This window comes from Nerophis ophidion, unplaced genomic scaffold, assembly GCF_033978795.1.
Source record: "Nerophis ophidion isolate RoL-2023_Sa unplaced genomic scaffold, RoL_Noph_v1.0 HiC_scaffold_322, whole genome shotgun sequence".
NCBI classification, from domain to species: domain Eukaryota; kingdom Metazoa; phylum Chordata; class Actinopteri; order Syngnathiformes; family Syngnathidae; genus Nerophis; species Nerophis ophidion.
In genome coordinates this window covers 1-55,000 of record NW_026907244.1, presented here as the reverse complement: position 1 = coordinate 55,000, position 55,000 = coordinate 1, and the positions used below count along the sequence as shown (strand labels likewise).

The 55,000-nt window shown below is 40.5% G+C and overlaps 1 protein-coding gene across 2 annotated transcripts; it reads right to left on the bottom strand.

Annotated features, from left to right (window-relative positions):
• Positions 1 to 40,895: 40,895 nt before the first annotated feature.
• Positions 40,896 to 52,160, bottom strand: LOC133547983 (galactose-specific lectin nattectin-like). 2 transcript variants are annotated; one of them, XM_061893431.1, is made up of 5 exons: positions 52,054 to 52,160; positions 51,890 to 51,981; positions 49,856 to 49,978; positions 42,573 to 42,693; positions 40,896 to 41,086 (listed from the first exon to the last, which is right to left on the bottom strand). In XM_061893431.1, the coding sequence occupies exons 1-5, from the start codon at positions 52,100 to 52,102 to the stop codon at positions 40,938 to 40,940; spliced, it is 534 nt and encodes a 177-aa protein (XP_061749415.1). In that variant the 5' UTR covers positions 52,103 to 52,160; the 3' UTR covers positions 40,896 to 40,937. The 2 variants fall into 2 exon arrangements, with proteins under 2 accessions (XP_061749415.1, XP_061749416.1); XM_061893432.1 differs by having other exon boundaries at positions 42,573 to 42,672; positions 52,054 to 52,127.
• Between the last annotated feature and the right edge of the window lie 2,840 nt (positions 52,161 to 55,000).

Sequence of the window (55,000 nt, the reverse complement as noted above, 5' to 3'; positions counted from 1 at the left end):
TACCCACTCCTGGTCCAGAAGATACTTTCTTTTTCTCTGAAAACAAAGTGGAGCTATCGCAGAACCATTTTTTTCATTAAGACAGCTGGTGTTCTGTATAAGAAAAATCTCTTACTTAAAGACAAGAAGGGTTTCCCATGTATTGAAAAATCGTATTTTCTGGACCATAGGACGCATTAAAGGGGTCATATCATGATTTATTTTCTAAATGTAAAACACTTCCTTGTGGTCTACATACAGTCGCTTCAGGATGCGTTGTTATTGTGGGCAGTCTTATCTATATGGCTCACCTTCGACAACGTCTTTTACTCCGTCATCTGACAACATCTATTAAACAAGACACGAAGCAAAGAATTAAACAGAGACAGAATTACATTTGGCTCAATTTGAGGAGAGACGTCTGGGCTGTACTCTTGGATAGTCTCCCGGCACGCTCCGGCGAAAGATTGTGCGCCCCCTCTTTTATTCGGACTTTCCCTGATTACATGGCGACAGCTGTTTCTAAGGGACAGGGGTCGTAAACAGCCAATGCCTTTGATTACCACAGTGCGAGGAAAAGGTCGTAAAACAGTTCAAAGAAGAGGTCGTAAAACAGTTCACAGAAAAGGTCGCCCGGAGGCACAGATGTTTATTGGGATAAGGTTCAGTATTTTGTGTTTGATTGTGAGGCATTAAAAGCCACAAAATGCAACGGGTCCATCAGACCCACAAACTCCCCTCCAGGCGGTGTTACGACCTCTTCTTTGAACTGTTTTACCATCTTTTCTTTGAACTGTTGTAATCCAAGGCGACGGCTGTTTATGACCCCCGTCCCTTAGAAACAGCTGTTGCCATGTAATCAGGGAAAGTCCGAATAAAAGAGGGGGCACACAATCTTTCGCCAGAGCATGTTTACCTTATCCCAATAAACATCTGTTCAGTATTTTTACATAGAAGTGTTTGATTGTGAGGCATTAAAAGCCACAAAATGCATCGGGTCCATCAGACCCACAAACTCCCCTACAGGCGGTGTTACGACCTCTTCTTTGAACTGTTTTACCATCTTTTCTTTGAACTGTTGTAATCCAAGGCGACGGCTGTTTACGACCCCCGTCCCTTAGAAACAGCTGTTGCCATGTAATCAGAGAAAGTCCGAATAAAAGAGGGGGTGTACAATCTTTCGATTGTTTACCTTATCCCAATAAACATCTGTTCAGTATTTTAACATAAAAGAGTTTCATTGTGAGGCATTAAAAGCCACAAAATGCTACGGGTCCATCTAACCCACAAACTCCCCTCCAGGCGGTGTTACGACCTCTTCTTTGAACTGTTTTACCATCATTTCTTTGAACTGTTGTAATCCAAGGCAACGGCTGTTTACGACCCCCGTCCCTTAGAAACAGCTGTTGACATTTAATCAGGGAAAGTCCGAATAAAAGAGGGGGGGTACAGTCTTTCGATATTTTACCTTATCCCAATAAACATCTGTCCAGTATTTTTACATAAAAGTGTTTGATTGTGAGGCATTAAAAGCCACAAAATGTATCGGGTCCATCAGACCCACAAACTCCCCTCCAGGCGGTGTTACGACCTCTTCTTTGAACTGTTTTACCATCTTTTCTTTGAATTGTTGTAATCCAAGGCGACGGCTGTTTACGACCCCCGTCCCTTAGAAACAGCTGTTGCCATGTAATCAGGGAAAGTCCGAATAAAAGAGGGGGTGAACAATCTTTCGATTGTTTACCTTATCCCAATAAACATCTGTTCAGTATTTTAAGATAAAAGAGTTTCATTGTGAGGCATTAAAAGCCACAAAATGCAACAGGTCCATCTGACCCACAAACTCCCCTCCAGGCGGTGTTACGACCTCTTCTTTGAACTGTTTTACCATCTTTTCTTTGAACTGTTGTAATCCAAGGCGACGGCAGTTTACGACCCCCGTACCTTAGAAACAGCTGTTGCCATGTAATCAGGGAAAGTCCGAATAAAAGAGGGGGCGTACAGTCTTTCGATTGTTTACCTTATCCCAATAAACATCTGTTCAGTATTTTAACATAAAAGTGTTTCATTAAAAGCCACAAAATGCAACGGGTCCACCAGACCCACAAACTCCCCTCCAGGCAACCTTATCTGTGAACCGTTTTACGACCTCTTCATTGAACAGTTTTACGACCTCTTCTTTGAACTGTTGTAAACCAAGGCGATGGCTGTTTATGACCCCCGGTCCCTTAGAAACAGCTGTTGCCATGTAATCAGGGAAATTCAGAATAAAGAGGGGGCATACAATCTTTCGCCAGAGCATGTTTACCTTATCCCAATAAACATCTGTTCAGTATTTTAACATAAAAGTGTTTGATTGTGAGGCATTCAAAGCCACAAAATGCTACGGGTCCATCAACATTTGAACATTTTTAAGTTGAATTTAAGACTCTGGCACATCTGTTTGATATGTTTTTTTTCAAGCCCAATGTTGGCTCTAAAATGAAACCCAGGTAACGATATTTCTCTAACATTTTGTATTATTTCCTTATCAACAGTTATATTTGAAAAGGATGACATTTTATGTTGTTAGAATATTTATGTATATATTATCACACTAACTTTATGCTGAAGTGCCGTTACTATAAAATATTGTCAATTTGTGCTGAAGTGGTATTTCTGTATTTGTGCAGAGCTAGCAATCCAAAAGATTGCCAGTCTCTTTTGTCAGTGTTGTGTCCAGATTTGGCCTGCTGACTGCCAAGGCCCAACATTGGGTACCGGGACTAGGCAAAGCAGAAACTGGGCGATAGCACCGGTACTTGGCCTGCTCACTGCCAAGGCCGAACATTGGGTACCGGGACCAGACAAAGCAGAGACAGGGCGATAGCACCGGTACTCGGCCTGCTGACTGACAAGGCCGAACATTGGGCTCCGGGACTAAGCAAAGCAGAGACTGGGCGATAGCACTGGTACTCGGCCTGCTGACTGCCAAGGCCAAATATTGGGCTCCGGGACCAGGCAAAACAGAGACTGGGCGATAGCACGGGTACTCGGCCTGCTGACTGCCAAGGCCAAACATTGGGTTCCGGGACCGGGCAAAGCACAAACTGGGCGATAGCACTGGTACTCGGCCTGCTGACTGCCAAGGCCAAATATTGGGCTCCGGGACCAGGCAAAGCAGAAACTGGGCGATAGCACCGGTACTCGGCCAGCTGCCTGCCAAGGCCAAACATTGGGCTCCGGGACCAGGCAAAGGAAAGACTGGGCGATAGCACCGGTACTCGGCCTGCTGACTGCCAAGGCCAAACATTGGGCTCCGGGACCAGGCAAAGCAGAGACTGGGCGATAGCACCGGTACTCGGCCTGCTGACTGCCAAGGCCAAATATTGGGCTCCGGGACCAGGCAAAGCAGAAACTGGGCGATAGCACCGGTACTCGGCCAGCTGCCTGCCAAGGCCAAACATTGGGCTCCGGGACCAGGCAACTGGGCGATAGCACCAAGTGTCAACATATTTGCATTTTTGTATAATCATATATTGTTTCTACCTGGAGTTGTCAAGTTTACCCCCTTCCCTCAGCGACAGTGATGTAATAGGGACATTCCTAATAAATAGAGGAGGCTCGCGGGCTTGATTTTTGAGAAAACGTAGTTTTGTCATGATCCGTGATCCGGATCATGTTCTGTTTAGTTATGTTTTGTTATTTTTGGACTCCCTTAGTTCCTGTTTTGTGCACTTTGGGTGTTTGTTTTGGTTACCACGGCTGTTAATTGGTTTCATCTGCCTCTGATTAGTGCTCGGCACGTTCACCTGCTGTTGAGCACTAATCAGTGAGCTATTTATTCACGTTGCTCGCCACAGTCGGGGTGGCTTCATTGTTTGCGGTATGCAACCGTCACTTTGGTGTATTCCTGATCTGAATCCTGTGCTAAACCGTAATCTTAGCTTCCCGAGTGATCGGCACGTTGATCTAGTACATTTATGATTTATGAGCAATAAATCTTATCCTACCTCACGCTGTCGTCCGGAGCCGTCCGTTCTGCATTCCGGGAGAACAAACCCCGACCAGACCTTGCGCCTAATTGGACAAGTTTGGATCTGTAAAAAGAATACAGCCACATGTGTCTCCTCATGAGCTAAATTGAACTCTGTCTCTGCATGATTCCTTGCTTCTGGTCTGTTTATTAGATGTCAGCAGTGTTTGAACCTGACAATATTTGTTCACAAAATAAATTGTTGCCGTTTTCTTAGTGTTTAATGTAAGACAAGAGCCTTGTAGCCACCAGGACTAACAGACAAGTTGTCTGGTTTGTTCACTATTTTATTTAAGGACTAAATTGAGGTCCCCTTTACTTAGAAAAGTATCGAAGCAATGGTATCGGGACCAGCCTAGTGTGGACATGAAAACATGTAACGGGCAATCGTAGAGGCGTGGATTGTGGGTACGATCCTGGTCTCTCATCGGGGGTTTGGGCAGGTAGAAGAGGTTGTCAGGATGGAGTCCCATAAGTATCTTCCCAGACGCAAGGGAGTGAAAGACAACAACTCCCTGTCTTCTTCCAGGGAAACACAGCTCGGCCCGATATCCATCAGCGGCGAGTAACCTCTGACCCCGGCATCACTTGACGCCGGGTGCTGGGAGATCCCGCCGCAGCCAGACAGTCTGTCTAGGAAGTCTTATCCCGACATTTCCTTCTCTTTCTCCCACATTGGCCTCTCTCTCTCTCTCTCTCTCTCTCTCTCTCTCTCTCTCTCTCTCTCCTCGCATCCCTGCTTAATCTCTGACACCACTCCGTGTTTCATGAAGCCAAACATGTCTTCTAATGGCTGCTTTGGACCATGGCCTTGGCCTCCAATCAAAGGCAACATGCCGTGAAATGAATGTTCAAACACAGAACAGGGTGCAGTTCGGAAAAAATATTTGAATTTCTGGCTTCTTATGTGGAAAAAAAAAAACTGCGAGACCCAAGTGATCGCCAAGGAGTTACGAGTCGTGTTATTATGAGTGCTTACGCAGACGGCTCATTGTCGACACGCTGACCCAGGCGGCGGCTTCTGCTTCGTCACCATCCATCCATCCATTTTCTACCGCTTATTCCCTTTGGGGTCGCGGGGGTCGCTGGAGCCTATCTCAGCCGCACTCAGGGCGGAAGGCAGGGTACACCCTGGACAAGTCGCCACCTCATCGCAAGGGCCAGATAGACAGACAACATTCCCACACAAGAGTCCAATTTAGTGTTGCCAATCATCCTATCCCCAGGTGCATGTCTTTGGAGGTGGGAGGGGCCTATCCCCAGGTGCATGACTTTGGAGGTGGGAGGAAGCCGGAGTACCCAGATGGAACCCACGCAGTCAAGGGGAGAACTAACTTTTTGCAACTTAACGTCAAAAAAACGGAAATGCTGATTATCGGTCCTGCGAGACACCGACCTCTATTTAATAATACAACTTTAACATTTGACAACCAAATAATAAAACAAGGTGACTCGGTAAAAAATCTGGGTATTATCTTCGACCCAACTCTCTCCTTTGAGTCACACATTAAAAGCGTTACTAAAACGGCCTTCTTTCATCTCCGTAATATCGCTAAAATTCGCTCCATTCTGTCCACTAAAGACGCTGAGATTATTATCCATGCGTTTGTTACGTCTCGTCTCGATTACTGTAACGTATTATTTTCGGGTCTCCCCATGTCTAGCATTAAAAGATTACAGTTGGTACAAAATGCGGCTGCTAGACTTTTGACAAGAACAAGAAAGTTTGATCACATTACGCCTGTACTGGCTCACCTGCACTGGCGTACTGTGCACTTAAGATGTGACTTTAAGGTTTTACTACTTACGTATGAAATACTACACGGTCTAGCTCCAGCCTATCTTGCCGATTGTATTGTACCATATGTCCCGGCAATAAATCTGCTTTCAAAAGACTCCGGCTTATTAGTGATTCCTAAAGCCCCAAAAACGTCTGTGGGCTATAGAGCGTTTTCATTTTGGGCTCCAGTACTCTGGATTGCCCTCCAGTTCGAGATGCTACCTCAGTAGAAGCATTTAAGTCTCACCTTAAAACTCATCTGTATACTCTAGCCTTTAAATAGACCTCCTTTTTAGACCAGTTGATCTGCCGCTTCTTTTCCTTTTCACCTATGTCCCCCCCTCTCGCTTGTGGAGGAGGTCCGGTCCGATGACCATGGATGAAGTAATGGCTGTCCAGAGTCGAGACCCAGGATGGACCGCTCGCCTGTGTATCGGTTGGGGACATCTCTACGCTGCTGATCCGCCTCCACTTGAGATGGTTTCCTGTGGACGGGACTCTCGCTCCTGTCTTGGATCCGCTTTGAACTGGAGGGGGTTGCCCACTTCTGAGGTCCTCTCCAAGGTTTCTCATAGTCAGCATTGTCACTGGCGTCCCACTGGATGTGAATTCTCCCTGCCCACTGGGTGTGAGTTTTCCTTGCCCTTTTGTGGGTTCTTCCGAGGATGTTGTAGTCGTAATGGTTTGTACAGTCCTTTGAGACATTTGTGATTTAGGGCTATATAAATAAACATTGATTGATTGAACATGCAAAACTCCATACAGAAAGATCCCGAGCCCGGGATTGAACTCAGGACTACTCAGGACCTTCGTATTGTAATTGTTAGGCAGCATACCCCTTCCCCTTTCAGCCGTCCTGGATGAACTGAAATTATTTTTCCCAATCTGTCAATCAATCAATTAATGTTTATTCATATAACCCTGTGGAGAGGCGGAGCTGACGTGCGGACGGCGGGGCGGGGCACGCTGGAGCCCTGCCCAAGATGGCGGCAAGGAGGCGGAGAATGCGGCGGAGCGGAGAGGAGGTGCGTGGATCGCGCACCAGCAACCAATTAACATTTCTCCTTATGATGTATAAAAGGGGAGAAGGAGGAGAGATCAAGAGGAGTAGGAGAGCCGCAAGAGAGGAAAAGACACAAGAGACGGAGACGTGGCCGAAAAAAGAGCGGACCGGAAGCAAGACGAGGAGCGAGACACGGAGCACGAGCAGTGTGAGCGACGACGGCGGAAAATATTGAAAAATAAAAGAGTCAAACCTGCTAAAAGCAATGTCCTTCCTGGGTGGTCAGTGGAACCCAAGCGGCGAAAGGGGAAATCGTTCACAAGCCTTAAATCACAAGTGTCTCAAAGGGCTGCACAAGTCACAACGACATCCACAGTACAGAGCCCACATAAGGGCAAGGAAACAGTCACCCCTAGTGGGACGTCAATGACAATGACTATGAGGCACCTCGGAGAGGACGGCGTATGTAAATAGAAATGATATGAAACTGTGTGATGTTTTAGGGTGTAAGCGTGTTCATGTTCGAAATAAAGTAAAGAAAGAAAGAATATTTGACATGTTTCTGCATTCGGCGTGGTGCACGGGTGGGCAAACACGCTCTCTGCGCATACCATTATCTCACAAAGCTCTCATTAGACGCCCCGTGGCGGCCGACGTGTCGCCTCACGCAAACCCCCCCCCCCCCCCACCCTTGAGTCACGACGAGCGCGGCGGCGCTTTTCCCGCCGCTAACCCCCCCACACCCTCGCCGTGACTCACCGCACAGACATGCCTGCAGCGTGGCGCCTTGCCACAGTTCGAAGTGAACACAAACGTGCACACCGTGCCCCTGAATTTTGGTTGCCTTTCCACTTGACTGTAAAATACGTCGATCGAAAGGGGGTGTGACCTTCATATTTTGTCAATATTCAGCTGTGGAGGGGGCGTGGTCCACGCTTCCCCTGTGGGCAGGGCATGTGCTGGTTTCTCCACCCCCTCTGCTTCTGCTGCTTCCCCTTTACCCCTTGGGAGGAGAGTAGACGATCGTGCCCAGGTGCGCGATCCACACACCCCGCCTCGCCGCTGGCCAGCCGGCCACGCCTCCTCGCCACCATCTTGGAGCGGGCTCCGGTGTGCCCTGCTTCTCTGTCAGACTGCCGGCTCCGCCTCTCCACAGTCATCCATCGCCGGACACAAGCCGGGACTCCGACTGGCTGAGCCCCCCCCCCCCCCCCACTTTTTTATGCGGGAGCGGGAAGTGAAGACGGCCACAACCACCTGTGCCCCCAGTCGTCTCCTTTTTCGCCTGTTCTATTTCTTCCTCTTCATCGTCTTTTTCTTTGTCTTCTTTGTCTTTTTCTTTGTCTTTTTCTTCATCTTTGTCTTTGTCTTCGTCTTTGTCTTCGTCTATGTCTTTTTTGCCGTCATTGTCTTCTTCTTCTTCTTTGTCTTCTTCTTCTTTGTCTTCTTCCTTTTCTGTGTCTTTGTCTTCTTCTTCTGTATCTTTTTCTTCTTCTTCCGTATCTTTTTCTTCTTCTTCTGTATCTTCTTCTTGTTCTGTATCTTTTTCGTCTTCTGTAGCTTTTTTGTCTTTATCATTTTCTTGAACTTCAACTTCTTCTGCTTCCCTCTGACCCTTTGTGAAGAGATTAAATGATCGTGAACAGGTGCGCGATCCACACACCTGATCTTGTGTATGGCGTGGATCCCGCGGCGCCCCGCCCCGCCTCGCTGCTGGCCCGCCGGCCACGCCTCCTCGCCGCCATCTTGGAGCGGGCTCCGGTGTGCCCTGCCTCTCTATCAGACTGCCGGCTCCGCCTCTCCACAGTCCTCCATCGCCGGACACAAGCCGGGACTCCGACCGGCTGAGTCTACTCCCCCCACCCCCTTTTTTTGCGGGAACAGGAAGTGAAGACGGCCACGACCACCTGTGCCCCCGGTCTTCTCCTTTTTCGCCTGTTCTATTCCTTCCTCTTCATCGTCTTTTTCTTTGTCTTCTTTGTCTTTTTCTTCATCTTTTTCTTCATTTTTTTCTTCATCTTTGTCTTTGTCTTCGTCTTTGTCTTCGTCTCTGTCTTCGTCTCTGTCTTTTTTGCCGTCTTTGTCTTCTTCTTCTTCGTCTTCTTCCTTTTCTGTGTCTTTCTTCCTTTTCTGTGTCTTTGTCTTCTTCTTATGTATCTTTTTCTTCTTCTTCCGTATCTTTTTCTTCTTCTTCTGTATCTTCTTCTTCTTCTGTATCTTTTTCGTCTTCTGTATCTTTTTTTCTTTATCGTTTTCTTGAACTTCAACTTCTTCAACTTCCCTCTGACCCTTTGTGAAGAGATTAAATGATCGTGCCCAGGTGCGCGATCCACACACCCCGCCTCGCCGCTGGCCCGCCGGCCACGCCTCCTTGCCGCCATCTTGGAGCCCTGCTTCTCTGTCAGACTGCCGGCTCCGCCTCTCCACAGTCCTCCATCGCCGGACGCAAGCCGAGACTCTGACCGGCTGAGCCTACTCCCCCCACCCCCTTTTTTTGCGGGAGCAGGAAGTGAAGACGGCCATGACCACCTGTGCCCCCGGTCTTCTCCTTTTTCGCCTGTTCTATTTCTTCCTCTTCATCGTCTTTTTCTTTGTCTTCTTTGTCTTTTTCTTCATCTTTGTCTTTGTCTTCGTCTATGTCTTTTTCGCCGTGTTTGTCTTCTTCTTCGTCTTTGTCTTCTTCTTCTTCGTCTTCCTTTTCTGTGTCTTCTTCCTTTTCTGTCTATGTCTTCTTCTTCTGTATCTTTTTCTTCTTCTTCTGTATCTTTTTCTTCTTCTGTATCTTTTTTTTCTTTATCATTTTCTTGAACTTCAACTTCTTCAACTTCCCTCTGACCCTTTGTGAGGAGATTAGATGATCGTGACCAGGTGCGCGATCCACACACCTGATCTTGTTTATGGCGTGGATCCCGCGGCGCCCCGCCCCGCCTCGCTGCTGGCCCACCGGCCACGCCTCCTCCCCGCCATCTTGGAGCGGGCTCTGGTGTGCCCTGCCTCTCTATCAGACTGCCGGCTCCGCCTCTCCACAGTCCTCCATCGCCGGACACAAGCCGGGACTCCGACCGGCTGAGTCTACTCCCCCCACCCCCTTTTTGTGCGGGAGAAGGAAGTGAGACGGCCACGACCACCTGTGCCCCCAGTCTTCTCCTTTTTTGCCTGTTCTAATTCTTCCTCTTCATCGTCTTTTTCTTTGTCTTCTTTGTCTTTTTCTTCATCTTTGTCTTGGTCTTCGTCTATGTCTTTTTCGCCGTCTTTGTCTTCTTCTTCGTCTTTGTCTTCTTCGTCTTTGTCTTCTTCTTCTTCGTCTTCCTTTTCTGTCTTCTTCCTTTTCTGTCTATGTCTTCTTCTTCTGTATCTTTTTCTTCTTCTTCTGTATCTTCTTCTTCTTCTGTATCTTTTTCGTCTTCTGTATCTTTTTTTTCTTCATCATTTTCTTGAACTTCAACTTCTTCAACTTCCCTCTGACCCTTTGTGAGGAGATTAGATGATCGTGACCAGGTGCGCGATCCACTCACCTGATCTTGTTTATGGCGTGGATCCCGCGGCGCCCCGCCCAGACCCACCTCGCTGCTGGCCTGCCGGCCACCCCTCCTCGCCGCCATCTTGGAGCGGGCTCTGGTGTGCCCTGCCTCTCTATCAGACTGCCGGCTCCGCCTCTCCACAGTCCTCCATCGCCGGACGCAAGCCGGGACTCCGACTGGCTGAGCCTACACCCCCACCCCCTTTTTTTGCGGGAGCAGGAAGTGAAGACGGCCACAACCACCTGTGCCCCCGGTCTTTTCCTTTTTCGCCTGTTCTATATCTTCCTCTTCATCGTCTTTTTCTTTGTCTTCTTTGTCTTTTTCTTCATCTTTTTCTTCCTCTTTGTCTTTGTCTTCGTCTTTGTCTTCGTCTATGTCTTTTTTGCCGTCATTGTCTTCTTCTTCTTCTTTGTCTTCTTCTTCTTCGTCTTCTTCCTTTTCTGTGTCTTTGTCTTCTTCTTCTGTATCTTTTTCTTCTTCTTCCGTATCTTTTTCTTCTTCTTCTGTATCTTCTTCTTCTTCTGTATCTTTTTCTTCTGCATCTTTTTTTTCTTTATCATTTTCTTGAACTTCAACTTCTTCAACTTCCCTCTGACCCTTTGTGAGGAGATTAGATGATCGTGACCAGGTGCGCGATCCACTCACCTGATCTTGTTTATGGCGTGGATCCCGCGGCGCCCCGCCCCGCCTTGCTGCTGGCCCGCCGGCCACGCCTCCTCGCCGCCATCTTGGAGCGGGCTCCGGTGTGCCCTGCCTCTCTATCAGACTGCCGGCTCCGCCTCTCCACAGTCCTCCATCGCCGGACGCAAGCCGGGACTCCGACCGGCTGAGCCTACTCCCCCCCCCCCACTTTTTTATGCGGGAGCGGGAAGTGAAGACGGCCACAACCACCTGTGCCCCCGGTCGTCTCTTTTTTCACCTGGTCTATTTCTTCCTCTTCATCGTCTTTTTCTTTGTCGTCTGTGACCTTTTGTTCATCTTTTTCTTCATCTTTGTCTTTGTCTTCGTTTTTGTCTTTTTCTCCATCTTTGTCTTCTTCTTTGTCTTTGTCTTCTTCTTCGTCTTCTTCCTTTTCTGTGTCTTCTTCATTTTCTGTCTTTATCTTTTTCTTCTTCTTTTGTACCTTTTTCTTCTTCCTCTGTATCTTTTTCTTCTTTTCCATTTTTTGAACTTCAACTTCTTCAACTTTCCTCTGACCCCTTGCGAGGAGAGTAGACGATCGTGCCCAGGTGTGCGATCCATAAACCTGATCTTGTTTATGGCGTCGATCCCGTCCTTGAACTCGCCGTAGTTTGTTTTCATGCGCAGCTTTCTCCGACGCTGCCACAGAAAGACAGGTTTTTGCCGCTCCTTCTTTGTCACGTTTTGTCCACCAAACGTCTTATGCTTTGCTTTGTTGATGTTATGTACTTGGAGTGCTGAGCAGGTTTGGTCAGTGGATAACTGCAAGCTAATTCATGCTAACATGCTATTTAGGCTAGCTGTATCTACATATTGCATCATTATGCCTCGTTTGAGCTCATTTAAATTCCTCTACTTTCCTTTTGTCATGATCTGTGGTCTAGCTCATGTTTTGTTTTACTATATTCTGCTAGTTTTGGACTCCATTAGTTCCTGTTTTTGTGCACCCTTGTTTGTTTTAGTTTCCATGACGACTTACCCGTTTTACCTGCCTCATGTGTTCGGATCACTCACCTGCTCTAATCAGAGACTATTATTTAAGCCGGTTTGGCTATTTCTATTTCTCCTGGCGACATTATAAGTTTTCATGCTACAGTTCATGCTGCTCGTTTTCATGCCACAGTCAAGTCTTGTTTGTTTCATGCCATAGTCCATGTTAAGTGTTTAGCTTCTATGTTTCTAGTTTTTTGTTTTTAGTTTGTTAGCTTCTCGTGTGAACGGCACGCTTCTCTTGATAAAAATAAATGTGTTCCTACCTTCACGCATGGTCCGGGATAGTCCGTTTGCATCCCGGGAGAACAAACCTTGCAGCATGACAGAATGTCGCCAGCACGACAAACTGGCAAAACAGGCTTAAATAATAGTCTCTGATTAAAGCAGGACTTTGAGAGGGCCATTCTAAAACCTTAAATCTTGCCTGATTTGGCCATTCCTTTACCACGTTTGATGTGTGTTTGGGGTAACTGTCCTGTTGGAACACCTAACTGCGTCCAAGACCCAAACTCCGGGCTGGATGATTTTAGGTTGTCCTGGAGAATTTGGAGGTAATCCTCCTTTTTTTCATTGTCCCATTTACTCTTTGTGAAACACCAGTTCCATTGACAGCAAAACAGGTCCAAGAGTATAATACTACCACCACCATGCTTGACGGTAAGTATGGTGGTCCTGGGAATAAAGGCCTCACCTTTTTTCCTTCAAACATTTTGCTGGGTATTGTGTCCATTTTTGTTTCATCTGACCACAGAACTTTCCTTCAGAAGGTCTTATCTAGTACCCGCACTGTTTTACTATCAAGCCACGCTGTTGTAACACGTGGCTTGGCATTGTCTAGCTGAAATAAGCAGGGGCGTCCATGATAGCGTTGCTTGGATGGCAACATATGTTGCTCCAAAACCTGTATGTACCTTTCAGCATTAATAGTGCCTTCACAGATGTGTAAGTTACCCATGCCTTGGGCACTAATACACCCCCATACCATCACAGATGCTGAATTTTTTAACTTTGTGCCTATAACGGGATGGTTCTTTTTGTCTTTGCTCCAGAGGACACAGCGTCCACAGTTTCCATATACAATTTGAAAGGTGGACTCGTCAGACCACAGAGAACTTTTTCACTTTGCATCAGTCCATTTTAGATTAGCTCGGGCCCAACGTATCCAATTTGTGTTTTCGGGTGTTGCTGATAAATGGCTTTCGCTCTGCATAGTAGAGCTTTAACTTGCACTTACAGATGTAGCGACGAACTGTATTTAGTGACAGTGGTTTTCTGAAGTGTTCCTGAGCCCATGTGGTGATATCCTTTAGAGATTGATGTCGGTTATGGGCCACCTCGCAAAATTGAACTGAATCGGCCTACTTTAGGAGGTTTTCCCAACCCAGTAGGTTGTATTTCTCGAATAGTCTGCAGAAACGATATTTACCTAGTACTTTTCATGCTTTTCATAAATACCCTCCACCAGTTTAAAGTGTGGATTTCTTCGTCAGTCTCCATTTTATTGACCCGATCAGTACCATTGCAGTTTGTAGCTTTTCGAGGTTCTCGCCTCGTTTTTAACCGCTCAGGCTCGTCGTGTGCTGGCTCGGCGCCCCGTCGTCGACGGGCGCTGAGCGCCGGCTCGCAATGTAAACGCTGCATATTTCTCCAACAAAGTGATGACATGTTTAGTGAAAGTATGAAGGCTCGCCCGCCCTCTGTAATTACCGGGCGGCGCCAATAAAAACTCCGCGATAAATCAGACGCCGCAGCCACCGCGTCATTGACGGACCGCGACTGCGTGGGGAAGGCAGATTTAGGACTTGTTTACACAACCGCAGTTTAGCTCTCGCCATGTTTTAAGCACAATAATCCGACCCCTCCGGGATTTTCCGGGTCTTTCTTTGTGTGATTTTTGCAGCCTAAAATGCCAAATTTTGCCATGGAATGACAAAGTTGATGACAAAAATAAAGAGGCCATTGGAAACTTTGCACAATCGCTCAAAATCCTTGACCGAAAACCACAACACCACCATTACTGTTTATTTCTCCAAAAATATAGATTGTTAAACTTATTAAGCGTCAATATATACCTTGATGGTGCAGAAAAAAGACCATCTATTTTTTTAACCGATTTCCGAACTCTAAATGGGTGAATTTTGGCGAATTAAACGCCTTTCTGTTCATCGCGCTGGAGGCGATGACGTCAGAATGTGACGTCGCCGAGGTAATACACCCGCCCTTTTCATTTTCAACACATTACAAACACCGGGTCTCAGCTCTGTTATTTTCCGTTTTTTGACTATTTTTTGGAACATTGGAGACATCATGCCTCGTCGGTGTGTTGTCGGAGGGTGTAACAACACTAACAGGGAGGGATTCAAGTTGCACCACTGGCCCGAAGATGCCAAAGTGTCTGCCGCCAGACCTCCTATTGAATGTGCCAGAGTGTCTCCACATTTGACCGGCGATGCTAAGGCAGACATGGCACAGAGATGTATGGATAACCTGCAGATGCATTTGCAACCATAAAGTCAACGAAATCACAAAGGTGAGTTTTGTTGATGTTGACTGCCAGCTAATCGATGCTAACATGCTACGCTAATCGATGCTAACATGCTATTTGCCGGCGGTGCTAAAGCAGACATGGAACAGAGATGTATGGATAACCTGTAGATGCATTTGCAACTATATTACGTTTCCTTCCACCCACATTTAATGCGAAACAAACACTTACCAATCGACGGATTTAAGTTGCTCCAGTGTCAAAAGATGCGAAAGTCCTGATCGTTTGGTCCGCACATTTTACCGGCGATGCTAACGCAGCTATTCGGCCATGCTATGGCTATGAATAGCGTCAATAGCTTCAGTTTCTTCTTCAATATTTTCATACTCCAACCATCTGTTTCAATACATGCGTAATCTGTTGAATCACTTAAGTCGCTGAAATCCGAGTTTGAATCCGAGCTAATGTCGCTATATCTTGCTGTGGTATTCCCATTGTTTGTTTACATTGGCAGCACTGTGTGACGTCACAGGGAAATGGCCAGTGTCTTCGCAGAGAGACGAAAATAAGGCACTTTAAAGATTTATTTAGGGATATTCCGAGACCGGTAAAATTTTGAAAAAAACTTCAAAAAATACAACAAGCCACTGGGAACTGATTTTTATTGTTTTCAACCCTTTTGAAATTGTGATAATGTTCCCCTTTAAGCACTTTGTCCAGTTTACATCTGCTGTGACAGCTAGAAACACACAAGCCTCCACCAGGGGGCAGCATAGCGTACCCAGATGTAAAACATATTTTGCACAATCAGCCTTTTCATACGAAGCCATAATGCATGGGTGTCAAACTCTGGCCCGCGGGCCAAATTCGGCCAGCTGTGTAAATTCATCTGGCCCTTGAGGCAATGTCAAATTAACATTAGAGCTGGCCCGCTGGTATTATTGAGCGCCGGTGCCGCTGTAACACCGCATTCATCGCTAATACTCATACTTCCCAACCCTCTCAATTTTCCCGGGAGACTCCCGTTTTTTCAGTGCCCCTCTCGAAAATCTCCCGGGCAACCATTCTCCTGAATTTCTCCCGATTTCCACACAGACAACAATATTGGGGGCGTGCCTTAAAGGGGAACATTATCACAATTTCAAAAGGGTTAAAAACAATAAACATCAGTTCCCAGTGGCTTGTTGTATTTTTTGAATTTTTTTTCAAAATGTTACCGGTCTCGGAATATCCCTAAATAAAGCTTTAAAGTGCATTATTTTCGCTATCTTCGAAACCACTATCCATTTCCCTGTGACGTCACACAGTGCTGCCAATGTAAACAAACAATGGGAATACCACAGCAAGATATAGCGACATTAGCTCGGATTCAAACTCTCATTTCAGCGACTTAAGCGATTCAACAGATTACGCATGTATTGAAACAGATGGTTGGAGTATGAAAGTATTGAAGAAGAAACTGAAGCTATTGACGCTATTCATAGCCATAGCATGGCCGGATAGCTGCGTTAGCATCGCCGGTAAAATGTGCGGACCAAACGATCAGGACTTTCGCATCTTTTGACACTGGAGCAACTTAAATCCGTCGATTGGTAAGTGTTTGTTTCGCATTAAATGTGGGTGGAAGGAAACGTAATATAGTTGCAAATGCATCTGCAGGTTATCCATACATCTTTGTTCCATGTCTGCTTTAGCACCGCCGGTAAATAGCATGTTAGCATCGATTAGCGTAGCATGTTAGCATCGATTAGCTGGCAGTCAACATCAGCAAAACTCACCTTTGTGATTTCGTTGACTTTATGGTTGCAAATGCATCTGCAGGTTATCCATACATCTCTGTGCCATGTCTGCCTTAGCATCGCCGGTAAAATGCGGAGACACTCTGGTACATTCAATGGGGGTCTGGCGGCAGATTTCTTGCCAGTGGTGCAACTTGAATCCCTCCCTGTTAGTGTTGTTACACCCTCCATCTACACACCGACGAGGCATGATGTCTCCAAGGTTCCAAAAAATTGTCAAAAAAACGGAAAATAACAGAGCTGAGACCCGGTGTTTGTAATGTGTTGAAAATTAAAATGGCGGCTGTATTACCTCGGTGACGTCACGTTCTGACGTCATCGCCTCCAGAGCGATGAACAGAAAGGTGTTTAATTTGCCAAAATTCACCCATTTAGAGTTCGGAAATCGGTTAAAAAAATAGATGGTCTTTTTTCTGCACCATCAAGGTATATATTGACGCTTACATAGGTCTGCTGATAATGTTCCCCTTTAAAGACACTGCCTTTCAATCAATCAATCAATGTTTATTTATATAGCCCCAAATCACAAATGTCTCAAAGGACTGCACAAATCATTACGACTACAACATCCTCGGAAGAACCCACTTTAGCGTCCTCTACAACCTGTCATCACGTCCGCTTTTCCTCCTTACAAACAGCGTGCCGGCCAAGTCACGTAATATATGCGGCTTTTCACACACACACAAGTGAATGCAAGCATACTTGGTCAACAGCCATACAGGTCACACTGAGGGTGGCCGTATAAACAACTTTAACACTGTTCCAAATATGCGCCACGCTGTGAACCCACACCAAACAAGAATGACAAACACATTTCGGAAGAACATGAAATTATAGTAAAAATTGAAAGCCTCTTTTCTATTTGCAGCCCTCTGACGTAAAGATCAAAATAAACTTTTTCAACAGGCTGATAATACATTTGAAAATAAAATAATAATGAATGAATCAAACATTCAAGCCTTGAAGTAGCAAAACAAAGTGCATGAATAAAAGGTTAATTATTGCTCAGTTTGCTACACTGATTTGCTTTAACACTGAATATGGAACAAGCAACGCGTATATAATTTAATAGTGCAGAATCAACTTTCAAAACACAAAGGAAAAAATATCAATGGCATATTAAAGAAAATTTAAATAAAATAAAAAAATAATGCCTCTTTTCTATTTGCAGCCTTCTGAAGTAAATATCAACATAACTTTTTCCACAGGCTAATACATTTGAAAATAAAATGGTTTTGTTGGTAGCGGGTGGTGTATTTTGTAGTGTCCCGGAAGAGTTAGTGCTGCAAGGGGTTCTGGGTATTTGTTTTGTTGTGTTTATGTTGTGTTACGGTTAATACATTTAAAATAAAATTGTTGTTTTGTTGGAAGCGGGTGGTGTATTTTGTAGTGTCCCGGAAGAGTTAGTGCTGCAAGGGGTTCTGGGTATTTGTTTTGTTGTGTTTGTGTTGTGTTACGGTTAATACATTTGAAAATAAAATTGTTGTTTTGTTGGTAGCGGGTGGTGTGTTTTGTAGTGTCCCGGAAGAGTTAGTGCTGCAAGGGACTCTGGGTATTTGTTTTGTTGTGTTTATGTTGTGTTACGGTTAATACATTTGAAAATAAAATTGTTGTTTTGTTGGTAGCGGGTGGTGTATTTTGTAGTGTCCCGGAAGAGTTAGGGCTGCAAGGGGTTCTAGGTATTTGTTTTGTTGTGTTTATGTTGTGTTACGGTTAAAACATTTGAAAATAAAATTGTTGTTTTGTTGGTAGCGGGTGGTGTATTTTGTAGTGTCCCGGAAGAGTTAGTGCTGCAAGGGGTTCTGGGTATTGGTTTTGTTGTGTTTATGTTGTGTTACGGTTAGTACATTTGAAAATAAAATTGTTGTTTATGTTGTGTTAACTGTAACACAACATAAACACAACAAAACAAATACCCAGAACCCCTTGCAGCACTAACTCACCCGGGACACTACAAAATACACCACCCGCTACCAACAAAACAACAATTTTATTTTCAAATGTATTAGCCTGTGGAAAAAGTTATGTTGATATTTACCTCAGAAGGCTGCAAATAGAAAAGAGGCATTATTTTTTATTTGTTAAAATTTTCTTTAATATGCCATTGATATTTTTTCGTTTGTGTTGATTCTGCACTATTAAATTATATACGCGTTGCTTGTTCCATATTCAGTGTTAAAGCAAATCAGTGCACCAAACTGAGCAAAAATTACTACTTCAAGGCTTGAATGTTTGATTCATTCATTATTATTTTATTTTCAAATGTATTATTAGCCTGTTGAAAAAGTTTATTTTGATCTTTACGTCAGAGGGCTGCAAATAGAAAAGAGGCTTTCAATTTTTACTATAATTGTATTTGATATGCCATTGATATTTATCAATTATTATTGTTATTGTTTGAAACTTCACAGTAGCTTTGGAGCAATCAAAGCTGCTCACACGGTCAATAAGGTGGGCGCTACGTTTGGCGGCTCAACTTAATCTGTATTATATTTATCCATGACAGCATTTTTGTTGTAAATTGTGAGGTGTGTCTGTTAAAATCCTGGTTGTCTTTTATAAATGACAACAGATGTGAACAAGAGCATGTTTTGTCTTTGTGTGATGATGTATTGTATGTTAAGGGCATTTTATGACTTTTCTTGATTTGATTACGTGATATGATTTTATTGTAATAATTTTAGTGCATGATTTTGTTATCCCTTTAATTTAGGTAGCCTGGGACTGCAGATGGAAATGAGCTATTTACCTCTAATCTGGTACAGAACATATCTTTCTTTGAGTTTTATGTTACTGTGCATCGTCCCCTCAAATAAAGACTAAACTAAACTAAGTTGAGGCAAAAGTTGCAGTGTTTTAAGGCAGGGGTGTTTAACGTACAGCAGGTTTTTTCCGGCCCGCAGGATGAGGTTTTTGTATTCTATTTATTTTTTATTAAATCAACATTAAAAACACACTCATTCACACAAAAAGGTTTTTTTTTTTCCTTCTGTTATTAATATTCTACATATCAAAACAGTCTGCAATGGATACATTCCCTAATTTTACTCATTTCCAATAATTAATACTTTCTATGTCACTGTTTTTTATTTTATTGTAATTTATTTTAGTACAATAAATTTTTTTAAATGTATTTATTTATTTTTGAAATATTATTTTTAGTTCAAGAATTTATTTATTTATTTATTTATTTTTTAAATGAAGGACACTGGGCCCCACTCAGCAACCGTTCTTAAGCACAAAATGTTGTTCTTAGGCCCACTTACGAAGTTTTTAAGAAGATTTTTTTGTATTCGCCAATGTTATGGTTTGCAGAGGGGAGATGACGGCAGCAGACACGATTTAGCTCTGAAATGTATTATATACAAACGTAAATGTTTTTATTTATTTATTTATTTTTTTAGTTCAAGAACATTATTTATTTATTTATTTATTTATTTATTTATCTATTTTTTAAATAAAGGACACAGGGCCCTGTTCAGCAACCTTTCTTAAGAACAAAATGTTGTTCTTAGGCCCACTTACGAAGTTTTTAAGGAGATTTTTTTGTATTCGCCAATGTGTTCTTACCTGGGATTTGTTCGTAGGTAAGAACAAAATCTACGAGTGCTCCAGAGCACTCTTAGTTTCTTCTTAAGTGTGACAAGTTGTTATGGTTTGCAGAGGGGAGATGACGGCAGCAGACATGAGGGTGCGATGTAGCTCTGAAATGTATTATTTACGAATGTAAATGTTTTTATTAAATATATATTTTTTTGTTGTTCAAGAACACTATTTATTTTATTTATTATTAATATTATTTTTTTTAAATAAAGGACACAGGGCACCATTCAGCAACCGTTCTTAAGAACAACATTTTGGTTCTTAGGCCCACTTACAAAGTTTTAAGGAAATTTTTTTGTATTCGCCAATGTTTTCTTAGCTGGAATTTGTTCGTAGGTAAGAACAAAATCTACAAATGTTCCAGAGCACTCTCAGTTTCTTCTTAAGCGTGAGAAGTTGTTATGGTTTGCAGAGGGGAGATGACGGCAGCAGACATGAGGGTGCGATGTAGCTCTGAAATGAATTATATACAAACGTAAATGTTTTTATTTGATCTTTTTTTTTTTTAGTTCAAGAACATTATTTATTTAGTTTTTTTTTTTTTTAAATAAAGGACACAGGGCCTCTTTCAGCAACCGTTCTTAAGAACAACATGTTGTTCTTAGGCCCACTTACGAAGTTTTTAAGAAGATTTTTTTATATTCGCCAATGTGTTCTTAGCTGGGATTTGTTCGTAGGTAAGAGCTCCAGAGCACTCTTATTTTGTTCTTAAGTGTGACAAGTTGTTATGGTTTGCAGAGAGGAGATGACGGCAGCAGACATGAGGGTACAATGTAGCTCTGAAATGTATTGTATACGAACGTAAATGTTTTTATTAAATATATATGTTTTTGTTGTTCAAGAACACTATTTATTTTATTTATTATTATTATTATTATTATTTATAAAATAAAGGACACAGCGCCCCATTCAGCAACCGTTCTTAAGAACAAAAGTTTGTTTTCTTAGGCCCACTTACGAAGTTTTTAAGGAGATTTTTTTGTATTCGCCAATGTGTTTTTACCTGGGATTTGTTCGCAGGTAAGAACAAAATCTACAAGTGCTCCAGGGCACTCTCAGTTTCTTCTTAAGTGTGACAAGTTGTTATGGTTTGCAGAGGGGAGATGACGGCAGCAGACATGAGGGTGCCATGTAGCTCTGAAATGTATTATATACAATCGTAAATGTTTTTATTTAATTTTTTTTTTAGTTCAAGAACATTATTTATTTATCTATTTTTCAAATAAAGGACACAGGGCCCCAGTCAGCAACCGTTCTTAAGAACAAAATGTTGTTCTTAGGCCCACTTACGAAGTTTTTAAGGAGATTTTTTTGTATTCGCCAATGTGTTCTTAGCTGGGATTTGTTCGTAGGTAAGAACAAAATCTACGAGTGCTCCAGAGCACTCTTAGTTTCTTCTTAAGTGTGACAAGTTGTTATGGTTTGCAGAGGGGAGATGACGGCAGCAGACACCAGGCGGTGTTTTAGCTCTAAGATTTATTATATATATATAGACCAAATATATCTGTCCCTTTTGGGGTCGCGGGGGGGCTGGAGCCTATCTCAGCTGCATTCGGATGGAAGGTGAAGCACAACCTGGACAAGTCGCCACCTCATCACAGGGCCAACACAGATAGACAGACAACATTCACACTCACATTCACACACTAGCGCCGATTTAGTGTTGCCAATCAACCTATCCCCAGGTGCATGTCTTTGGAGGTGGGAGGAAGCCGGAGTACCCGGAGGGAACCCACGCAGTCACGGGGAGAACATGCAAACTCGGGACTTCTCAGGACCTTCGTATTGTGAGGCAGATGCACCGACCCCTCTTCCACCGTGCTGCCCATATAATAATCAAACAATACTATATATACTAACTAAGGAAACGGGGTGTGTCAAAACCCAATAATGTGTGTCTGTGTGAGGCTATGTGTGTAGTTAGCTGAAGTGTGTGTTGCCAAGTGTTGAACGAGGGACGAGGAAGTCCAGGGGAGGGAGAAGTCCGTGTCTAAGCGGCAGTTCCGGGAAGTAGAAGGAGAAAAGCAGATGTACGCCAACAGAAGATTATGTTCCGGCGCGGGATGGCAGGTTGAGCAGGCTTATGAAGGCAGCTCGTTCATTATAGCCAGGTGCGCTGATTGCCGGTGAGTGATTGCAGCTCGCGCGTCCCTGGATGTGCGCGGCCGTGGGCGTGTCCCTAGGTGGGATAAATAGAGACGTTATATTGCCAAAAGTTTTTGGCCACCCATTCAAATGATCAGAGTCAGGTGTCCTAATCACTTGGCCCGGTGTATCAAATCAAGCACTTGGGCATGGAGACTGTTTCTACAAACATTTGTGAAAGAATGGGCCGCTTTCAGTGATTTCCAGCGTGGAACTGTCATAGGATGCCACCTGTGCAACAAATCCAGTCGTAAAATTTCCCCGCTCCTAGATATTCCAAAGTCAACGTTCTTATAAGAAAAGTGAATTTTGGGAACAACAGCAACTCAGCCACCATGTGGTAGGCCACGTAAACTGACAGAGAGGGGTCTGAAGCGCATCGTGCAAAGACTTTCTGCCCAGTCAGTTGCTACAGAACTCCAAACTTCATGTGACCTTCAATTTAGCCCACGTACAGTACGCAGAGAGCTTCATGTAATGGGTTTCCATGGCCGAGCAACTTCATCCAAGCCATAAATCACCAAGTCCAACGCAAAGTGTGGAATGCAGTGGTGTAAAGCACGTCGCCTATGGACTCTAGAGCAGTGGAGACGCCTTCTTTGGACTGATAAATCCTGCTTTTCCATCTGGCAATCTGATAGACCAGGCTGGGTTTAGAGGTTGCCAGGATAACGCTACATTTCTGAGTGCATTGTGCCGAGTGTGAAATTTGGTGGAGGAGGAATTATGGTGTGGGGTTGTTTTTTTTCAGGAGTTGGGCTTGGCCCCTTAGTTCCAGTGAAAGGAACTTTGAATGCTCCAGAACATTTTGGACAATTCCATGCTCCCAACCTTGTGGTAACAGTTTGGAGCAGGCCCCTTCCTCTTCCAACATGACTGTGCACCAGTGCACAAAGCAAGGTCCATAAAAACTTGAACTTGACTGGCCTGCACAGAGTCCTGACCTGAACTCGATAGAACACCTTGGGGATGAATTAGAACCAATGCCCTTTATGAAGAATGGTCAAAAAATCCTATCAACACACTGTCAGGCTTTCCCCTGACAGTTTGTTTATGTTTTAGTTTTTTCCTCTGCATTTGTCTGTTTCCTCTGTGTTTAGTATCTCCTGTCCTTAGTTCCTGTCTAGTGCTCTTATTTTGTCAGCTTCCTGTCTCGTTCCCTGAGTGCTGTGTTCCTCCTCAGCTGCGGCTGATTGGCACCTGGCCACACCTGTTGCCAATCAGCCCGCTCCTATTTGTACCTGCTTTGTCTTGTGTCAGTTGCTGGATCATTGTATTGTCATTCGGACTTGTATCGTCGTTGCTATCGTGTCATGTCGTTTTGTTACCGCTACCACCTGTCGAGCTGCATTTTGTCCTGGTCGTCGTAGCGGTAAGCTGTTTCAAGTTTTTCCTGTTTGCTCCATGCTAAAGTTCCTTTTTGATTTCTAGCCTCCAGTGCTAGCTCCCTTAGTTTCTTATCCCGCCCACGTGCATGCTTTTTGTTTATACCCTTTGTTTGTTCTTGTTCTATTATTTTTTATTAAATTGTGTTTTCTTGCTCAATGCCTGCCTCCTTCGACAACAAATAACTCTAACACACACTCTGTAACCTTGTGGACAGCCTTCCCGGAAGAGTTGAAGCTGTGCTAGCTGCAAAAGGTGGATCGACATCATATTGACCCCTATGGGTTAGGAATGGGACGGCACTTCAAGTTCTTAGGTGAGTCAAGGCAAGTGGTTAAATAGTCCTAGTTTTAATGATTGATTTAATTTAATCGGCACCTCCGAGTCCGAGTCCATGGTTCTCCCGCCGGAAAAGGGTGGAGTGCCATCTCCGGGTTTGGGAGGGTCTGGGGAACCCCGGGGAGGAGCTGGACGAAGTGGCTGGGGAGAGAGAAGTCTGGGCTTCCCTGCTTAGGCTGCTGCCCCCGCGACCCGACCTCGGATAAGCAGAAGAAGGTGGATGCATGGATGGAATAAATAAGAGCACTTTGGACTTGCAGGATTTGCTGAAATCCTCCATTAGTTTCCACTGGCCTTTGGGGCAGGAATGGCTGAGCCCCCTGAAATCTGCCTAGCAACAAGTGATCGCCTGAAGACGTGTGATTTCTCCGAAGGAAAACGTTGCATGCTATCTTTGTGGGAGCGCTTTGGGCACAAAGCGTGCTGGCCGGACAGATCTCACGGAGAACATTCTGGTTGGGGAGGCTGATTTCAGGAATGTAGGGGCCTGGGTGCCGCTAAGCCGGGGATGACTATCACCTGGCCTGACATGCCGTGCAGTCAGCCAGAAAGGAGGCTCGCACAGGTCAAGTGATTTGGCGCCTCGGGCGTGTTAAACGCATCAAAGAGCCTGGATCTTCTTTAACGTTCACCTGAGCCGACATTCTCCTCACGCTGCCACCGCCGTACCAACACGGATCTTTTTATGACCTTCCTTTTTTTTTTTTTAACTATCTTCCTGTTTCTGTTATGGTCGCTGTGTGTTGATACCTGCCTTTTTGGACGATTTATTAGGGACCACCGATTTTTTTTTTCCATTTCAGAGACATTTGCGCCTGCTTTATGTTGTTTTTTAGTGGGATTCAAGTCTATTTCTCATGATCTTAAGTAGTATTATCACTGGATGATGAGGGGAAAACATGTTGCACAGGAATACCATGAAGAAGGATACAAACTTGAGAATGTGTTGCTCGGCAACCCCGATATTCAACTTAAAATAGGGCACATAAAGTATATTTCTTATTATCTTAAGTAGTATTATCACTGGAGGACGAGGCGAAAACATGTTACACAGGAATGGCATGAAGAAGAATACAAACTTGAGAATGTGTTGCTCGGCAACCCCGATATTCAACTTAAAATAGGGCAAATAAAATGTATTTCCATCCATCCATCCATCCATTTTCTACCGCTTATTCCCTTTCGGGGTCGCGGGGGTATTTCTCATTATGTTAAGTAGTATTATCACTGGAGGACGAGGCGAAAACATGTTACACAGGAATGGCATGAAGATGAATACAAACGAAAGAATGTGTTTCTCGGCAACCCCGATATTCAACTTAAAATAGGGCAAATAAAATATATTTCTCATTATCTTAAGTAGTATTATCACTGGAGGACGAGGCGAAAACATGTTGCACAGGAATGGCATGAAGAAGAATTCAAACTTCAGAATGTGTTGCTCGGCAACCCCGATATTCAACTTAAAATAGGGCAAATAAAATATATTTCTCATTATGTTAAGTAGTATTATCACTGGAGGACGAGGCGAAAACATGTTACACAGGAATGGCATGAAGATGAATACAAACAAAATAATGTGTTTCTCGGCAACCCCGATATTCAACTTAAAATAGGGCAAATAAAATATATTTCTCATTATCTTAAGTAGTATTATCACTGGAGGACGAGTTGAAAACATGTTGCACAGGAATGGCATGAAGAAGAATATAAACTTGAGAATGTGTTGCTCGGCAACCCCGATATTCAACTTAAAATAGGGCAAAAAAATATATTTCTTATTATCATAAGTAGTATTATCACTGGAGGACGAGGCGAAAACATGTTACACAGGAATGGCATGAAGAGGGATACAAACTTGAGAATGTGTTGCTCGGCAACCCCGATATTCAACTTAAAATAGGGCACATAAAGTATATTTCTTATTATCTTAAGTAGTATTATCACTGGAGGACGAGGCGAAAACATGTTACACAGGAATGGCATGAAGATGAATACAAACGAAAGAATGTGTTGCTCGGCAACCCCGATATTCAACTTAAAATAGGGCAAATAAAATATATCTCTTATTATCTTAAGTAGTATTATCACTGGAGGACGAGGCGAAAACATGTTACACATGAATGGCATGAAGAGGAATACAAACTTGAGAATGTGTTGCTCGGCAACCCCAATATTCGACTTAAAATAGGGCAAATAAAATATATTTCTTATTATCTTAAGTAGTATTATCACTGGAGGACGAGGCGAAAACATGTTACACAGGAATGGCATGAAGAAGAATACAAACTTGAGAATGTGTTGCTCGGCAACCCCGATATTCAACTTAAAATAGGGCACATAAAGTATATTTCTTATTATCTTAAGTAGTATTATCACTGGAGGACGAGGCGAAAACATGTTACACAGGAATGGCATGAAGAAGAATACAAATGTGAGAATGTGTTGCTCGGCAACCCCGATATTCAACTTAAAATAGGGCAAATAAAGTATATTTCTTATTATCTTAAGTAGTATTATCACTGGAGGACGAGGCGAAAACATGTTACACAGGAATGGCATGAAGATGAATACAAACGAAAGAATGTGTTGCTCGGCAACCCCGATATTCAACTTAAAATAGGGCAAATAAAATATATTTCTCATTATCTTAAGTAGTATTATCACTGGAGGACGAGGCGAAAACATGTTACACAGGAATGGCATGAAGAAGAATACAAACTTGAGAATGTGTTGCTCGGCAACCCCAATATTCAACTTAAAATAGGGCACATAAAGTATATTTCTTATTATCTTAAGTAGTATTATCACTGGAGGACGAGGCGAAAACATGTTACACAGGAATGGCATGAAGAAGAATACAAATTTGAGAATGTGTTGCTCGGCAACCCCGATATTCAACTTAAAATAGGGCAAATAAAGTATATTTCTTATTATCTTAAGTAGTATTATCACTGGAGGACTAGGCGAAAACATGTTACACAGGAATGGCATGAAGAGGAATACAAACGTGAGAATGTGTTGCTCGGCAACCCCGATATTCAACTTAAAATAGGGAAAATAAAATATATTTCTCATTATCTTAAGTAGTATTATCACTGGAGGACGAGGCGAAAACATGTTACACATGAATACAAACTTGAGGGGAATATGTTGCACGTCAACCCCAATATTCAACTTAAAATATGGCAAATAAAGCCTATTTCTCATGATCTTAAGTAGCATTATCACTGGAGGACGAAAACAAACATGTTACACACCTGCAAATAGCTAAGCTACCTAAGAAGCCGGCCTTGAAAAACAACAAGGAATAAGCGCTTAGTCAGTGTTGATTTTAAATGAACAGTCGAAAAGTAGATAAAAATCAACAACACCCGGAAGCAGTGAAATTGGCACGTGGTGCAAATGGTAAATAAAAACTGAATACAATGATTTGCAAATATGTTAAAATGAATGGCATAAAGAGGAATACAAACTTCGGAATGTGTTGCTCAGTAACCCCAATATTCAACTTAAAATAGGGCAAATAAAGTATATTTCTCATTATCTCAAGTAGCATTATCACTGGAGGACAAGGCGAAAACATGTTACACACCTGCAAATAGCTAAGCTACCCACGAAGCTGGCCATAAACAACGGCAAGGAATAAGCGCTTAATCAACTTTAAGAAGTGTTGATTTTAAATGAACAGTTGAAAAGTAGATAAAAATCAACAACACCCGGAAGCAGTGAAATTGGCACGTGGTGCAAATGGTAAATAAAAACTGAATACAATGATTTGAAAATATGTTAAAATGAATGGCATGAAGAGGAATACAAACTTAAGAATGTGTTGCTCAGTAACCCCAATATTCAACTTAAAATAGGGCAAATAAAGTATATTTCTCATTATCTTAAGTAGTATTATCACTGGAGGAGGAGGCGAACACATGTTACACACCGAGATCAAGCCAGGAGCATGCAAATGGCTAGGCAAACCTCGAAGCTAGCACAGATGTGTAAGTTACCCATGCCCTGGGCACTAATACACCCCCATACCATCACAGAGGCTGGCTTTTGAACTTTGCGCCTTGAACAGTCCGCATTGGTTCTGTTCCTCTTTGGTCCGGAAGACACGACCTCCCCAGGTTCCAAATTTATTTGAAATGTGGACTCGTCAGACCACAGAACACTTTTACACTTTGCATCAGCCCATCTTAGATGAGTTCGGGCCCAGCGAAGCCAGCGGCGTTTCTGGGTGTTGTTGATAAATGGCTTTCGCTTTGCATAGAAGAGTTTTAACCTGCACTTACAGATGTAGCGACCAACTGTAGTTAATGACAGTGATTTTTCATGGATTTGGCCCCTTAATTCCAGTGAAAGGAACATTGAATGCTCCAGGAATCCAAAACATTTTGGACAATTCCATGCTCCCAACCTTGTAGGAAAAATTTGTAGCGGGCCCCTACCTCTTCCAACATGACCGTGCGGCAGTGCACAAAGCAAGATCCATAAAGACATGAAAGACAGTCTGGTGTGGATGAACGTGACTGGCCTGCACAGAGTCCTGACCTGAACCCGATAGAACACTTTTGGGATGAATTAGAACAAAGACCGAGAGCCAGGCCTTCTCGACCAACATCAGTGTGTTACCTCACGAATGCGGTTTTGGAAAAATGGTCGAGAATCCCTATAAACACACTCCGCAACCTTGTGGACAGCCTTCCCAGAAGAGTTGATGATGAGTTGATGACAGAATCTTTTGTGGATGAACTTGACTGGCCTGCACAGAGTCCTGACTTGAACCCGATAGAACACCTTTGGGATGAATTAGAACAGAGACTGAGAGCCAGGCCTTCTCGAATAACATCAGTGTGTGACCTCACTAATGAGGTTTTGGAAAAATGGTCAAAAATCCCTATAAACACACTCCGCAACCTTGTGGACAGCCTTCCCAGAAGAGTTGATGATGAGTTGATGACAGAATCTTTTGTGCATAAACTTGACTGGCCTGCACAGAGTCCTGACCTGAACCCGATAGAACACTTTTGGGATGAATTAGAACAAAGACCGAGAGCCAGGCCTTCTCGACCAACATCAGTGTGTTACCTCACGAATGCGGTTTTGGAAAAATGGTCGAGAATCCCTATAAACACACTCCGCTACCTTGTGGACAGCCTTCCCAGAAGAGTTGATGATGAGTTGATGACAGAATCTTTTGTGCATGAACTTGACTGGCCTGCACAGAGTCCTGACCTGAACCCGATAGAACACTTTTGGGATGAATTAGAACAAAGACTGAGAGCCAGGCCTTCTCGACCAACATCAGTGTGTAACCTCACCAATGCGGTTTTGGAAAAATGGTCGAAAATCCCTATAAACACACTCCGCAACCTTGTGGACAGCCTTCCCAGAAGAGTTGATGATGAGTTGATGACAGAGTCTGTTGTGGATGGACTTGATTGGCCTGCACAGAGTCTTGACGTGAGCCTTATAGAAACACCTTAGGGATGAATTACAACAAAGACTGAGAGCCAGGCTTTCTCGACCTCACCAATGGCTTTTGGTATTAATTGTGGAAAATTCCTATAAACACCCTCCGCAACCTTGTGGACAGCCTTCCCAAAAGAGTTGATGATGAGTTAATGAGTTGATGAGGTGATGAGTTGATGATGAGTTGATGAGTTGATGACAGAGTCTGGTGTGGATGAACTTGACTGGCCTGCACAGAGTCTTGACCCGAGCCTTATAGAAACACCTTTGGGATGAATTAGAACAGAGACTGAGAGCCAGGCCTTCTCGACCTCAACAATGCGCTTTTGGAAGAATGGTGGAAAATTCCTATAAACACACTCCGCAACCTTGTGGACAGCCTTCCCAAAAGAGTTGTTGACGAGTTGATGACAGAGTCTGGTGTGGATGAACTTGACTGGCCTGCACAGAGTCTTGACCTGAGCCTTATAAAAACACATTTGGGATGAATTAGAACAAAGTCTGAGAGCCAGGCCTTCTCAACCACAACATTGCGCTTTTGGTAATAATTGTGGAAAATTCCTATAAACACACATTGTCCATACCTTGTGGACAGCCTTCCCAGAAGAGTTGAAGCTGTAATAGCTGCAAAACGTGGACTAAAATCAGATTAAACCCTATGGGTTAGGAATAAGTCAATATAGTCGATATAGAGGCAGCTTTGTTTTCCCACGCTTTGATGTCCAAGCTTCAATTGTTTTAAATGTTGGTTTGCACTGCAGCATGTTAGGATGAGTTCAAATGAAAAATATCATCTATTATTTATTATTCCTGGCAGGCGGGACATCCTGCTCTGTCCAGCGGTCCTTGAACGCATCGTAAATATGTCTCCAGTCAAGAACAACCGCGCCGTTCCAAGAGAGCACAACTCCTAGGTTTCAGCGTGAACCCTCGGATATTTTAGTCGCTCAAACATGTGTTCTTGGAAGTTCAGATTGGCGGAGTCTGTTTCTTAAAGGGGAACTGCACTTTAAAAAAAAACAAAAAACAAAAAAACAATGCCCATCGTGCACAATCAATATGAAAAATAACGACGGATGGATTTTTTTTTAATGCCTTCCAATACTATTAAAACAAACAAAAACATAACAAAAGCGCAATAAAAAAAAGCTTACAGGTGAAATGTAATTTAGAAAATGTTGCAATAATGACTAATAAAACAAAACCGTTTTTTTTTTCCTTTTAAAAATGGCATTGCTCAAAACACAATATTGAATCAAAATTAATGTCATTTTTTAAAACAACTTAACCTCTTAAGGCCCCAACTGCTTGTTTACATTTTCTTCTTTGCTATTTGGGCTTATTGGACCCTAATTAGAATAAAAACTAAGAATCATCTTTTGATATGATGTACTTAGTCCACAAGTACACAAATGTGTACGTCATACTTATTCTTATTTTTACACCTTTTTTTTCCCCAAATTCCATTGTATGTTGTACTATTCTGACACCACCAGATGGCAGTTTAAGTGTCCACATAAGTGGCCATAAGACCCCAATTCGGTACTTTACACACTTTTGGAAATAAGAGCTAAAATGTGCTGTCCACGCATGTGGCCACTTGGCCTTTAGAGTTAAAACAAACAAAAACATAACAAAAGGCGGAATAAAAAAAGCTTACATGTGAAATGTAATTTAGAGAAAGTTGCAATAATGACTAATAAAACAAAACAGTTTTTGTTTCCTTTTAAAAATGTCATTGCTCAAAACATTATATTGAATCAAAATTTATGTTTTTAGGAATTATGACCTATCAAAGGCTCCAATTACTTCACATCTAATATTCCACTTTGAAAAATATTTTTTTGTGGAAGATTTTGCATATTTTGTGTGTTTATAAGTGAATACATTTACATATGCAAACATTATTTATTAATTTTTTGGTATTATTTTTCAAAATAACTTATCCTCTTAAGGCCCCAGCTGTTTGTTTACATTTTTTTTCTCTTTGCTATTTGGCCTTATTGGACCCTAATTAGAATAAAAACTAAGAATCATCTTTTGATATGATGTACTTAGTCCACAAGTACACAAACGTGTACGTCATGCTTATTCTTATTTTTACACCTTTTTTCCCCCTCAAATTCCATTGTATGTTGTACTCTTATGTTACCACCAGATGGCAGTATAAGTGTCCACATAAATGGCCATAAGACCCCAATTCAGTAGTGTACATACTTTTGGAAATAAGAGCTAAAAGGTGCTGTCCACGCATGTGGCCACTTGGCCTTTAGAGTTGAAACAAACAAAAACATAACAAAAGGCGGAATAAAAATAAGCTTACAGGTGAAATGTAATTTAGAAAAAAATTGCAATAATGACTAATAAAACAAAACAGTTTTTTTTCCTTTTAAAAATGTCATTGCTCAAAACATAATATTGAATCAAAATTAATGTTTTTAGGAATTATGGACCCATCCAAGGCTCCAATTACTTCACATCTAATATTCCATTTAAAAAAATATTTTTTTGTGGAAGATTTTGCATATTTTGTGTGTTTATTAGTGAATACATTTACATATGCAAACAATATTTATTAATTTTTTGGTATTATTTTTCAAAATAACTTATCCTCTTAAGGCCCCAGCTGTTTGTTTACATTTTTTTTCTCTTTGCTATTTGGCCTTATTGGACCCTAATTAGAATAAAAACTAAGAATCATCTTTTGATATGATGTACTTAGTCCACAAGTACACAAACGTGTACGTCATGCTTATTCTTATTTTTACACCTTTTTTCCCCCTCAAATTCCATTGTATGTTGTACTCTTATGTAACCACCAGATGGCAGTATAAGTGTCCACATAAATGGCCATAAGACCCCAATTCAGTAGTGTACACACTTTTGGAAATAAGAGCTAAAAGGTGCTGTCCACGCATGTGGCCACTTGGCCTTTAGAGTTGAAACAAACAAAAACATAACAAAAGGCGGAATAAAAATAAGCTTACAGGTGAAATGTAATTTAGAAAAAAATTGCAATAATGACTAATAAAACAAAACAGTTTTTTTTCCTTTTAAAAATGTCATTGCTCAAAACATAATATTGAATCAAAATTAATGTTTTTAGGAATTATGGACCCATCCAAGGCTCCAATTACTTCACATCTAATATTCCATTTTAAAAAATATTTTTTTGTGGAAGATTTTGCATATTTTGTGTGTTTATAAGTGAATACATTTACATATGCAAACATTATTTATTATTTTTTTGGTATTATTTTTCAAAACAACTTAACCTCTTAAGGGCCCAGCTGTTTTTTTACATTTTTTTTCTCTTTGCTATTTGGCCTTATTGGACCCTAATTAGAATAAAAACTAAGAATCATCTTTTGATATGATGTACTTAGTCCACAAGTACACAAACGTGTACGTCATGCTTATTCTTATTTTTACACCTTTTTTTTCCCCAAATTCCATTGTATGTTGTACTCTTCCGAAACCACCAGATGGCAGTATGAGTGTCCACATAAGTGGCCATAAAACCCCAATTCGGTAATGTACACACTTTTGGAAATAAGAGCTAAAAGGTGCTGTCCACGCATGTGGCCACTAGGCCTTGAGAGTTGAAACAAAAAAAACATAACAAAAGGCGGAATAAAAAAAAAAAGCTTACAGGTGAAATGTAATTTAGAAAAAGTTGCAATAATGACTAATAAAACAAAACAGTTTTTTTTCCTTTTAAAAATGTCATTGCTCAAAACATAATATTGAATCAAAATCAATGTTTTTTTGTTTTTTTTTATGAATTATTGACCTACCGAAGGCTCCAATTACTTCACATCTAATAGTCCACTTTTAAAAATATTTTTTGGGGAAGATTTTCCATATTTTGTGTGTTTATAACTCAACACATTTACATATGCATACATTTTTTTTTGTATTTTTTTTTTTAATGACTTAACCTCTTAAGGCCCCAGCTGTTTGTTTACATTTCTTTCTTTCTTTTTGCTACTTGGGCTAATTGGACCCTAATTAGAATTAAAAATAAGAATCATCTTTTGATATGATGTACTTAGTCCACAAGTACACTAACGTGTACTTCATGCTTATTCTTATTTTTACACCTTTTTTTCCCAAATTCCATTGTATGTTGTACTCTTCTGACACCACCAGATGGCAGTATAAGTGTCCACATAAGTGGCCATAAGACCCCAATTCGGTAGTGTACACACTTTTGGAAATAAGAGCTAAAAGGTGCTGTCCACGCATGTGGCCACTAGGCCTTTAGAGTTAAAATAAACAAAAACATGACAAAAAGTTAAAATAAAAAAAGCTTACAGGAGAAATGTAATCTAGAAAAAGTTATAATAAAACAAAACTGTTTTTTTTCCCCTTTAAAAATGTCATTGCTCAAAACATAATATTGAATCAAAATCAACGTTTTTTTTTATGAATTATTGATCTATCCAAGGCTCCGATTACTTCACATCTAATATTCCACTTTGAAAAATATTTTTTTTTGTGGAAGATTTTGCATATTTTGTGTGTTTGCCATAAAAAAAAAACCCAAAAACACATTTTTCTTCGGAAAATAACAAAACAAACTTAGAATCTGAAGTTGACTCTAGAGACTTAAGCGTTAAATAAATAATGCATGCATGCCCTGGCACACCATGACCATCACTTCATGAACCAAGCAAAACACTTTTTTACACTTTTATACTGAAATAAATATACCTACAACTTATTAAATACACATATAGAAAAAACAAATACCGGCAGCGGTAAAATTTAAATCTGTGAAGGAAAGAAGAAAGTGAATGAATGTTTAAAACTGAATACATTTAGATATGCATAAACATTTTATTTATTTTTTATTATTTTTTAAATGACTTTAGTAACATTTATGACAACCTTTTTGAAAAACTTAAAAAAAAAAATAAAAATAAAGAAATAAAAAAAGAAAGTGAATTTATATTTTTTTACTGAATAAATTTACATATGCATAAACATTGTATTTATTTTTTATTATTTTTTAAAAAAACACTTAAGTAACGTTTATGACAACTTTTTTCCAAAACTGGGAGAAAAAAAAGAAGAAGAAAAAAGAAGAAAGTGAATGAATTATAACTGAATACATTTAAATATGCATAAACATTTTATTTCTTTTGTGTTATTTTTAAAAATGACTTAAGTAATGTTTACGAAAACTTTTTCCAAAACTTATTTAAAAAAAAAGAAAAAAAGGAAGAAAGTGAATGAATGTTTATAACTAAATACATTTACATATGCATAAACATTTAATTTATTTTTTATTTTTTTAATGACTTATATGACTTAAATAAAAAGAAGAAAAAAAAGGTGAATGAATGTTTTTTACTGAATACATTTATATATGCATAACAATTGTATTTATTTTTTATTATTGTTTTAAATGACTATAGTAACGTTTATGACAACCCTTTTCCAAAACTTAAAAAAAAAGAAAGTGAATGAATGTTTTTTACTGACTACATTTACATATGCATAAACATTTATTTATTTTTTATTATTTTTTTTAATGACTTAATTAACGTTTATGACAACCTTTTTCCAAAACTTGAAAAAAAAGAAGAAAAAAAAGAAGAAAGCGAATGACTTATAACTGAATATATTTACATATGCATAAACATTTTTTTTATTTTTTTTAAATGACTTAAGTAACGTTTATGACAACCTCTTTCCAAAACTTGGAGAAAAAAAAAATACATAAAAAAGAAAAAAGAGAACGAATGTTTATAACTGACTACATTTACATATGCATAAACATTTTATTTAATTTTTTTATTATTTTTTTAAATGACTTAATTAACGTTTATGACAACCTTTTTCCAAAACTTGAAAAAAAAGGAAAAAAAAGAAGAAAGTTAATGAATTATAACTGAACACATTTAAATATGAATAAACATTTTATTTTTTTATTTTTTTATTTTTAAATGACTTAAGTAATGTCTAACCACAACCTTTTTCTAAAACATATTTTAAAAGAAAGAAAAAAGGAAGAACGTGAATGAATGTTTATAATTAAATACATTTACATGTGCATAAACATTGTATTTATTTTTTATTATTGTTTTAAATGACTTTATTAACGTTTATTACAACCTTTTTCCAAAACTTGAAAAAATAATTAAAAGAAAAAAAAAGAAAAAAGTGAATGAATTTTTATTTACTGAATACATTTACGTATGCATAAAAAATGTTTTTATTTTTTATTATTGTTTTAAATGACTTTAGTAACGTTTATGACAACCTATTTCCAAAACTTGAAAAAAACATTTAAAAAAAAAAAAGAAAGCGAATCAATGTTTTTTACTGACTACATTTACATATGCATAAACATTTTATTTATTTTTTATTATTGTTTTAAATTACTTTATTAACGTTTATTACAACCTTTTTCCAAAACTTGAAAAAATAATTAAAAGAAAAAAAAAAGAAAAAAGTGAATAAATTTTATTTACTGAATACATTTACATATGCATAAAAATGTTATTTATGTTTTATTATTGTTTCAAATGACTTTAGTAACGTTTATGACAACCTATTTCCAAAACTTGAAAAAAACATTTGAAAAAAAAAAAAAAAGAAAGCGAATGAATGTTTTTTACTGACTACATTTACATGTGCATAAACATTTTATTTATTTTTCATTATTCTTTTAAATGACTTTGTTAACGTTTATTACAACCTTTTTCCAAAACTTGAAAAAAATTATTAAAAGAAAAAAAAAGAAAAAAGTGAATGAATTTTTATTTACTGAATACATTTACATATGGATAAAAATGTTATTTATGTTTTATTATTGTTTTAAATGACTTTAGTAACGTTTATGACAACCTATTTCCAAAACTTGAAAAAAACATTTAAAAAAAAAAAAAAAAAGACAGCGAATAAATGTTTTTTTACTGACTACATTAACATATGCATAAACATTTTATTTTTTTTAATTATTGTTTTAAATGACTTTATTAACGTTTATTACAACCTTTTTCCAAAACTTGAAAAAATAATTAAAAGAAAAAAGTGAATGAATTTTTATTTACTGAATACATTTACATATGCATAAAATAATAAATAAATAAATAAATGGGTTGTACTTGTATAGCGCTTTTCTACCTTCAAGGTACTCAAAGCGCTTTGACACTACTTCCACATTCACACACACATTCACACACTGATGGAGGGAGCTGCCATGCAAGGCGCCAACCAGCACCCATCAGGAGCAAGGGTGAAGTGTCTTGCTCAGGACACAACGGACATGACGAGGTTGGTTCTAGGTGGGATTGAACCAGTGACCCTCGGGTTGCGCCACGCCGTCCCTAATGAGGACTTATTGTAACGATTTAATGCAAAGGTCTTCAACAGAGGTACTGAAGGTGAAATGTTTGGTTCATTAAAGTTAAAGTACCAATGATTTTCACAAACACACGAGGTGTGGCGAAATTATTCTCTGCATTTGACCCCCTGGGAGGTGAGGGGAGCAGTGGGCAGCAGCGGCGGCAGCGCCCGGGAATAATTTTTGGTGATTTAACCCTTACTTCCTACCTTTGATGCTGAGTGCCAAGCAGGGAGGTAATGGGTCCATTTTTATAGTCTTTGGTATGACTAGCCTTTTGGTTTGTATCTTTTTTCATATTATCTTCCACAAATTTACCGAAAGTGTCTTTAAATACACAATACAATGGATCTAGTAGATTGTAGTGTAGTTAAAAAATAACCTTGGCATGGCCCCTTGGCTCACTATAGTAACATGAATACTTATATTGTGGTATTCACTTAACATTTAAGATAACCACCGATGCTAGTTGTCAGCTAACAATTAGCGCTGCAGTTGCCAGCTAGCACTTAGCATACTAGTTGTCAAATAGCGATTAGTGCTCTGGCTATTAGCAGCTCTATATTGTACTATCTCAATATCTTAGAGTACAGTCTTGCACAATAACAAGGTGTCTTTAGAACCAGTTTAATTTAAAACAGCATCACAATTTTAGTAGAGGGTGCATCCTCCTTCTCTGGATCAGTTTGGGGGTCCCTGGTCTGTAAAACGTTGAAGAGATAATGTATTCTGTCACTGTTTGTCTTGAAAATAAATATGGCGGCTATTTGTATGGGACTGTAATGATGTCAAGACCAGGGTACATTTTTGAATGTAGTACAAACCCCGTTTCCATTTGAGTTGGGAAATGGGGTTAGATGCAAACACAAACAGAATACAATGATTTGCAAATCCTTTTCAAGCCATATTCAGTTGAATATGCTACAAAGACAACATATTTCATGTTCAAACTGGTAAAAAAAATTTTGTTTGCAAATATTCATTAACTTTAAAAATGTTATTTATTTTTTATTATTGTTTTAAATGACTTTAGTAACGTTTATGACAACCTATTTCCAAAACTTGAAAAAAACATTTAAAGAAATAAAAAAAAAGACAGCGAATAAATGTTTTTTTACTGACTACATTAACATATGCATAAACATTTTATTTTTTTTAATTATTGTTTTAAATGACTTTATTAACGTTTATTACAACCTTTTTCCAAAACTTGAAAAAATAATTAAAAGAAAAAAAAAAGTGAATGAATTTTTATTTATTGAATACATTTACATATGCATAAAAATTTTATTTATTTTTTATTATTGTTTTAAATTACTTCAGTAACGTGTATGACAACCTATTTCCAAAAATTGAAAAAAACATTTGAAAAAAAAAAAAAAAAAGAAAGCGAATTAATGTTTTTTACTGACTACATTAACATATGCATAAACATTTTATTTATTTTTCGTTATTTTTTTAAATGACTTAAGTAGCATTTATGACAACCTTTTTACAAAACTTGAAAAAAGAAAAAAGAGAACGAATGTTTATAACTGAATACATTTACATATGCATAAAAATGTTATTTATTTTTTATTATTGTTTTAAATGATTTTAGTAACATTTATGACAACATATTTCCAAAACTTGAAAAAAACGTTTAAAAAATAAAAAAAATTAAAGAAAGCGAATGAATGTTTTTTACTGACTACATTTACATATGCATAAACATATTATTTATTTTTCATCCATCGATCCATTTTCTACCGCTTATTCCCTTTTGGGGTCGCGTGGGGTGCCGGCGCCTATCTCAGCTACAATCGGGCGGAAGGCGGGATACACCCTGGACAAGTCGCCACCTCATCGCAGGGCCAACATTATTTTTTTAAATGACTTAAGTAGCATTTATGAAAACCTTTTTACAAAACTTGAAAAAAGAAAAAAGAGAACGAATGTTTATAACTGACTACATTTACATATGCATAAACATTGTATTTATTTTTATATCATTTTTTTAAATGACTTAAGTAATTTCTATGACATTTTTCCTAAACTTGAAAAATAAAGAGAAAAAGAAAGTGAATGAATTATAACTAAACACATTTACATATGCATAAACATTTTACATTTTTTTGTATTATATTTTTAAATAACCTTTTTCCCAAACCCAATATAGAATGTGAGATATAACATTTATCATTGGTTTAAAAAAAAAATTGGGACCCCAAAAAAGTACTGCGGGACCCCATTTTTATGTCTTGATGAGGTATTAACATTAATATCCTCATTATGTTTGCAAGTTTCGCATAAATGCACTTTTTGTTTTATTTTTTTTATCATAAAACTGCCACCGTTGATCAAGTTAATGTTAGTTTGGAATAAATGTGATTTGTACATCAGCGTTGGCCTTTAAAAAATATATTTTTTTAAACTATTACTGTCGTTAAATAACATGAGAGCAAAAATGCAGTGTGGTTTCCCTTACAATACGTGGTGGTGTGCTGCCCTCTGGTGGTGCATCTGTGTAACAACACGCATGGGGGTTGAGGCATCTGCCTTGTGGTTTGGTTTGAGAAGACAAAAGTCTAAGGGAGCACACCCTGAGGAGAAAAGCAAGTGCCGGTAAGCGCACCGTAGGCGGTCCTCCGACAGTCCGGAGGTCTGGCAGCCTCCTCTGGCTGTGAGGAGGACCCGGTCGTCCTGGGTTTCCCTTGCCGCGCGTCTCCCTGGTCGAAAAAGACGGTCACGAATGCGGTGGAAGGCTGCAGCAAAAGTGGGCCCCTCCAATTGTCTTAGTCTCCATGCCCTTGGACCCTGGCCTTGTCTTCTGCCAAGGACTCACATCTATACCTTCGGCCATTCTAAGCCAGTCATTTCCAGGAGTTATGTCTCGCCCTCTGAGAAGCCTCCATTTTTACTAATAACTTCCAATGTTACCAAAATAAGCAGGTTCTGTCAACAATAACCATCCACAAACTTCTGGGTGAGTTTGTTGACCAAACCTCTTGACTGGACAGGACTCTCACACTATTATGTTAGATCCACTATGGACTGGACTCTCACACTATTATGTTAGATCCACTATGGACTGGACTCTCACACTATTATGTCAGATCCACTATGGACTTGACTCTAACTATTATGTTAGATCCACTATGGACTGGACTCTCACAATATTATGTCGAATCCACTATGGACTTGACTATAACTGATATGTTAGATCCACTATGGACTGGACTCTCACACTATTATGTTAGATCCACTATGGACTGGACTCTCACACTATTATGTTAGATCCACTATGGACTGGACTCTCACACTATTATGTCAGATCCACTATGGACTTGACTCTCACTATTATGTTAGATCCACTATGGACTGGACTCTCACAATATTATGTCGAATCCACTATGGACTTGACTATAACTGATATGTTAGATCCACTATGGACTGGACTCTCACACTATTATGTTAGATCCACTATGGACTGGACTCTCACACTATTATGTTAGATCCACTATGGACTGGACTCTCTCTATTATGTTGGATCCACTATGGACTGGACTCTCTCTATTATGTTAGATCCACTATGGATTGGACTCTCACTATTATGTTAGATCCACTATGTACTGCACTCTCTCTATTATGTTGGATCCACTATGGACTGGACTCTCTCTATTATGTTAGATCCACTATGGATTGGACTCTCACTATTATGTTAGATCCACTATGGACTGGACTCTCTCTATTATGTTAGATCCACTATAGACTGGACTCTCTCTATTATGTTAGATCCACTATGGACTGGACTCTCACTATTATGTTAGATCCACTATGGACTGGACTCTCTCTATTATGTTAGATCCACTATGGACTGGACTCTCTCTATTATGTTAGATCCACTATGGACTGGACTCTCACTATTATGTTAGATCCACTATGGACTGGACTCTCTCTATTATGTTAGATCCACTATAGACTGGACTCTCACTATTATGTTAGATCCACTATGGACTGGACTCTCACTATTATGTTAGATCCACTATGGACTGGACTCTCTCTATTATGTTAGATCCACTATGGACTGGACTCTCAATATAATGTTGGATCCACTATGGACTGGACTCTCACTATAATGTTAGATCAACTATGGACTGCATCTTCTTCTGCTTATCCCAGGTCGGGTCGCGGGGGCAGCAGCCTAAGCAGGGAAGCCCACACTTTCCTCTCCCTGGCCACTTCGTCATCATTCGTCAATAAATATGTTTTTTAAAAAGATGATTTTCACAGCCAGCTTGCAGACTCTGCATCAGTCTTCCATGCAGCAACACACAAAATAAATGGATACGAAATCATTAAAATGAATGATTAATTTATTCATTTTTTGTTTGTTGTTCTTATATCAGGGGATTTGTAGATTGTAATTCTTGCGGGAAGGTCAAAGGCCCCACCTCCTGCATGCAGATGGACACACACTGGTACACGTCTCTGGCACAAACAAATGGTCTTTCCGTATCGCAAGGAGAGAATTTCCAAAAGGTTTCCCCTGAAAAACACAAAAAAGTAAAAACTTCATTTTAAGGTCTTGATGTTCAATGTACAAATAAAATGGTTCCTGTTGTATTCTAAATAAAAGCAAGATCCACTATGGACTACACTCTCACTATTATGTTGGATCTACTATGGACTGGATCTAACATAATAGTGAGAGTCCAGTCCATAGTGGATCTAACATAATAGTGAGAGTCCAGTCCATAGTGGATCTAACATAATAGTGAGAGTCCAGTCCATAGTGGATCTAACATAAAACTGTGAGAGTCCAGTCCATAGTGGATCTAACATAATAGTGTGAGAGTCCAGTCCATAGTGGATCTAACATAATAGTGAGAGTCCAGTCCATAGTGAATCTAACATAAAACTGTGGGAGTCCAGTCCATAGTGGATCTAACATAATAGTGAGAGTCCAATCCATAGTGGATCTGACATAATAGTAAGAAAGTCCAGTCCATGGTGGATCTAACATAATAGTGAGAGTCCAGTCCATAGCGGATCTAACATAATAGTGGGAAAGTACGGTCTCACTAACATAATAGTGAGAGACCAGTCCATAGTGGTTCTAACATATTAGTGAGAGTCCAGTCCATAGTGGATCTAACATAATAGTGAGAGTCCAGTCCATAGTGGATCTAACATAATAGTGAGAGTCCAGTCCATAGTGGATCTAACATAACAGTGAGAGTCCAGTCCATAGTGGATCTAACATAATAGTGGGAGTCCAGTCCATAGTGGATCTAACATAATAGTAAGAAAGTCCAGGCCATAGTGGATCTAACATAATAGTAAGAAAGTCCAGGCCATAGTGGATCTAACATAATAGTGAGAGAGTCCAGTCCATAGTAGATCTAGCATAATAGTGAGAGTCCAGTCCATAGTGGATCTAACATAATAGTGAGAGAGTCCAGTCCATAGTAGATCTAACATAATAGTGAGAGTCCAGTCCATAGTGGATCTAACATAATAGTGAGAGTCGAGTCCATAGTGGATCTAACATAATAGTGAAAGTCCAGTCCATAGTGGTTCTAACATATTAGTGAGAATCCAGTCCATAGTGGATCTAACATAATAGTGAGAGTCCAGTCCATAGTGGATCAAACATAATAGTGTGAGAGTCCAGTCCATAGTCGATTTAACATAATAGAGAGAGTCCAGTCCATAGTGGATCCAACATAATAGTGGGAAAGTCCGGTCTCACTAACATAATAGTGAGAGTCCAGTCCATAGTGGTTCTAACATATTAATGAGAGTCCAGTCCATAGTGGATCTAACATAATAGTGGGAGTCTAGTCCAAAGTGGATCTAACATAATAGTGTGAGACTGGACTCCCACTATTATGTTAGATCCACTATGGACTGGACTCCCACTAACATGTTAGTGTGAGAGTCCAGTCCATAGCGCATCTTTAAATGTCATTTATATTGTATATCGTCAAAACTGCCCAGCCCTAAACAAGATAAAGAAATATAACTCATACCGTCGTCAACATTCTGTGTTCCACATTCTCCATCATTGTCGGACGGCCTCAAAAAAAAGTCAACTTCTGATTGGTCAGTCCAAGACAAATCCAAATCCACCTGTTCATGACATTGCAAGAACTAAACACATCATTATTAAAATGTTTACTGTCAAGATTGTAAGCTTCCAGTCCCTAAGGGAGAAGGGGAGTGTTGTTTTGTTGCTTTTGATGTTGTTGTGTTTTGTTACTATGGATTATGTAAGTCAGCTGGTGGGGTTTGGCATGTGGAGTGCTGTGGACTTAGACGAGCAGTGTGTTTTTGTGTGTTGCGTATTATAGTGATGTATGTTTTTCTGTACTTGTGAGGACCCCCGGAAAAATGAGATGCTGCATCTAAAGCGCTGTCGTTGTTGTGTTTTGTTACTATGGAATATGTCAGAGTTTGTTGCTGACGAACCCCAAGATGCAGAGAAGGAGGCAGGCATTGAATAAGAAAATATCATTTAATTTAAATAATAGAACAAGATCTAACAAAAGGGTACTAACACAAAGCGCGCACGAGGCGGATAACAAACTAAGGGAGCTAGCATGGGAGCTAGAAAACAAAAGGGAACGTTGCATGTCTCACGCTTTGATAAAAGGATTGGACTCAGATGCAGAGTCAGGCTTTTATTTTGACAACTTCCTTTTACCTCCAAAGTCAAGAAATAACATTATCACAACGAAAAAAAAAAAAACTATTCGGCGAAAAGGTTCCAGAAAAAGAAGGAACAACCGAAAAGTAAAGAAGAACTATAATTGACGCCGTAAATGCTATAAACAGTATTTAACAAAAAACACTCCAACAGGAGGACCAAAATAACATCTATGAAATGTTCTACACTACCTAATCTAATAAAGTTTTTAACAAAAATAGTCACTCAAAAAGTTGAGGAATGAGAGAAAAAATTTTAACTGAAACTTACCACTGCGGCTGAATAACTAAATAACCAAAATCGCTCTGCTGAGGAGGAAGAAAGGAAAACTCAAAATATTCATAAAGGGGTTCAGGATCAAGGGACATAGGCAGAAGACAAGGCAAGGCATGGACAAAGACACGGACGCTAGAGAGCACGAATAAACGAGACAATCTGGCACAGAACAAAGGGAGGAGTGAGCTTATAAAACACATGAAGGTAATAGGGAAACAATCAGAAAACAGGGATGACGTCAGACTGACGACACAGAAGGAAGGGCAAGTGACCTGAAACGAGCGGAGAGTTACTTTTCAAATTAAAACCACAAGACAGAAAAACCCCAAATAAGACGTCCCTCACCGCATGGAAGCTAGCAAGAATCGAGCAGGAAACAGAAGTGGTACGTGTAATATAAAAACAAACTTGGAAGCAGGGAACAAAAGGCAGTAGGCTAAAAACCACAATCAAACATAGCTTACCGCAACGCTGCATAGACAAGACAAGGTACGACACCACAGGAGCGATGACACATCACAAGAGCGACAAGAAGTGACGTCGACGAATCAATAATCCAGCACTGACTGGGGGAACAAAGCAGGTACAGAAAGGAGCGGGCTGATTGACACCAGGTGTGGCCCGGTGCCAATCAGCCGCAGCTGAGGGGAAACAAAGCACTCAGGGAGACAAACAGGAAGCTGAACCAAAATAAGAGGGCCGACAGGAACTGAGGACAGGAAATACTAAACACACAGAGGAAAAACTAAAACACAAACAAACTGTCAGTGGCAAGCCTGACAGATTATGTATGTCAGCTGGTGGGGTTTGGCTGTGGACTTAGACGAGCAGTGTGTTTTTGTGTGTTGCGTGTTATAGTGATGTATGTTTTTCTGTACTTGTGAGGACCCCCCTGGAAAAATGAGACGCTGCACCCAAAGCTCTGTCCTTGAAGTACTTGTTTTGAAATAAATAGTAAAGTTTGGACACACTTTCTCATTTCAATGTGTTTTCTTTATTTCCGTGACTATTTACATTATACTTTAGAGCAGGGGTCACCAACACGGTGCCAGCGGGCACCAGGTCGCCCGTAAGGACCAGATAAGTCGCCCGCTGGCCTGTTCTAAAAATAGTTCAAATAGCAGCACTTACCAGTGAGCTGCCTCTATTTTTTTCAATTGTATTTATTTACTAGCAATCTGGTCTCGCTTTGTTCGACATTTTTAATTCTAAGAGAGACAAAACTCAAATGGAATTTGAAAATCCGAGAAAATATTTGAAAGACTTGGTCTTCACTTGTTTAAATAAATGTATTTTTTTTTTCTTTGCTTCTTAAAACTTTCAGAAAGACAATTTTAGAGAAAAAATACAACCTTAAAAATGATTTTAGGATTTTTAAACACATGTACCTTTTTACCTTTTAAATTCCTGCCTCGTCTTTCCTGATCAATGTTCATGCACATTTATCTTTTTTATGGTAAAGAATAATAAATACATTTTAATTAAATCCTTCATTTTAGCTTCTGTTTTTTCGACGAAGAATATTTGTGAAATATTTTTTCATGCGTATGATTAAAATTCAAAAACATTATTCTGGAAAATGTAGAAAATCTTTAGAATCAAATTTAAGTCTTATTTTAAAGTCTTTTGAATTGCTTTTAAAATTTCTGTTCTGGAAAAATCTAGAAGAAATAATGATTTGTCTTTGTTAGAAATATAGCTTGGTCCAATTTGTTATATATTCTAACAAAGTGCAGATTGGGTTTTAACCTATTTAAAACAGGTCATCAAAATTATAAAATTAATCTTAATCAGGGAAAATTACTAATGATGTTCCATAAATTCTTTTTTTAATTTTTTCAAAAAGATTCGAACTAGCTAGTTTTTCTCTTCTTTTTTTGGTTGAATTATGAAGCTTCCTCTGGCTGTGAGGTGGTCCCGGTCGTCCTGGGTTTCCCTTGCCACGCGTCTCCTTGGTCGGAAAAGACCTCGACGGTCAATGGTCGCATGGAAGATCCACAACGGTCACGAAGACGGAGGAAGGCTGCAGCAAAAATGGGCCCCTCCGATTGTCTTAGTCTCCTTGCCCTTGGACCCTGGCCTTGTCTCCGCCAATTTCGAAATTGAAGATAAACTATGTTTCAAAATTTAATTTTCATTTTTTCCAGTTTTCTCCTCTTTTAAACCGTTCAATTAAGTGTTTTTTTCATCATTTATTCTCTACAAAAAACTTTCGGTAAAAGGAAAAAAAATGTACGACGGAATGACAGACAGAAATACCCATTTTTTATATATATATATAGATTCATGTATTAAAGGTAAATAGAGAAAATTGGCTATTTCTGGCAATTTATTTAAGTGTGTATCAAACTGGTAGCCCTTCGCATTAATCAGTACCCAAGAAGTAGCTCTTGGTTTCAAAAAGGTTGCTGTAGATTGTCACTGAAGGCATCGAAACTATGACACCTGTGAAGTGAAAACCATTTGAGGTGACTGTCACACCTGGGTGAAGTCTCGTCCGGGGTTTCCTGATTTTTCATTTCCTGTTTTATTTTGAAATGCAGACTCCCCCTCTCGTTTCAGATCACTTGCCCTTCCTCCTGTTCCACTGGTCTGACGTCTTTCCTGATTGCCTGATCGTGTCCACCTGTGTCACCCTCCCTCAGGTTTACAAAAGTCTCGTCCTCCTTCTGTCCTGCGTTCCTGTCAGACATGGACTTGGACTTTGGTTGTTTCTTCGATGCGGAGGATATTTAGTACCAGTCAGACGTGAATGTAAGTGCATCTTGATTTATTAACACTAACACAAACAAACTACAAAAAGGCAAACAAAGGGCGCACACAATGGCGGAGAACAAATACTTGGCTACAAAAACAAATGACTAGAACAAAGGCTGTAAGCTATAAACGTGAAACAAAAACACTTGCACCGTGGCATGAATAACAAACCAAAAACTTACGTGGCATGGACAGAATAATAAACAGTGTGGCAAGGCATGAAGGTAGAAGTTGCCAGACTGACTACCTGGTAACTATGGCTTAAATAATAACTGTGATCATTGAAATCAGGTGTGAGGGCTGAGGACAGGGGCGTGACTTGAGGGCATGGTGAAAATCAAAGAGTTTGCAAACCTTTTGTCAGGTTGGATTAGCTTCTCAGCATTGCCTCCGTTGAGGTGCTTTTTGTCATATTTTGCATGTTGTTTCCTGTGCCGGAGTGTTTCGTATCTTTTTTGTGCAGACCTCCTGCGTTCCTGTCAGGCATGGACTTGGACTTTGGTTGTTTCTTCGACGCGGCGGATATTTAGGACGAGCCTGACGTGAATGTAGGTACATCTTGATTTATTAACACTAACACAAACAAACTACAAAAAGGCAAACAAAGGGCGCACACAATGGCGGAGAACAAATACTTGGCTACAAAAACAAATGACTAGAACAAAGGCTGTAAGCTATAAACGTGAAACAAAAACACTTGCACCGTGGCATGAATAACAAACCAAAAACTTACGTGGCATGGACAGAATAATAAACAGTGTGGCAAGGCATGAAGGTAGAAGTTGCCAGACTGACTACCTGGTAACTGTGGCTTAAATAATAACCGTGATCATTGAAATCAGGTGTGAGGGCTGAGGACAGGGGCGTGACTTGAGGGCATGGTGAAAATCAAAGAGTTTGCAAACCTTTTGTCAGGTTGGATTAGCTTCTCAGCATTGCCTCCGTTGAGGTGCTTTTTGTCATATTTTGCATGTTGTTTCCTGTGCCGGAGTGTTTCGTATCTTTTTTGTGCAGACCTCCTGCGTTCCTGTCAGGCATGGACTTGGACTTTGGTTGTTTCTTCGACGCGGCGGATATTTAGGACGAGCCTGACGTGAATGTAGGTACATCTTGATTTATTAACACTAACACAAACAAACTACAAAAAGGCAAACAAAGGGCGCACACAATGGCGGAGAACAAATACTTGGCTACAAAAACAAATGACTAGAACAAAGGCTGTAAGCTATAAACGTGAAACAAAAACACTTGCACCGTGGCATGAATAACAAACCAAAAACTTACGTGGCATGGACAGAATAATAAACAGTGTGGCAAGGCATGAAGGTAGAAGTTGCCAGACTGACTACCTGGTAACTGTGGCTTAAATAATAACCGTGATCATTGAAATCAGGTGTGAGGGCTGAGGACAGGGGCGTGACTTGAGGGCATGGTGAAAATCAAAGAGTTTGCAAACCTTTTGTCAGGTAAGATTAGCTTCTTAGCATTGCCTCCGTTGAGGTGCTTTTTGTCATATTTTGCATGTTGTTTTCTTAGCACCTTTTTTCCTTCCTCAGCCGGAGTGTTTTGAGTTTTTTTTTTTAGATTTTGTTGGTAAGCTCTGTTTTGATAGACTGTTTTAGTTTCTCCCTTTTTGGACCCTTTTCCTTGTGGGAACACAAATCCTGCATTTGTGTTCCGAGTCCTATTGTGACTACCGCTTGAAGCCAGTCGAGAGAATGCCAAGAGTGTGCAAAACTGTAAGCAGAGCAAAGGGTGGCTATTTTAAAGAAACTAGAATATAAAACATGTTTTCAGTTATTTCACCTTTTTTTGTTAAGTACAAACCCCGTTTCCATATGAGTTGGGAAATTGTGTTAGATGTAAATATAAACGGAATACAATGATTTGCAAATCCTTTTCAACCCATATTCAGTTGAATATGCTACAAAGACAAAATATTTGATGTTCAAACTCATAAACTTTATTTTTTTTGCAAATAATAATTAACTTAGAATTTCATGGCTGCAACACGTGCCAAAGTAGTTGGGAAAGGGCATGTTCACCACTGTGTTACATCACCTTTTCTTTTAACAACACTCAATAAACGTTTGGGAACTGAGGAAACTAATTGTTGAAGCTTTGAAAGTGGAATTCTTTCCCATTCTTGTTTTATGTAGAGCTTCAGTCCTTCAACAGTCCGGGGTCTCGGCTGTCGTATTTTACGCTTCATGATGCGCCACACATTTTCCATGGGAGACAGCTCTGGACTGCAGGCGGGCCAGGAAAGTACCCGCATTATTTTTTTTACGAAGCCACGCTGTTGTAACACTTGTCTTGCTGAAATAAGCAGGGGCGTCCATGATAACGTTGCTTGGATGACAACATATGTTGTTCCAAAACCTGTATGGCCCGTTCAGTATTAATGGTGCCTTCACAGATGTGTAAGTTACCCATGCCTTGGGCACTAATGCACCCCCATACCATCACAGATGCTGGCTTTTTAACTTTGCACCTATAACAATCCGAATAGTTATTTTCCTCTTTGTCCTCTGTTTCCGTATATAATTTGAAATGTGGCCTCGTTAGACCACAGAACACCTTTCCACTTCGCATCAGTCCATCTTAGGTGAGCTCGGGCCAAGCCAGGCCGGCGACGTTTCAGGATATTATTGATAAATGGGTTTGGCCTTGCATAGTAGAGTTTTAACTTGCAGCGACCGACTGTAGTTACTGACAGTGGTTTTATGAAGTGTCCCTTAGCCCATGTGGTGATATCCTTTACACACTGATGTCGGATTTTTGATGCAGTACCGCCTGAGGGATCAAAAGTCCGAAATATCATCGTGATTTCTCCAGATTCTCGTAACTTTTTGATGATTTTACGGACCGTAGATAGTAAAATCCCAAAATTCCTTGCAATAGCTCGTTGAGAAATGTTGTTCTAAAACTGTTCGACAATTTGCTTACAAAGTGGTGACCCTCGCCCCATCCTTGATTGTGAATTAGTTAGCATTTCATGGAAGCTGCTTTTATAGCCAATCATGGTACCCACCTGTTCCCAATTAGCCTGCACACCTGTGGGATGTTCCAAATAAGTGTTTGATGAGCATTCCTCAACTTTTCCCTCAAATTTATTGCCACCTTTCCCAACTTCTTTGTCACGTCTTGCTGGCATCAAATTCTAAAGTTAATGATTATTTGCGACAACAAAAAAATGTTTGAGTTTGAACATCAAATATGTTGTCTTTGTAGCATATTCAACTGAATACGGGTTGAAAATGATCTGCAAATCATTGTATTCAGTTTATATTTACATCTAACGCAATTTCCCAACTCATATGGAAACGGGGTTTGTACATAACTCCGCATATGTTCGTTTGTAGTTTCGATGCCTTCAGTCGCAATATCCGATGTAAAAAAGTAATAAAATAAAGAAAACTCATTGAATGAGAATACGTCTGTGTTTATAAAGTAGATATGCGCTGTAGCAACACTCAATTCTCTCACATCCTTCCTTTTTGTGGGGGTGACAAGATGGATATTTCATGTTCTATACGAAATACTTATGAGAACAAGACAACTTTGTTTCACCTCATTCCGGAGTCCAATCCACGGTTCAGAAATATCTCGAATGAAGGTGAGCCCATTAATGACTGATACTTCCACTTGGTTGTGGATGGATGCCAAATTCCCACCAAACTGGTTGCAGGTCGCCTATTAGTGATAAGAGAGTAAAATAAATTAATTAACTAAGTCAAGGTCTCCAAAAGGCACAAGTGACTTTTTAACCACCTAGCATTCTGGGATTTGGTTTTGGGTAAAGCTTCGACAACAACAACAAAAGTCAGAACCAGAGTAAAAGTGAAGCTCTGTAATTAATGGAAAATGGCCAAGAGTGATACAGCCAAAGATAGGACGGAGATGATCAGTTTGTCTGGTACTGTGCCTTTAATACGATCCAGCCCCACCTTCTCCAGGACAAGCTGGATAGAATGCGAGCGGACCCCTGCCTGGTGGCCTGGATTTCAAATTACCTCACCGATAGGCCACGGTATGGCAGAGAGGAGGAGTTTCGGAGCATGCTGAGAGACTTTGCTGTCTGGTGCCAGCTCAATCCGTCAATGACCAAGGAGCTGGTCATTGACTTTGGGAATCACAACCTATTGTGATCGAGGGAGTTGAGGTACAGACTTTGGACTCATTCAAGTACCTCGGGGTGTGGGTGGACAATAAGCTGGACTGGACTGTCAACAGACCACTTGTACAGGAAAGGACAGAGCAGGCTGTACTTCCTCAGGAGGCTGCGCTCCTTCATCTGTAAAAAAAACTCTTGTGGATGTAGCACCAGTCTGTGGTTGCCAGTGTTCTGTAAAACGTTGTAGTGTGCTTGGGGGGGCAGTACATCTAAGAAGGACAGCTCCAGGCTGTAGAAACTGATCAGGCGATCGGAATAAAACTGGACTCACTGGTGATGGTGGCAGAGAAGAGGACTGTGGAAAAACTACTGAGCATCATGGATGATGCCAGTCAACCTCTACATGATCAGTAGCCAGAAGAGCTTGTTCAGTGCGAGACTGCTTCATCCCAAGTGCAGGACTAATAGACTAAAAAATATCCTTTCTCCCACATACCTTTTAGACTGTACAACTCTTCTCTGGCAGGGAGGGGTGATGGGGGTACTAGAATGACAGGGGATGCTAAACAATAATTCAATACTTGGTCATAACATGATCACAACTGCCTAGTTTTTCTTATGTTCATGAACTTGCAAATTGGTCTTAAAACAATCTTTGAAGTGTGTAGGAAGCCTATCAGGGAGGTAAGTAAATTTATAGATATCAACACAGTGCTCCCCAAAAGCATCCCCATCCCAGTCGCTTCACACTCGGCTGTGAACCAATCCAGTGAGAGCTGAAGATCCTGGCCAGATGAAGCCTTCAGGACCACATCATCTGCAAAAAGCAGAGACCTAATCCTGCATCCACCAAACCCAAACCAGATATCCTCAACGCCCTGACTGCACCTAGAAATGATGTCCATAAAAGTCATGAACAGAATCGGTGACAAAGGGCAGCCTTGGCTGAGTCCAGCCCTCACTGGAAACGGGTCCGCAATGCAGACCAAGCTCTGACACTGATCATACAAGGAGTGGACTGCCACAATCAGACAGTCCGTTACCCCATACTCCCCGAGCACTCTTCACAGGACTTCCCGGCGTACACGGTCGAATGCCTTTCTCCAGGTCCACAAAGCATGTGAAAACTGTTTGGGGCAAACTCCCATGCACCCTCAAGTACCTAGAGCTGGTCCACAGTTCCACGACCAGGACGAAAACCACACTGAATCCGAGGTTCGACTAGCCGGCGTAACCTCCTCTCCAGTACACCTGAATAGACCTTATCGGGAAGGCTGAGGATTGAAACCTGCTGAGATTTTGACTACAAAATAAAGAATACAAGGAGGTATGTATTGTGCTAACATATCAGATTGATATTGGTATCGGCCAGTAGGTATGGCTACAATATCGGTGTTGTGTCGGGAGTCAGACCCCCTAACTGAATCCAAGGAGACGTTTAGGCAGAAAAATATACAAAAGTTCAAGTGATCGGAATGGTAAGAACATACCTCTGCTGCGGTAAAATTCATTGGTATCGTACCGAGGATGAAACAACGATTGTCCAACCGAGTCCAGCCTTCAGGACACTGATTATCTGGATCTGGCAGTCGAGATGTAGAAAAAGAAGCAGGCATTAAACAACTTTCTTTTTGTGGAATGTGTAGTCACCTACTTCTCACAGAGGCTTCATTTTCAGACGACTGTGAAGAAGAAGAAAACATGAATTGGTCATGAAAAGCCAGACTTTCAGAAGAATTCAATCTATTCAATAGTTCTTGACTTGCATTTAAACTTGCTGCATTTACCAAAACCGGAACACAATCGGAGAGTTACGGTATTCTTAAATCACGTTTCTTTTTAGGAAACAGAGCAGGGGGTCTAAAACGGGGAGTTGCGACCCAAAAGTGGATCGTGGACCAGTTTTCAGTGGGTCGGAGGTCTTAGTCTCTGGACAGATCCGATGTCCGTGAATTCATCTCGTGTTTGTGTCTATGGCGCCATGTTGTGCTTGTCGTGTTTCTTTATGTAAAGCTTCAGTCGGAGAAGAATGACATCGAGTGGAGACTAGTAAAGAAAAAACAGTTACCGTATTTTTCGGACTATAAGGCACACTGAAAAGCCTTGAATTTTCTAAAAAATTGACATTGCGCCTTATAACTCGCTGTGCCTTATGTACTGCATGATTCCGGTTGTGCTTACCGACCTCGAAGCTAATTTATTGGTAAATGGTAGATGGCAGTCACACATACGAGCTGCGTGTAGACTGCAACACCACATTTTTAAATGTTCCATTCATAATGTAGAACATTATAGACGGCGCTCAAAATTCGTCAAAGGGTTTTATTACGACTTTAGTAAGCTATGAAGCCGCACCCCTTGATGGATTGTCAACATACGATTATTATTATGGTGTGTGTATTAGGACCCATTACCAGATGTCATGATCTGCGGTCCGGATCATGTTTTGGTTAGTTATGTTCTGTTCGTTTTGGACTCCCGTAGTTACTGTTGTGCTCCACTCCTGGGTTTATTTTGGTCACCATGGGGATTAATTAGGTTCACCTGCCTCTGGTTAGTGGTCCCATGCTCAGCTGCTGTCTACCACTAATCAGAGAGCTATTTAGTCACCTTGCTCGCCACGCACAGGCTGGCGTCATTCTGTCAGGGCGGGGTTTCTTCTCCCGAAATGCCGACGGACGACTCTGGACGAAAGCGTGAGGTAGGAACATGATACAAATATCAAAACTCAAAGAGGTACAAACAAGGCGAAGGCACAAGGCGCTGATCGAACTTGGAGCTAAAGCTAACTCTTAGCACGGACAAGGGACAGGCAATACTCGGGGAACTGTGCCATGAAACAAACAAGACTTACGTAGCAAGGCAACTACAGACAAGGCGAAACTCACGAAACTGGTGCATACAGCAAACAATGACAGCAGCTGAGCGTGGGACCACTAACCAGAGGCAGGTGAACCCAATTAATCCCCATGGTGACCAAAATAAACTCAGGAGTGCGCACAACAGGAACTAAGGGAGTCCAAAACTAACAGAACATGACTCACCAAAACATGATCCGGACCACGGTACAGTATTGACAGTCAAAGTTGCATCAGATGTGACGGATGACATCAGATGTGTGAGTGGGACAGTACTGACAGTCAAAGTTGCATCAGATGTGAGAGATGACATCAGATGTGTAAATGGGAAAGTATTGACAGTCAAAGTTGCATTAGATGACAGATGTGTAAATGGGACAGTATTGACAGTCAAAGGTGCATTAGATGACACACGTGTAAGTGGAACAGTATTGACAGTCAAAGTAGCATTAACTGACATATGTGTAAGTGGGACAGTATTGACGGTCAAAGTTGCATCAGCTGTGAGAGATGACAGATGTCTAAGTGGGACAGTATTGACATGTCAAAGTTGCATTTGATGACAGATGTGTAAGTAAGACAGTATTGACAGTCAAAGTAGCATTAATTGACATATGGGTAAGTGGGACAGCATTGACAGTCAAAGTTGCATCAGATGTCAGAGATGACAGATGTCTAAGTGGGACAGTATTGACATGTCAAAGTTGCATTAACTGACAAATGTGTAAGTGGGACAGCGTTGACAGTCAAAGTTGCATCAGCTGTGAGAGATGACAGATGTCTAAGTGGGACAGAATTGACAGTCAAAGTTATATCAGATGTGAGAGATTACAGAAGTGTAAGTGGGACAGTGTTGACAGTCAAAGTTGCATTAGATGACAAATGCGTAAGTGGGACAGTACTAACAGTCAAATTTGCATCAGATGTGAGAGATGACAGATGTCTAAGTGGGACAGTATTGACAGTCCAAGTTGCATTAACTGACAAATGTGTAAGTGGAACAGTATTGACAGCCAAAGTTGCATCAGCTGAAAAAGAGATGACGGATGTCTAAATGGGACAGTATTGACAGTCAAAGTTGCATTTGATGACAGATGTGTAAGTGGGATAGTATTGACAGTCAAATTGCATTAACTGACAGACGTGTAGGTGGGACAGTATTAACAGTCAAAGTTGCATTAGATGACAGATGTGTAAGTGGGACAGTGTTGACAGTCAAAGTTGCATTAACTGACAGATGTGTAAGTGGGACAGTATTGACAGTCAAGTTGCATTAGATGACAGATGTGTAAGTGGGACAGTATTGACAGTCAAAGTCGCATCAGCTGTGAGAGATGACAGCTGTCTAAGTGGGACAGTATTGACAGTCAAAGTTGCATCAAATGGGGTCACGATACTAAAACTGCAATTTCTTAAATTAAATGATAAAATCATCAAAAATGCAAATGGCCTCATGTCACAAACATGTTTTATGAGGAATACCAGGAATATTCATTTAATACAACTTTTCATTTGAAAGATGAACATGTGGGGTCATTTTTTTAACCATGCTTGTGCATCTAAGGGTTAAGTGCAGCGAGAAGTGCGATACAGCCCTCAATAAAAACGACCTGGGCCCTTCCGCTGTGTATTTCCCCACAAAGATAAAACCTGCGACTGAGGCCACCACCCCTCAAGCAAGAAGTTTCTGTCCTTGCACAGATAGAAGTACGATAGTTAATAACTATAGCAACTGCTTTTAAG

What these genes read in the sequence shown, in the direction of transcription:
- LOC133547983 (XM_061893431.1), bottom strand. Translation starts at nt 52,102, where the DNA reads ATGTTTTCTTCTTCTTCACAGTCGTCTGAAAATGAAGCCTCTGTGAGA. An exon ending in AAATGAAGCCTCTGTGAGAA is followed by an intron (nt 51,982 to 52,053) that starts GTAGGTGACTAC and finishes CTCGACTGCCAG; the next exon opens with ATCCAGATAATCAGTGTCCT. An exon ending in TGAATTTTACCGCAGCAGAG is followed by an intron (nt 49,979 to 51,889) that starts GTATGTTCTTAC and finishes TATCACTAATAG; the next exon opens with GCGACCTGCAACCAGTTTGG.